General features: G+C 40.6%; 2 protein-coding genes across 3 annotated transcripts; one reads left to right on the forward strand and one right to left on the reverse strand.

Annotated features, from left to right (window-relative positions):
* Nucleotides 1-319: 319 nt before the first annotated feature.
* On the reverse strand, nucleotides 320-27,603 carry Edem2 (ER degradation enhancing alpha-mannosidase like protein 2). Its single transcript, XM_076851742.1, has 11 exons — nucleotides 27,427-27,603; nucleotides 27,090-27,200; nucleotides 25,091-25,130; nucleotides 20,954-21,059; nucleotides 16,100-16,225; nucleotides 13,654-13,865; nucleotides 11,036-11,177; nucleotides 9,421-9,545; nucleotides 6,155-6,299; nucleotides 3,407-3,528; nucleotides 320-891 (listed from the first exon to the last, which is right to left on the reverse strand). The coding sequence occupies exons 1-11, from the start codon at nucleotides 27,531-27,533 to the stop codon at nucleotides 391-393; spliced, it is 1,737 nt and encodes a 578-aa protein (XP_076707857.1). The 5' UTR covers nucleotides 27,534-27,603; the 3' UTR covers nucleotides 320-390.
* A 15,046-nt stretch (nucleotides 27,604-42,649) lies between these two features.
* Procr (protein C receptor) lies at nucleotides 42,650-47,792 on the forward strand. 2 transcript variants are annotated; one of them, XM_076849062.1, is made up of 5 exons: nucleotides 42,650-42,886; nucleotides 45,014-45,271; nucleotides 46,087-46,184; nucleotides 46,314-46,371; nucleotides 46,623-47,792. In XM_076849062.1, exons 1-5 carry the CDS (start codon nucleotides 42,817-42,819, stop codon nucleotides 46,736-46,738), a joined length of 600 nt encoding a protein of 199 aa, XP_076705177.1. In that variant the 5' UTR covers nucleotides 42,650-42,816; the 3' UTR covers nucleotides 46,739-47,792. The 2 variants fall into 2 exon arrangements, with proteins under 2 accessions (XP_076705177.1, XP_076705176.1); XM_076849061.1 differs by having other exon boundaries at nucleotides 46,087-46,371.
* The last annotated feature ends 24,297 nt before the right edge of the window (nucleotides 47,793-72,089 follow it).

Consider the following 72,089-nt stretch of genomic DNA (forward strand, 5'->3'; position numbering starts at 1 on the left):
CTTACCTACTGGGTTGTCTCTGGCACCCAAAGGTGCTTAAATCTTTGTTGACTGAAAGAACAGATGGTTAGAGGGGACAGTTAATGGGCAAAAGCACAGTTTTGGGGCAAGAACTGACAAAGAATTACAGTTGTAATAGCACCCTCCCCAAAGATACCAGAAAAGGGAGATTCAACTATCAACCCCTGGGCCTTTGCAGCCAGCTAACTTGGAGTTTAGCTATTTCTCCAATTGTCTGAGAAAAATAAACTAGATTTACAATTGTTGTTAGTCACAAACCTTTTCTTTGAGTGAAAATAATACAATATGTAAAGCATAATAGGCAAAATCAGATTTATTACTGTAGTTTAGTTTCAAAAAATAAAATAAAATAAAAAAATCATCCAGTGGTTATGATGAATCTAGGAAAACCTGTCCCAGCAAGGCCAACTTGGAGGTAAAAGGCTGACTAGGGCAGCTGAGAAGCGAGATTTTCTGCTTGCCAGCTTTCTTTTCCCTTGCCTGGTCATGGTTTTCAGGTGAGGAGAAGGTTCCTGGCCCTGCTGGGGGTTCCCAGCGCCCTGAACTCATCCTCTTTTTCTGAAATCTTGACCTATTCCGTTTGAGAGAGTAGAATTCTCTCATCAAGTCTTCCACTTCCCACTGCTCCTCCTTCAGCCTCCGGCAGCAGTGCAGGGCGGCGGGGTCAATGGGGTGGGCTTCTGTGTTGAAGATATAGCCTCCAGCTCCCAGGATGCACTCCCCATAGGGGGTTATCACAGCATCGAAGGTGGAGCCATTGTTGTGGATGAAGTTGGTGGGGTCAAACAGAAGGTAGAGGTATTTCACAGTCTCAGCCAGGAAGAAGGACTCCATGCGGTTGTCTAGTTTGTGGTCTCGAAGATCTTTGATCTGCCACATGGGAGAAGGAAGCAAGTCAGACAGCATCACAGTTTTGCAGTAAGGGTCATGCGACCCTCTTTAAGAATTCCTACTGGGTCACTAAGCAGCTGAGGGCCTTCAGGTGACTCAGCTTTTCCAAGCTGCCCACTCCTCTCACCTGGATTATCAAATAGCTTCCAACTGCTCCCCGCTTCCATCCTTACCCTACAGTATACTTATATCATGAGTCTTACCTGCGACTCCTCTTTTCATAACCCTCTGCTGATATCTCACTTCATGCAGGCTAAAAACCCAAGCCTTACCATGGCTACCAGGTCCTTCATGTTAGGTTATGAGATTTAATAAAAAAATACTCTTGGTCTGGGGTTGTAGCTCAATGGTAGAGCACTTGCCTTGCATGTGTGAGGCACTGGGTTCAATCGTCAGCACCATATAAAAGTAAATAAAATAAGGATATTGTGTCCATCTACAATTAAAAAATATTTTTAAAAAATACTCTTCCCACTAGGTACCCTCATAGCTAGCTCCCTCACTTCCTTCAAGTCTGCTCAGATGCTGCCTCCCCAGAAAGGTCTCCCTGATCTTCCTACATGACAGGATAATCTCTAATGTCCTATATCCTGCCCTGGCATAATATCTCATTGTTAAAATGTCTCATCATTTACTTAGATCTTCCCTTGCTGGGCATCACTGTGGGTACCAAGTTTTTTGCTACTGTCAATAACAAAGAGACTATTTTAGAAAATTTCAACTGAGTTTACAGTCATAGATGAGTTAGATGACTTGCTATGAACATATTTTTTTAGCTTCTCAGAATTAGCAATGCATTTAAACATTTTTTTTTTTTTTTTGGAAACCAGGGATTGAACTTTGGGGCACTCAACCACTGAGCGACATCCTCAGCCCTATTTTGTATTTTTATTTAGAGACAGGGTCTCCCTGAGTTGCTTAGGGCCTTGCTATGTTGCTGGGGCTGGCTTTGAACTCACAATCCTCCTGCCTCAGTTTCCCAAGCTGCTGGGATTACAGACATGTGTCACTATGCCTGGCTAAACAAAATTTAATTCTCAATGGACAACAATCTTACGCAAAAAACCTGACTCTAGGGATATATGCACCAAGACTTATTTTCTTGCCCTGTTTGACAAGATCAGATGCCTTTTCCCATCATGCACCTTGGAAGACCTCCAAGAGGCTTATTTACATGGAAATAAGGCTAACATTTCTAAGAAAACCCCAATGGGCTTATTTCTGGTTTTTCATGAAACAACACTATGGAAACCAAAACATATCACTGTTTTATTTTCTCCCTAAGCATATAGGCCTTCTCTTTCAAAATGGGAATCCACATTTTACTTACAGAATATAATTACATTATAAATTTTGCCAAAAAATATAGATGTGCATTTTTTAACCTATAGCTTCACACAAACTCTGTATACTTTTCAGGGAATTTTCTTCCAGACTATTTTCCTAAACATCTAACTTTATGTGTCTGTAATGACTGTTTGGGTCCTATAAGGATATGTGACCCAGCTCTCAACCTTGACCCTTTTAATCCATTCTCCATAGAGCAGTCAGAGCGATAGTTCTAAAATGCCAATCTAATCATGGCCCTGCTCCTACCAAGGCTCCTTCCAAACTTCCAAATACAAATTCTTTCCCATGGCTCATGTGAGGCCTGCTGTGATATGGTCCATGTCTTCCTTTGGGACCTTCTATGGACCCACTTTCCTCCTTGTTCACTCCACTCTAGCCAACATTGGCCTTAGTGTCTCACAGATATGTTCACTATTTTACCTACTAAAATGCAAGCTCCATAGGAGTAGGAGCTAGTCCTTCTGTATCACTATGACCCTAGGGCCTAGTAAAAGATACCCAATAAGTATCTGTGAGACCAGCAGGCTTGTTTTGTTAAAGGGCTCCAGGTTTGGATACAGAGCTATGGGAGTATGGATTTTCCTTCTTAAAGTCCATTTTATAAACTCTCTCAGAAAATTTTCCAGGAAGTCCAGCACAGTAGCACACTCCTGTAATCCCAGAGACTCAGGAGGCTGACATAGGAGGGTCACAAGTTCAAAGCCACTCTTAGCAACTTAGTGAGGACCTAAGCAACTTAGTGAGACTCCCGTCTCAAAATAAAAAATAAAAGGGTCTGGGGATGTGATTAAGTGCCACTGGGTTCAATCCCGAGTACAAAAAAAGAAAAAGAAAAAGAAAACTTTCCAAGAAACTCACATTGCAAAGTAACCTATTCATACAGGCAAGGATCTCTGGTGCAGAGGGGGTACAGAGGGAATGCCAAGGGCAGAAGGTCAAGGCCTCTGGTAACCAATCTTGGCTCCACCTCCACTACTGCATGACTATTAGCAAGGCTCTTAGCTCCTCTGTTCACTAGTTTATGTCCATCTTTAAGGTCCCCTCCAGTACTAATGTTCCAGCACTCCCAAAGCTTCACCCTTAAAGAGGCTCTATAGCAGCAAGAGGAAATATTTCCCAATTGTTGGGCTCAGGAAGCACTTACTGTTGCAAATCCGCACTCCACCTTGCTGATTTTTTCAATGGACTCCACAGCATCTCTCCCAAGTTCTAAGAGGGTAGGATCCCCCGTGGCACGATACAGGTACATTGCGCTCTCAATGAGCTCTGTAAAGTCCAAAGCAGAACTTCCTCACCCAGTAGCTGAGCAGGCATGGCTTGGGGCCCACTCAGGAAAGGCAGTAGAGGATTACTCCTCTCTCTTTGTATACAAGGCCCCAACTAAGAGCAACATGGGATATCTACTGAGAGCTTATACTCCCAAAGCTGGAAGCTCAGTGGAGACCAGCAAAGGCTGACCATGGGCTCCCATCCACATAGAGAGTCATATACAACCAGAATATGAAAGAGAATGAAAGTATCTTTTTTTTTTTTTTTTTGTACTGGGGATTGGTCTCAGAGGCACTCGACCACTGAGTCATATCTCCAGTCCTATTTTGTATTTTTAGAGACAGGTTCTCACTGAGTTGCTTAGTGCCTCCCTTTTTGCAGAGGTGGCTTTGAACCCACAATCCTCCTGCCTCAGCCTCCCGAGTTGCTGGGATTACAGGCGTGCACCACCATACCTGGCTGAAATTATATCTTGATTAAGCTATTTCTTTCTGTTGCTCACAGCCCAACCTAACCCTAAATTTTAAAAGAAGAGTATGAGCCTGTTATTCTGAGGCCCTTGCTAAGTCAAGGCAGATAAAAGGATGAAAATTAAGATAGCACCAACCTCAACCTACCAAAGATGTAGTCCCTGATTCACTGTGCCCAAGGTGACAGTCTTGCCCTATCCTACCTGACAACAGGAGTGTATGTTCAAACATGAGCTCTATTTTGAGATAGATACTGGCCAACAAAGGATCCATATGAGAATATTTATTCTTGGGGTTGAGGGGGTAGAAACTCAGGAAAATATGTTTATTGTTTTTAGATACCTGAACAACTGTTTTAGAAAAGAAAGATGTGACTTTTCACTGAGGATGGTCTCAGTGGGTAGAAACTATAGCTCAATATGCTTTTCTACTTAGTCACCTATTTTTCTTAGAGAAAAGAACTACTCTTCCTCCTCCACCAATATCTCCCTGATCTTCTCTCTTCCTGTTTCCTCCTGAGCTCATCAGAACTGCCCACCTCCCCACTTCTCTCATACATTTCCCTCCCCCCACATGGAGACAACTGATAATCCAATTGCTTATATTCTACAATACAGATAGGGCACACTTACTGGACGATGAACACTCAGACTGAAAAGACAGTGTTCTCATGAGAGGCCTCCCTTTTGCTTCTAGCACCTGGCTGGATCAGGACCATTCTTGTTTCCTCTTCCTCACACACGGATCTAAGTAACTCTAGCTATTGCTTTACCTTTCTGTACATCACCCAGACAACTCTGGAGAAGGGTAACTGTCTGACACTTAGATTTGGCCTGTATAGGAGGTTAAGGCCTTCAGAGGCCATTAGGCTGGGCTCTGTGCTTCCATACCGGCGATCATAGGTATGAACCAGAGTGCAATGCACTGGCCAGTCTAGTTACAAGGTTCTATCTTATCTCCCATGTGCTATTGTTTTGGGAAAGGAAGGGTGACTGGCCTGAGGCCCTCCTGGATTCCTGGCAGTGGTGCCTTATTTTCCACTGATGCCTTCCTGCCAGCCTGTCCTGCAAATGGAACAGGGTACGTCTGTATGTGGTGAGCTTCCTGTCCCTGGTGGCAACTAAGAAAAGATTAGATAATCACTTGACAGGGCTACTGCAGGAGGATTTCTATTAGAAGACCTCTCAGATTCCTCTAACCCTAAGATTGCACAAGTCTACATCTTACATTAGGCCCAAACTCTGATCACTTCTTCTATAGGGAATGCTAGATATGATGGATAATTTCTCTTAAAATAATAAATAAATAAATAAGGCCATGGCAACAAATGCATGAGAAACACCAAGGACAGCAACTTCTGAGGATTCCAAAGTGACTGATTTGTCCTTTACAACTGCTGTTTCACTCCTTCGGCACTGTCCCAAGGTCCTACAATAATCACTTTGTTTAGAGGAGAAAGAAACTGGGGCAGAGAAAGGCAGAATGGGAAGAAGCACTAGGAAGTCCTGTTCCATGGCTCAAAGGCAATTCAGGTGGGAAGCACCTAAGATGATGTTAACATAACCTACACTAGGGTGGGAATGACTGTGCTGACTAAGCTTCCTGCCTCTGTCCCCCTTTCCCTCCCTCCTAAGTGTTGACCTTTCCTTTAGTGAATCAGAGGACATTAGAAATGTCAAGAAACTTAAGACAATGTCCAGTGTGTATGGTCTCTTCCTTGATCCTGAGCTGCCAAATGAGAGTGGGACAAGACTACATGATACTGAGGTCCATCCCAAAGTTTTACCATTCTGTACTATGGAAGCATAATTTGTCCAGCCCACTGGTTTGGGAAGTTTGCATGGACTTCTGAAATCCTGATGGCAGAAGCTCCAAAGGAGACAATCTGGCATTTTCCCTCTCACTATTCCCCTAAGCTTGGAAGAGCCCAGGAGAAACTTGGGTTTAGTCCCAGCTTCTGCACTTAGCCTTGGACAAACCATTTCAGCCTTCTTATGGGTGTCTATACCTGAAAATATGGGAATAAATAATGCCTAATAGGAAAACCAGCCAGAGACACTGGATCAAATGGGAAAAAAATAGCCTTGCAAGAGTTTGTGAGGGATTAGGGTGTGAGGAACCAGACCTTACCATGGGCCAGAGATGCTACTCACCTGGTCGAAGTGGGTAGCCCTCTCGTTTATCCACTGTGTATCCCTGAGGGATGTTGTAGAATTCTGGGAGTCCCCCAAACTGCTTCCATACAGTGTAGTAGTTGAGGAAGGTCCTCATAGCATTGTCAATGTCCCCAATGAGGCTCTGTGGGAGAGACCTAGTGGTCAGGTAGGCAAATGCCAGCCTAAGAACCCACAGACAAAACTCCACATATAACCAAGCTCAGGGAAAAGACAGTAAAGTTTTTGGGGCTAAAAAAGCCACCAATCAAACCCTGAGTCTGCTGTTGACTATCGTTGTAGTCCTGAGCTAGACAGTTAACTTTTCTGAGCCTCATCTGTAAAATGTAAAATTCAATATTTACCTCATGCATTGTTGGGAAGAACTGAGATTATGTATTAAGTCCCTGAACCTTCACGGTCAATGTTAGCTACCAGCAGTTTTTATTTTGACAGCTGGTTCAAAATTCTGAAGGAAAAGTTTAACTGTGCTTTCACCCTCACCCCACAGCCCAACAGATGACCATTCTGATTAGTTTCTTTTCTTTTCTTTTTTTTTTAAGAGAGAGAGAGAGAGATAATTTTATATATATATATATATATATATATATTTTTTTTTTTTTTTAGTTTTCGGCGGACACAACATCTTTGTTTGTATGTGGTGCTGAGAATCGAACCCAGGCCACACGCATGCCAGGCAAGTACGCTACTGCTTGAGCCACATCCCCAGCCCTGATAGTTTCTTATAAACCTTTCCAGAGTTTCTTTATGCAAACATATGCAAAAAATGAGCATGTTATTTTCCCATCACTAAAAATAGCCTAAATTAGGCAAACTATTTTACACCTTCCTTTATTTATATAACAATGTACCCTGATTTTTTTCAGGCAAGTACATAGAGAGTGCCCTCCTCATATCTATACAGTTGCATCATATTCTAGTTCTTTTTCTTTTTTCAGATGTTGACACACCTTTATTTTATTCATTTATTTATATGCAATGTTGAGAATCTAACTCAGTACCTCACACATGCTAGGCAAGCACTCTACCACTGAATCACAACCCCAGCTCCTCATATTCTATTTCTTAGACCAAAGTGTAATCATTTCCTTATTAATAGCCATTTGGCTTGGTCCAATCTTTTGCCATGTGCTGTAACAATCAATTGCTGCAATAAATACCTCTGTACATATGTCATTTAAAATATATGCAAAGTGCATCTGTAAAATTAATTTTCAAAACTAGGACTGCTGGGTGAGAAGATATGGGAATTTGTAATTTCCCTAGCTATTGCTAAGTAGCTAATATTACTATGAGTTCACAGAAAAATAGCTGATGTCGACATCTCCCTTGGCTGTCTCATAGATAGAACAAACTTGCCATTTCCCAAGTAAATCTTGGTTCCCTCACTTTTCCCCATTTGTCTCCCTACTCTTGCTTCTGTCTCTTCTTACTAAATAGCACCACTGTCTACCCATTACCCTGTTCAAAAACTTGGTGGTCATCCTGGGCTCCTCCTTCCTCCCTCACATCCATTCCTCAGTAGTTTTTGCTAATTCCATCTCCAAAACATTGAGACTTGCCCTTATCTCCAGAGCTATCACCTGGTCACAGGTGATGACCTCAAAGGCCTCCTTCCTGATCCCACCACTGCCCCTCCTTAATCCAGGCTCACCAAAATAGTCAAGAATAACCATCAGGGCTTCCCCTTAACATAAAGCCAAGATACCTCCCTAGGGCCCTCAAGGTCCTGCACAATCTGGTCACTGCTGACCTTCCAGTGACTGAACTTTTCTTCCCTGGACTGTGGCCATATTGCATTTTTGTTTCTGATAAACACCCAACTCTTTTCTACCTTGTGACCTTTACACATGACCTTTCCTTGTCCTGGAACATCATGCCCCAACCTGATTTCTTTGCTCTTCAAGTATGAGCTTAACTATCTTTGCTTCAGAGGCACCTATCTAAAGCACATCCCCATCAGGGATGGTATCCTCTACCTCAGCTTCTTTTTTGTTTCCTACATTGCAATGTATTACTGTATGTGTTTAAATTTTTCTTTGTGTCTACCCCTCACAAACTTCACAAGGACATGGCTGAAACACAGTAAGCATTCAAATATTTGCTAAGTAAAGCCAGGCACAGTGGTGTATTCCTATAGTCCCAGGTATTGGGGAGGCTGAGATGAGGCGAACATTTCAGCCTAGGAGTTCATGGCCAGCTTGGACAACATAGCAATCCTATCTCATTTTTTAAAATTGCTAAATATAACAAATTTAACATCTTTAAACTACTTTTTTTCATTTTGTGAAACATTTATTGCCAGCTACTATTTCATCCCCACACACTCCCCATAGTCAAGCAAAGGCATTGTGTTGCGTCCATCTACACCTAAAAAATAAATATTTTTTTAAAAAAGAATCACAGTTTAGCAGTAGGAATATTTAACAGTAAATGCCAACATTATGTACAAGTAAAATGCACCCATTCAAAATATATGACGAATAAATCACAGATTATCTATTCAATGAAATATTTACTGCTGTTTAAAAAATAAAGTAAAACTGATTCATACGTATCAATAAAAAATGATCTATAAGATATAAGTACCAAAGAACATAACATGTTCCTATCTATTTAAAGAAAAAGGGGGATATAAATGTACACATATTGATGTCTATGGATTTCTGGAAGGATTCATAGAAAACAGAACAGGGGTAGTGAGGTAAGGGCTCAACATTTACTTTTCACCATATTCCCTTGTGTGCTTTTCAAATTACTACCATTTATTGCATTATTACCTTTCTTAAAATAAAAAAAAATCAAATCCACCTAGACTATAAACCATTTTGGTACAGGTAATATCTTGGCATACCTAGTGGGTAGATTCAATGCCCTTCCATCAGCAACTCTATCAGACTGTCAAGAACAACCATGATCAGGCCCATTGTCAAGGTAAGATACCTGACAGAACTACCCACTGAAGAAATGGCTGTTACTGGCTTGGAAAGACACTGCCTACATGACTGTAGCCGGTAAGACATGCAACCTTGAAGTTCAGTTCCTGACACCTTCATGCTCCCCTTGGAAAATTCAGCTTGGCAGAATTGTGTACCTCTGTAATTCACTCTAGGTTTCTATTTCATCCCCACACACTCCCCATAAAAAATGTAGTCAAGCAACCTAAGGAGCACATTTAATATGTATCAAATGAGCTTGCTTTGTCATTCTACAGAAAAATGACCACCATCTTTGACCATTCCTACCTGAAGACCAGGCCAGTAGGCCTCCAAGGACTGGAAGACCGGCATGGACACAGTTCCCTTGTACATCTGCACCCACAGGTACCAGTCATCGAAGCGGGTGTAATTCCGAATGGCTTTGTTATACTCTGCACCACAGAAAATGGGTGATTAGGAAGACAAAAGGCAGTCTGGACAATGGAAGTGTGGACTTACACTTGGAGAGATCATATGATGGCTTAGCCTCAATGGGGACAAAGATACAGTAAGGCAAACAGACTAGAAAGAAGCATAAATCCTAGAGTCAAATATCCAGGCTCAAATTCCAGGTCTGGCTTTACCACGTGCTAGTTGTGACCTTGGGCAAACTTTCGATGCTTAGCCTCAGTTTTACTATCTGTTAAAACTGGGAAAGAAATGTTACATATATTGTAGGATTTTCCAGTCATTTATTCACTCAAATATTCACTAAGTACCTACTAGGTGTGCGATGGTAAACAAGACGAAGTCCAGCTTACATGGAGCTGACATCCAGTGGGAAATTGAACTTTTACTCCTTCCCTAGATTGTACATCCATAAGCCCTAGGACTTTGTTTTATTCATTGTAGAATCCCCAACACTAAGAGGGTGCATAATAAATATGCACAACAAATATTATCTGAATGAACAAAGTGCTAAATACATATGCAAATATATGAGATAACCTAAAAGACTGATGTTAAGGATTAAGTGAAATAGACTCGTTCAGAGCATGACACTGTACTTGGCACATTAATGGTACCCAATATACTTGCTGAACAAATAAACAGTGGCTATAGTAGTTATTACTAGGTGCCCAAGAATTCCCCAAGATCATTATTATTAGTGGCTAAGGACCTGGAAGGTAAATGCACTTTTCAGCAGGGAATCATCTCTTAACTTGTCTTATGCAAAGGTCTGGGGGAAACAAAGATGAAAAAGGCATGGGCTCTGTACTGAACAGACTTGTAATTGTTGATGAAAACAGGAAAGATGCTTAAGGCTTTGTATTCTGAGAAAGGATCAAACTGTTTCATGGGCAAGGTGATATTTAAGCTGGGCTTTGAAGGGTGAATAGAATTTGGAGATATGAGGATAGGAAAAGTATCCAGGCCAAGGAAACAGTATGTATAATGGCCAGGCGATAAGACATCTGGGACATGTATAGAGAACAGCATGGTTCTTGTAAGTAGGCATAAGGAATCAGGCATGGTGTAACCCCAGCACCTCAGGAGGCTGAGGCAGGAGGATCATGAGTTCAAAGCCAGCCTCAGCAACTTAGTGAAGCCCTAATGAAATATAAAAAAGGGCTGGGGATATGGCTCAGTAGTTAAGCATCCCTGGTTTCAATCCCTGGGACAAAAAAGAAAGAAAGAGAGACAGAGACAGAGACAGACAGAGAGAGAGAGAGAAAGAGAGAGAGAGAAAGCAAGCAGGCAGGCACGAGCAGGTGCACCGGGCAGCAAGAGGAAGGTCTAAGTCCACAGTGCCTTCAAATGCACACTCAGGCATTCTGAATTGATTTTTAGGCACTTGGGAATAATTAATTGAAAGTTTACAAATAAACCACACATCAATAGGAAAAGACAGGAAAAAGCCCTCTTACCCTGCCCCTTTTACCTAGGAACATGGCCATGAGCTTCTTATCCTGAAGCAGGATGGCTCCTTTCACCAGGTACTCAAAGTAGGAATCCACACCAGCCCCGATGCCTGCGTCCTGGGCCACCCATTTGCCAGTGAGCACATCAATGTGGTTGCCAACCTGGGAGAGAAACACATGGTTCCAAGGGAGGACCTAACACCAAAGAAGGCTATATCTACTCCTGAGTGCCCAGTGAGACACAAGGTGGGCACCTCGGCACTTCTTGGAGACACAGAGGTTATAGGGGAAGGCGACAAAGCTGAAACATGGCCAGACGTCCTGCACATCTGTACAGTGGAGAGACATCTCATGCACATTTATGAGGATGTAATTATATACACTGGGCAAAAAATGAAAAGGAAAAATAATTTGGAGTGTTTATACCCTGCCCAGAGTGAGTGAGAGATGAGAACTTGCTGTTCTCACAATCTGTGTCAGATTTCAGAGCACTTGGCCTCTGATTCCAGTGTCTAAAGACATGACACATTCTTCATATATTTCCATAAATTAACTCAGGAAGAAAAGGAACTGGATAGGTGGAGGACAGGGGTCAGAGGGAACTTTATCAATGTCACTGGGTACTTTTATTGGATCCTTTGAATTTTTTTTTCTGGGTACCGGGGATTGAACTCAGGAGCACTCAACCACTGAGCCACATCCCTAGCCCCATTTTATATTTTATTAGAGACAGGGTCGCACTTGAGTTGTTTAGCGCCTCAGTAAATTTCTGAGGCTGGCTTTGAACTCACAATCCTCCTGCCTCAGCCTCTAGAGCTGCTTGGGATTACAGGCCTGCACCATGGTGCTTGGCTGGATCCTTTGAATTTTGAGCCATGTAACTGTAAAATCTTTTTAAAATAAATATTAAAAGATTTAAAGGAAGAAATGTGTTTTTCATATAACTCAGATGCTCCTGGAAGTAATAACTTTATCAGATACTCAATTAAAAAGAAATTACTATGTATTCCGCGTTAGTTTGGGTCCTCCTGGGGCAGACCCTCAGAAAGGGAGAATGAAAACAGTTGATATGATGTAAGTCCCTGAAAATACCAGCAGAGAAGGTAAGAAAGAGCAAGGGAGTCAGGAAAGGGGATGCAGCCCATAAGGACTGAGCAATGGAGCAAGTTTCCTCATGGGAACTGCAGCTCAGTCCTTCTGGGGAGCTCTGGGATTCAGTGTAGAGCATATATGTGCCTTGGAGTGATCTCACCCAAAGGCAGGAGGGGGTGGAATGGAATGTTTATCCACAAACTTCCATCAGTATCAGTCACTGGTTGAGAACTGCTCCAGGGTAGCATTAAGTTCCGGTACTTTCAGCCAAGGCAAGCAAAGCAGGCTCCAAGCACCAGTAAAGGCCCGCCAGCAAAGGGACATGGGTGATGGGTGATGGCTGCTGGAAGACAGGTCAATGTGCACAGAAATAAAAAGGGTCAAGGCAGGGCATGAACAGAGTTCACTATGGTCCCAGGGCTGGAGAAATGCTGCCTGTGTTAGACTAAGGCAGTTACTCTAGGTCTCCAGAATGGTACCTTCCTAAGGGATTTGTGAAGTTTAGTCAAATAAACACCATTTTTCAAGCTGACTTAGCATCAAACTTTTCATAACTTATACTTTAATCACTTTCAAATACAGTCTTTAGAAATCACAATGACTCAGCAAAGCAGACATTAATACATTAACTTACTGCTGAAGTAACTGAGGTCCAGAAAGGTTAAACGACTTGCCCAGGGTCACAAAGTTTCTATTTAGCAAGGCCAGGGCTTAAATCTAGTTCTGTCTAAATCCAGTGTTATTTCTTGGATAGCTTTGGCTCAATTATTGTTAGGTTCACTAGAATATCCTGTTAAGGAGCTGAAAACCACCTTAGTAGTCATCTGATCCAAAGTATGTTAATTTTCCCTGTGTTAAGTGGAATTGGAGGGGAAAGGAAAGTCCTGGGGTCAAATAAGTATGGGAAATATGAAGTCAAATCAGTTACTTTACCCCTGGATTCCATAACCTTCATTTTGCTCATGTTCATTATTACTTTCCCAAAAGAGGGTACCATATTTAAGAATCACATAAAGGAAGAATCACATAAAAAATCATATTTAAGAATCACATAAAGGAAGAAATGTGTTTTTCATATAACTGGTCAACTTAATTGACCAGGAACCTTTTAAAATTTTTTTTAACAGAGCAACCATTCAATATTTCTTAACACTGGTATTCTAAGAAACACAATTTTACAAATATAGATAGACACTAAAAATAAGAGCTAGATGAGCTAATGATCTATGGCCACTGATTAAGCCAGGGGCATGAAGCATATGGCTCCCTAGAAATCAGAGAAGTTCAAAGGCTTAAGCTTAACACAGCCCCTGCTCCCAGGCAGAAGATATGCTTTCAGGCTGTCTTCCCTTCTGAGCCACAATATGAATGGCAGTTTTGGTCTACTTTTGATGTCCTAAGCCCAAGTCCTGGGCCATTCCCAGGGTCACCCTAATTTTCCTCTGACTTGACTATAACTTGTTGCTCAGAGACCTTGTAAACGGAGGGGTAGGGGGTCTTAAATTGGCAGACTTGACTCACAAAGGAAGGGCAGCAGCAGACCTACCAGCCCGATATCTGACCGGCTCTCCCAGAGGCGCATCAGGGCTACTCTGGCCACGTCTTCAAACACAGGGTCACCAGTGAGGCTGCTCAGGGTGGCAAATTCCACAATGAAGGTCCCGATCCCTGCTGTACAGGTGACAGGGGTCTCTCCAGGGTTCACACCATGCAGCAGGTTCACCGTTCCATAGGGCATGCCAGTTGGGGTCTGAAAGGCTAAATAATCAGATTTGTGACTCAGACAAGAGCAAGGAGGTAGGGATGGTTTTGATACAGGTCTGAAGCTTGAGACCTCAGCCTGCACTTCCTTCTTTTTCTCCCAGGTGATCTGCTAGAGTATGAATGGGAGAAGGACAAATGTCACAACTGAGGGGCCCTTAGCAGCCACTTCCCCCAGATGCTGTCAAACACTGTTCTGCACAACCCCGGGGGCTCCTGCCTGTGATGTGGGCATGGAGTAAACTGTGCTCAGGCTGCTACATTCCACATATCTAACTTCAGCTACAGCAGATCTACTTTTACTTTATTTATTTATTTTTACCACTGTGTATTTCCAAGGCCAGGCAGGTAACTCAGTGTAAAGCAGGCAAGGTTTAAGCTATAGAGAATAGTGGGGCTTGTGTCACATGGACAAGGGCATGCCCCAATAGAAGCCATTCATAAACTTTTTAAAACACCACTCTGACCAAATGAAACAGGGTCAGTAGGGTCAGTAGATGCTAAGAAGTCCCAAAGGGACCAGTTTGAGATTCCTGCTTAAATAAAAAATTTAGGGGCAAAATTATTTTTTAAAAAAAGAAAGAACTAGCTGTGGTGGCACACACCCATAATCCCTGTGACTCAGGAGGCTGAGGCAGGATGATCACAAGTTTAAGGCCAGCCTTGGCAATTCAGTGAGACCCTATACCAAATTTAAAAATAAAAAGGGATAGACATATAGCTCAGTGGCAAAGCATCCCTGTGTTCAATCCTCAATCCTCAAAAACAGAAACATAAAACCCACTGATAGAGTCTGACCCTCAAATTTACAGGTTGGGAAAATCACACCTGTAAAGAAGTGATTCAGCCAAAGATCACACGGAAAATCAAACAGAGCTGGGCTGGGAATGCCTGCCCAGACATCCCCAACAGCTCCAGCCCAATGCTCTGCCCACCCCACCCTGTGCCTTCTGATTCAAGGCAAGAACTTGAAAACCAGCCCAAGGCAGAGATTTCCTCTCCAGGCCAGAAGGTCAAACAACTTCAGAGCAGCAGCCTTGGGTCACCAAACTGTGAACAAAGCTGACAGGGTCCAGCAACTTTGTTATAGACAAGAAACTTGTTTTCTGGCAGGCACAAGCAGCAAGCGGGGAGAATGACAGTCACAAGCAAAAAGGACCCAAAGAAATATTTTAGAAAAGGAAGGAAGTATTAAAAAGAAAGTAAAAAAACCCTTCTTCTTGAGTTGAAGTGTAGATATAGCAGTGCTTTCTTTATAATTATAAAGAATATTTATAATTAATATTTTTTAATATGTATATTTCTCAATGCAAAAATTTTTAAATGACAAGGAAAAAAAAAAGGCAACAAGGCAGCTTCCTCTAGGGATGAATCACACAGGACATGATGTTTGTGAGGAGACACTCCGGCGGTGAGCCATGGGCCACGAGTGAGATGCGAATCCAGCTCACCCTCTCAAGCATGAGAGGCAAGCAACTGTTGCATGCAAGGGACAAATGAGACGGCCTAGGAGCTGGCGGAAAGGACACTGTGATGTGTTTGGGTGTGAACAGCCCTTAGACCTCGACTACGCCCAGAAAGGAACACAGTGTCCAGCTGACACTGCCGAGCCCAGTGTGGCTGCCCCATTGGACCCAAACACTGAGGCTTGGCCTGCAGCCCTGGACACAGCATAGCCACAAAACAAATCCCTCTCATTTTAGTGTTTAAGGTTCTCCAAGCACTTTCTGCCATCTGATCTCATTTTGGCCTCCCCGAAATCCAGTGTGGTAGGGAGGCAAGAATGATGACTTCCAGACAGAGGGGAAACTGAACCATGGAGAGGAAGTCAAACTGTTAGCTGGCAGAGCCGATCTAGAACCCATGGCTTCTAATGCTCAGACCATGAATCTTACCCAGAACTCTGTTATTCCAGCAGCATATGGGCCTGGAAGGGGGTGAAAGAGCTGGCTCAAAATAATGGTTAAAAACCATTTACCAGCCAGGCTGGCCTTCAGCCCACGCCTACAGACTGTAATGAGGTCAGATCCATCCTGAGCCAGAACCCCAGCAAGCCCTTAAAACACTCAGAAAGCTCCTGATTTCTATACGGTAGATGCTCAGGAGTAGGGATATAGAGTATTTGAGTAAAAAAAACACTAGGACACGAATCAGCATTACCACTCTCATCTCCAACAAGGGAAGTGGGGCGTATTGGACTTCATGTCTCCCCCATCGCTGTGTGGTCTTACCTGGGAGGAGTTTCCGGGCTGCCTCCTCGGCCATTCTCAAGAGAGGTCCAGAACAGGGCCATCCGGCCTCCACTTCCACCCCAGCCTTCTTGGACAATAGATGAGCAGACAGGAGTCCTCCTACCACTATAGACGGCACAAAATGCAAGTGTTACAGGACAGAGGACCACTCTTTCTCTTGTGCGAATTAAACCTCACCACTCTGTTGGAGTGAGTCAGATAAAAGGTCCCCACATAAAGTTGTGATCTGAAAGATGTGTGTAAGGATGAATTAAAAATAGACCCTACATAATTTTCCTAGTTACATAGGAAAATTAGATGCCTCGAATCTTAGTGCCAAGTAAAAGAAAGGGGAAATTTTTTAAGAAAAAAAACAACAAAACAAAATATAAAAACTCCAGTGAAATCTGGTACTCATAGTTTTACAATCTGAAGTCACACTAACTGGATAGTCTAGAAGGAATTAGGGCCACCTAGTCAATGAGTCTATCCTCTAGTCCCACATGTGAAGTTTACAGTTTCTTCTCTTGGTGGGTCACGGAAACAAGGGTCATCTTTTGAAGTCCCTACTATGTACCAAGAACAGTGTACTGTCATCCCTTCTTCAGATGAAGATATTAAGATTCAGATAGACAAAGTGACTTTGCCTGGGCCACCCATCTAGTAGGATATAAGGCCTTGTCTGCCTGATTCCAAAGTCTAAGCTCATTCTACTTTGTCATTCAGTTTCCCAACTGCCTGTTACACCTAGCACAATGAGAAAAAAGTATTTATTACCTTCACTTATCTATTAATTCATTAATTTATCTATTTTGATTTATTATGCAATATTTAGGACTCACGAAAAGACCAAAAGGTCTTTTGTGTCTAGAAATATGGCTAAATAGTTATAATGAATGACCCTCTGACTAAGCTCTGACATTGAGCTTCAGTCTTCCTTTCCTGACAGAAGGAGAATGGAAGACAAAGGCCAAAAGAGGGAGTCAGATAAAAGGTCCCCACATATAGTTGTGATCTGAAAGATGTGTGTAAGGATGAATTAAAAATAGACCCTGCATACCTTTCCTAGTTACACAGGAAAATTAGATGCCTCAAATCTTGGTGCCAAATAAAAGAAAGGGGAAATTTTTAAAGAAAAATAACAAACAAACATAAAAATCCCAGTGAAATCTGGTACTCATAGTTTTACAATTTGAAGTCACACTATCTGGATAGTCTAGAAAACCTCAAACCTTTAGCATAATGTGAGTTTTGGTAGGTAGTGACTCCAGCCAAATGGCAGAAATCAACAAAAACTATATCTGGAAGAACCCACATTCGGCCCAGGCCTCTAAGAATCCTACAGATAAAGTCTAGGAAATGAACATAGAATGAAATGTAATAAATCAAACTTAAAAATCACAAAATATATAAAGCATTATAAATAACAGCCAGCAGAAATGACAGCAGAACAAGACCCACCAACACTTCATACATTGGAATTATCAGACATAAAACACAAAATAATTGAATGCAATATACTTAAAGAAATAAAGGAGGTTGGAAGACATAAATACACAAATACTAAAAATGACCAGATATATTTTTAAAAGGACCAAGGTAGGGGAAAGAGGTGTAAAAAAGATGGTGGAATGAGATGGACATCATTACCCTAAGTACATGTATGAAGATACAAATGGTGTGAATATACTTTGTATGCAATCAGAGATATAAAACATTGTGCTCTATATGTATAATATGAATATAATGCATTCTGCTGTCATATATAACAAATTAAAATTAAAAAAAATTTAAAAGGACCTAAAAATATAATAATTGAATTAAAAATCACAGGTTAGGTTTAATGGCAGATACTATATAGCTAAAGAGAAGATACTATATAGCTAAAGAGAAAATTAGTGGACTTGAAGACAGACCAAAAAAATTATCCAAAATGCAATATGAAGATACACAATGTTGCCAGATGTGGTAATTTATGCCCTTAATCCCAATGACTAGGGAGACTGAGGCAAGAGGATCACAAGTTTGACCAAAAAAAAAAAAAAAAAAAAGGACAAATGTTCCCTAAAACATAAAAAGGGACTTGGAAAATATAGTAAAGTATATCTAGTAGGAGTTTCTAAAAAAGATGGAGAGAAAAGGGGAGGGGCATTATTTGAAGAGAAAATAGTTAAAAAAAATAGTTAAAAATTTTCTTAAAGAAATAACAGCAATTCTCAGACTCAAAAATCCCAACAAAGATGATAAAAAGAAATTCACATTTATTTACATCATGCTAATACTGCAAAACACCTAAGAAATAAAAGCTCTTAAAAGCAACCAGAGTCCACATCATATAGATAAAATATGGGTGATAGGTTTGTCATTTCATTGTTCTCTACTTTTTATCTATATTTAAAGGTTTTCAAAATTAAAAAAAAAATTAAGAAGGGGGAAGTGAAAGTGAAAAAAGAAAAACAGATTATCTAAAACAAAATAATGAGTAGTACTGATTGGTTATTTCTTGATGATGATGAAATCAAGAAAAATGGCTTCAAAGTGCTAAGAGAAAATAACCAGCAAAAATATCCCTTAAAGTCCAAACAAAGGCAGGGAAATAAAGACATTTTAATGTATACAGTAGCTGATAAAGTTTGCCAAGGACATGGCTGCACTAATGGGAATTCTAAAGAAAGTATGTTAGAAGATAAGGGATCACAGATGTTAAGTCCTAAGATATGAGAAGGAAAGATGGTGAAAACAGTGATGAACATATGAGAAATCAACTGTAGAGAACAACAATAACAATGTTCAGAGGGTTTAAAACAAAGAACTAAAATATGTAACTATATAGAACAAAGGTCAGGGTGTCCTCAGAATCAGGTTTTATATTATTCTGGGGGCTAATAAAGAGTTTCATTAACTTTAGATTTTACCAAGTTATGATTTTCATATTTGCTAGGAAAACTATTTTAAAAGTTAGATGTTATGCATAATTTCTAAATTAGTATAAGAAAAAATGGAATGAGGGGGAAGTCAATCTATAGAGGCATGAAAAAGGAGAGAAAAAAGGAACAGAGAAGATGGGGCATATAGCACATTCTAGAAAAATGAGTACCAATGCATCAAAAAATACAATAAATGTAAATGGATAAAATTCTTGGGTTAAAAGACTGTTAGAATGGATAAACAAACAAAATATATTATGCTGTTTACAAAAAAAAAATGTATCTAATCCTAAAACTACAGAAAGATTGATAGAAAAAGGACATAAAAAGGTACACCAGGCAAATGTCAACCAAAAAAATGTTGGTATAATTATATTCACATCAGAAACAAAGGCATAAGGATGATCTTCATTTACAGATGACAAATTGGGCTAAGAAGTTGTAAGATGAAGCAATAAGCAGAGTATCAAACTCAGCTCTGATTCTTACACCAGGATTTTATACCAGGCAGTCCCATACTTTCTTCTCTTTTTAAAACTTTTATGTATCATATGCACTGCTTCATTGCAGAAAATATACCAAATAAAGAGGGAAAAAATCATAATTCTGTCATCCAGAGGTGATAGCTGTTAAATTAGTAGTTTGGAAGGTCACAGTAGATAAGGGCTGCAATAGCCTGGCAAGAATCACTGGATGTCTACTTAAAATACTGATTCTAGCACCCAACCCAGAGATCCCAATTCATTAAGTTTAGGCGGGTTCTAGACATGTGAACTTTTTAAAAGGTCCCAAATGGTTTTTATGGGCAGTCAAATTTGGAAATAAATGTCCTTGACATGCACTATCCCATACAATTGTCACTAACCACATATGACTAAAGATATTTAAGTTCATTAAAAGTAAATGAAATTGAGTCAGGGGCAGTGGTGCACACCTGTACTCTCAGTGACTCAGGAGGCTGAGGCAGGAGGATTGCAAGTTCCAAGCCAGCCTCAGCAAAAGCGAGGCCCTAAGTAACTCAGTGAGGCCCTGTCTCTAAATAAAATACAAAATAGGGCTAGGGATGTGGCTCAGTGGTCGAGTGCCCCTGAGTTCAATCCTTGGTACCATAAAAAAATTTAAAAGTTCAAAAAATGAAATGAAATTGAAAACTCAATTTCTCAGTTGCAATAGATACATTTCAAATACACAAAGCCCAGTGGTTAGTGGCTTCACTATCAGAAAACACAGATAGAAAACATTTCCATTGGGCTGGGATTGTATCTCAGTGGTAGAGCGCCTGCTTAGCATGTGTGAGGCACTGGGTTCAATTCTCAGCACCACATATAAACAAATAAAAAATAAAGGCCCATCATCAACTAAAAAAACAGGAAGTTCTATTTGACAGAAAATAAGCTCTAAGAAAGGTGGGGATTGCTTTCTTTCTTTCTTTATTTATTTATTTATTTTGGTATTAGGGATTGAACCCAGAGGTGATTCGCCACTGAGATACATCCCCAACCCTTTTTATTTATTTTAAGGTAGGGTCTCACTAAGTTGCTAAGGGCCTTACTAAATTGCTGAGACTGGCCTTGAACTTCTGATCTTCCCATCTCAGCCTCCTGAGTTGCTGGGATTATGGCATGCGCCACTGTGCCTGGATAGTACCAAATCAAAGTTACAAACGTGATTCTGGCCTATTTCCTTCTAGTCTTTTCTCCATTTGCTGCTCATTTTCATGTATGAAACTAAACAGGGATTCCAAAACATTCTCTACATACAAACCACCACACTCCAGGAGGCAGAAGAGCTTTATCACCTCACTGGTTTTTGGCCAAGTGTCCTGGCCAGGTGGATCCTAAAGATCCTACTTACCACCTCTTGGTTTTCATAGAGGCAACTCCATACTCTCTTCTCTTCCAAAGGTACCCTGAAAGGTAGCCCTCACCTCGAATGTTGGTTTCAAACACGGAGGCATTCACATCTATATCAAAGTCCACATTGTCCTGGAGCACTTCAACCACTCTTTGAAATTCGGAGACATTCCCCAAAATCTGGAAGGAAACAGAAACCTGATCATGAGGCTCTCTCAGGTATGAAGGCACTGAAGAAGCTAGATTCAGAATTTGGGATCTTTTTCTTTCCCTCCCTCCCTCCCTCCCCCCCCCTTTCTTTTCCTTCCTTCCTCCCTTCCCTTCCTCCCTTCCCTTCCTCCCTTCCCTTCCTCCCTCCCTTCCTCCCTCCCTCCCTTCCTTCCTTCCTTCCTTCATTCCTTCCTTGGTACCAGGGATTAAACCCAGGGGTGCTTAACCACTGAGCCATACCCCCAGTCCTTTATATTTTTATTTTGAGACAGAATCTTGCTAAGTTGCTAAGGGCATTGCTAAGTTGCTGAGGCTGGTCTCAAACTTGTGATCCTTCTGCCTCAGCCTCTCAACCTGCTGGAATTAAAGGCAGTGTCACCAGACCCAGCCAAAATTTGGGATCTTATGCTGGAGTGGCCCTTGCTTATTCAATTAAGACCTCCAGTTTCTGTCCTAAGTCTGGTGACAGAGAAAAGAACAATGAGAGCTAGAAATCACCCAGAAATCTAATATTGAGAGACCAGTGAAGTAAATTCCCAGGTACCAATTCAAGAGCCATTAGATATCCACTTAAATAGATACAACATAAAGAATGCAGATTTAGCAAGGAAGCCTTAGCCTGACAACTGCAATATGCATCTGTTTTGAACCCTCTCTTGTCATATTCAACCTTGAGGAAAACATTAAGGTTGGTCCCCAAACTTCTCTACCCCCAGAGAAGTTGAAACTCAAGATGCTCACTTTCTCAGCCTCCTTTGCCACTAGAGGTGACTATACTATCCAGTCAGTTCTGACCCTTACAGAGTCCACTGGGGGCATCTTTGAGAAAGCTTGTTTTCTTAATAATAATAGGCAGTCACAGCTGGCATGGCTCTCACTCTGCCTCTATTTTGAAAGCAGAGATTTCTGGAGACATGGCAGCTAGAGTCCATCCTGAGGCACAGAGTATGAGAATGAAAGCCAATAAATGGATGATGGTAGAGTGGAAAGCTATAGAGAGCCTGGATCTCTAACACTATAGTTGGGTGGCTGACCCAATGCTAGAAATTGCCCCCAGACCTCCTTTTACTTCTTTCTTTAACCCAACAGCCAAATGCAATCTTGGAACCTTTTATTCTGATAACAGTTTCCTGATTTTCCCTTAAAGAATTACTCCTGGGGCTGGGGATGTGGCTCAAGTGGTAGCACGCTCGCCTGGCATGCGTGGGGCGCTAGGTTGATCCTCAAGCACCACATACAAATAAAATAAAGATGTTGTGTCCACCAAAAACTAAAAAATAAATATTTAAAAAGTCTCTCTCTCTTTAAAAAAAAAAAAAAAAAAAAAGAATTACTCCTCTCCCACAGTCACTCCTGTGGTATGGGAGAGACTGACTCCATGTCCCCAGCTGTGGAGTGGATGGGTACCTGACTTGGGCCAGCCACATCACCATATCCCTTAGCAAGGTGATTGGTTCAGTGACCGGCAGGTGATCTAAACCAGCTGAATAAACTCTCAGTCCCTAGAATTCATGGGAGAGGGTTCTTTCCACACAGTTTCCTAACCGAGTGGGATGTGAGTGGAGCTATCCTGCCAGCTTACAGAGAACCTGGAAACATAACAGCAAAGAAGACAGAGATAAGAGATGGAAAAAGAGACTCCTAATGACATCATTTTCATGTCTGGGTCCACCTGGGTCTGAGGCCAGGGTGTATCTGGACTTTACAGTTTCCTGATTCAGTTTAAATCAGTCTGAATCGGGTTTCTGCACTTGCAAACAAAACACTCCTGACTATCCCAGCATTCAAGATCATCTGTGATTTGGATCCAGCCTTCTTTCTGATCACATCTCTCACAGCTCATCTTCATATAGCCTGCCTTCATCTATTTCAGTAAAACTGTACCAACTGTTTCTTGACTTTAACTTCAGACATGCTGTTCCCTCTGCAAGAAATCACTTGCTTCTATATCATCCCGTTTCTAAGTCCAACCTATCCCTACTTGTCTAAATGTCTTTAGGAAGTCTTTAATTCCTCCTCTAACTTCTCCTTCCTTTAAAAGATCCCAAGCACTTTATCCACACAACTCTTACTTAGGGCATCTATTTATTTACACATGAATAAAATATTTGCATGGGCAAGAGTCATTCATTCCTGAATCTCCCCACAGCGTCAAACACAGTTTATGATGCAATTACTTGACAAATGTTTGTCATATTATAGTCAGTGATCTCAAGACAGAAATCTTACCACTTCCTGCCTTCTACTTAAGAAATTCCATTAGCTTTCCCTTGCTCTCAAATTAAAGATCAAAATCCTTAACACGGTGAAGAAAGCTTTGCACCCTCTGGTCTCCATCTGTCCCTCCAGCTTCACTTTATTTTCCTCCTTTTCCTCTCCACACCTCAGCCCTACTAGCCTTCCTTCAATTCACTGTACTTGCCATGCTCTCTCCTGCCACAAGGCCTTTGCACGGAGTATTCCCTCCATCTAGAACACTCTTCCTCTCCCACTCCCCCAGCCAATACCTGTTCCTGCTTCACATCTCAACTAAGTGTCATCTCACTTGCTCAGGGAAGTTTTCCCAACCACCTCAATCTAGGTCATGTTATTTTGTTATGATCACTCATAGAACTGTGCACCTTTCCTATAGAGCACTCACCTTAATTTGTAATTATACATTCTTTAAAGGTATTCTTTGATTTTTTGTTTCCCTTGCTAACATCACAAACACTAGGGACACAGGGGCTATGTGTGTTTAACATCACCAGGATAACTCCAGAGTTCAGCACTGTGCTGGGTACACCACTGGCCCTCAGTAAATATTTCATAAATGGATAAGCACACACAAATTAACATTGAGTGAAAAAATAAGTTAAATTACATCTATGTAGAGTTCACAATCACATAAATACTCAGTATATAAAAATAAGAAAGGTGACAGAGATCCAGAAATAATGATATAGGGGGAAAATTATTAAATCCTTTTTTGTGGCCTTTTTATTTTTTATTTTTTTGTTACTAGGGATTGAACTCAAGGCATTTTACTATTGAGCTACATCCCCAGTTCTTTTTACTCTTTTGAGGCAGGGTCTCGTTAAGTTGTGTAAGGCTGGGCTGGGGTTGTGACTCAGAGGTAGAGTGCTTGCCTAGCATGCGTGAGGCACTGGGTTTGATCCTCAACACTACATAAAGTAAAATAAAGACATTGTGTCCACCTATAACTAAAAACTAAATATTAAAAAAAAAAAAAAAAACGTTGTTTAGGGCTTTGCTACATTGCTGAGGCTGGCCTCGAACTTGGAATCCTCCAGCCTCAGCCTCCTGAGCTGCTGGGATTATAGGCATGTGCCATCACACCTGGCTTCTTGTAGCCTTTTGAAAGGAAGAGATAGTCAAGTCTTGGAGTCATAAAGAATCGAGATCAAGTCCTAGCTCTACTTTTTAATAGTTGAATATCCTGCGCAAGTCATTTTACCTTTTTTTTTTTTTAACGATATCTTTATTTTATTTTATATGGTGTTGAGGTTCAAACCCAGTGCCTCACACTTGCTGACAGCTCTCACATTAGGTGAGCGCTCTACCTCTGTAAGGAGTAAAAATGCTTATCTCATGAGGTGTTGAAAGGATTAACCAAGGTAATTCATGTAAGGTACTCAGCATAAGCCCTACACATAGCACAGTAACTAGTTTCTGTTATTACCTTTCTATCTTTGGACATGGCTGATGAATGTAAACTTCTAAAAACAAGCAGAATGTCAAGGTCTTGTATTCCTCACAAAGTTATACAAGCCTATCATAGGCTCCTGTACATCATAGACCCTCTATAAATGTTTGGTAAATAAATGAACCTGAATAAATTGGAACTCATTCCCTCCATTCTATGTGTGTAGTCAGAGTCTGATAACTCAGAATCAGAGATGAACAGTCCAGGAGGGGAAGTCACTTTTTACAACAGCCAAAAGAGGAAGGAAATTGGTTGTGCAATGGTGAAGAGGAACACAAATAGACAAGATACTTACCAGCAAGGTGTCCAGAGCATCAATTAATGTCAGAGAAAAACTGTAAAAGGCCAGAAGGAAAGAAATTCAAACACAGATATCTGGCTGTCCCAGATCAGATCCCCCCAAACTGAGTCATGGTGGTACCTCTGCCTATCTCACTTATAACAGGGAAAATTGCTAGGAGCCTCAATCTTCTTAATGCATGAAAGGATGTGCTGACATAGCTCAATTGTAATTAAACATCTCCAATATTTTCTGACATTCTTGACTACCATGGGGAGGCAGGATAGGATTGCACCTGAAACCACAGGGTTTTCAGCAATTCTGCATCTAGGAGTTCCCCTCACCCCCGGCCCCAGTGCACATAGGTGTTTAAGAATGTTCATGACAGTACTGTTTAGCACAGTGAAAGGCCAGAGAGAACTCAATGTCCACCAGTTGAAGATGATGAATTAAACTGTGGTACAGGGGCTGGGGGGAATGGTTCAGTTGGTAGAGTGCTTGTCTTGCAAGCACAAGGCTCTGGGTTCAATCCCCACCACCAAAAATAAATAAATAAACAAACAAACTGTGGTACAAAAGTATGAAGTTATCAAAAAGATAAACTAGGAGGTCTATGTGCCAAAAAAAAAAGATATTCAGTGTTGTTAAATAAAAAAGACAATGTACACAACTAATGTTATAGTATGTTTCCATCTGCATTTCAAAATGATGTACTAATAAAAAGCAGACTAGCTGTTGTTGGGGTCAGTGATAGTAGAGGGATTAACTATAAAGGGACACAAGGTAACTTTTTGGGATGACAGCAGCATTCTGTATCTTGACTGTGATGGTAGTTACTATACACTTAAAATGGAGGTATCCTATTACATGGAAAATACACCATTCAAAAGTTAATTCTAGGGACCAGGACTTTAGCTCAGTGGTAAAGTGCTTGCCTCACATGTGTGAGGCACTGGGTTGGATCCTCAGCACCCCATGAAAATAAATAAAGATATTGTGTGTTCATCTATAACTAAATATTTTTTTAAAAGTTAATTCTAAAAAGATACACATGTACACATAAACCAAGAATATTTCTGGAAGGATATACAGGAAAGAAACTGTGGTTGGAGTTCTAAAGTATGAGAGATATTTATTGTTTATGATTTCGTACTTCTTGAATTACTCATTCGTTTGTATTTTCTATGTTCCAACTAAAAAGTGAAAATCAGCACAATTTCTGAGTTTATTAACTTCTCTAGTCCTTAGCATAGGAGGGAATGTTATCATTTATAAGTATTGGTAAAACAGGATAACAGCATCTAACTCCTAGGAGTATTAAGAGAATTAAATAAGATGACACAGTAAAATGCTTAGCACAGTGTTTGATCAATGTCAGCTTCAGTTAATGCAACAATTCCTCACTCAGCAAGGAACAAGACAGAGAATTCCAGCTCTCAATAGATTTTTATTCTAGTGGAAATGATAAAGACAGACGACAGTATCAGAGCAGTGCTACAAAGAAAATAGGTGATTTATAAGAATGTCTTGAACTGGGAGTGGTTCGGGAAGCTGATGTTAAGGAGGTGACATATGGAGCTAACCTATCAATGACAAGAAACGGTGATATGAGGAAAATGGGAAAGTGTGTTTCAGTTATTAAAGAGCATCAAATACAGAGGCTGTTAAGTTTTGAGAGACTCACATCCTTTTCTAGACCTGTTTGTCCACCTATAATAAGGGGTTGGGTTTTTTGACTCTTAGAACCCTTCTCCAATATCCTATGACTCCAGTCCTCGTAGCTGGTGCCTGCTACCGCTCAGCTTGGGTCCACAGGTCAGGCCTGGCCTGCTGGGGCTAATCAGGACGTTTCTGCGCTGCTAGAGGTGCTGGTCTGCATTGTGGGGAGTGCAGCCCGGCTGGGAGCTTTCAAGAACAGGTGAAGAGATCGTGATCACCCGACCCAGCTGACCCGCCCGCAGGGGACCGGGATTGTCAAACCACGGCCGCCCCCGTGCCCCTCCGCTGGCACTACCTGCCCCAGGTGTCGTGTCCGTCACAGGTGAGAGGTCGCAGCTCGTCGTAGGGAAAGGCATTTTCCAGGTAACTGTCGTAGGCGTGGTAGAACATGGCCTTGACTCGCTCCCTGGTGGCGGGGACCAGAAATAAGGTAGTGGGGTTGGAACAAAAAGGCGAAAAAAGGGACAAGAAATAGGGCAGGAAGTGGAAATCACTAACTGATTTCTACCGAAGGCCCACCTAGAGGACCCAAGCAAGTCAGGGTAGGGGTCCTGGGATGGAAGGAACGGGAAGAGACCCAGTGCGCGCTCCCATTCCCCTACTATGGAAGGCGAGATCCTGGCCCCCTTCACCTGTAGTGAGCGGAGTCGGGCGCAGTGCCGTCGGGGCCTGGCGCACCATGGTGCAGGGGCAGCAGCGTGCACAGGAGGCCAAGCGGGATGAGCAGCCGGAAAGGCATAGAGCTCGTGTCCTGTCAGTGCCGCCGCAGCAGCTGCAGCCACCGCCACCGGCTCATCCTAGGAGCTGCTTCTGGCGCTTCCGGGTATCAGCGCCACTACGCCTGCGCTCTGGGAAATCAGCCACTCATTTCCGAACTACAAGCCCCAGAATGCAATGGTGGCGGAACCCAGGCAAAGAGCATCTTGGGATATATAGTCTCTGAAGCAGAAAGCAACGTGTCTTCAAGACAGTGGCTGCTGTTGCAACTGTTATCAGTTAATGTCTTAATACTACCAGTTAACGTTTGTTGAGCACTTATTTTGTACTAAACCTGAATAAAGCCATTTAAAAGCATGATCTTGGGTGTTTGTTTGTTTGTTTGTTTTTCCAACCATCTTTAAGCATGAGGGCAGGGACCAGCAAGAATTCAGCATTTGTTAAATGGATATATGTAAAGATTGATGAAAAATGTTCAGCTTTGATCATTTTTAGAGATATTTAGTTTCCCCAACCAGTTCCCTGATTATGTAAATAATAACTTGCAATTATTTGTCCAAAGCTGGCACTCTTGAGGCTTCCTGAAATCCTTTCAGTTCTAGGAATTCATGACATTCTTTTTCCACTTTGGGATATGGTCACATCATTATGGTCTCTTCAATCTCCTTCCCATCCCAGGAATTAGCCCCTCCCAATACTCTGGACTAGTTCAGTGACTGCAGCCCTATAGTATTCCAGGTAAGAATGAAGACCCTGGGCACTACAGCTTTCAAAAAGTTTTGAGACCCATTTTTCCCATCTCCCTTCTTGCAATTTTCTAGAGTTTGGTCAACACTTAGGTCATGGCAACACCCTTAAATTTGGTTAGTGTGATGTGCATTAGAGCCAACCCTGGATTTAAAATCAGAACTGGGCTTCAATTACAACTCTATCATTCATATACAACCTGTGCATGTGAGTAGGGGCAAACTCCTTGCCTTCCCTGGACCCAGCATCTTCATTTATAAAAGGAGGGGTTTGACCAAATGGATCTCTGAGATTCTTTCAACTTAAGCTTTCTGTTTGGGTTGGGGGTAACTGGAGATTGAAATCAAAGGCATTCCAACCACTTAGCCACATACCAGTCCTAGAATTGGCCATCCTCTTCTTGCTGAAAGTCAGATGGATGCGGCCGCTCAGTTTCTTGAGAGGAGTGAGGGCAGGCTTGGTCTTCCTTGGTCTAACATCTTTAAAAATATCTCTGAGTCCTGAAATGTCATCAACTGATATCAGAATTGAATCCTGACCTAACCCTGATATAGAGGGAGTATAGTGTAATGTAGAAGGTGAAATTATGAGCTTTAGATTCAGGTAGACCTACTAGGTGTGTAATTTTATCAGTTCTTCTCTGAGCTTTATTTTTTTTTCTTAGCTGTCAATTAGGCATAATATCAATATACACTTAAAAAGGATTGTGAGGATTCCACGAGCTGTTATATCTAAAGTGCTGATAGAGGAGCCACTCAGTGAATATTAGGATGTTTTTGGAAACTCTTCTTGGAGGTGTCAGATGGAAGCGAAAGGAGACCATAATAAGCTGAGACCTGGATAATAACACAGGAGCACTGTATGAGTTTTCTGTGATGCTGTAACAAATTACCACCAACTTGATGACCTAAAGCAACATAAATTTTATTGTATGAGTTCTGGAGTCCAGAGGTCTGAAATCAGTTTCACTAGACAAATTAAGTATTTGGCAAGGCTATGCGCCCTCCATAGTTTCAAGGGGAAAAATCCATTCCTTACCTCTCCAGATCCTCCTAACTGCTGGCCTCCCTCAGTTTGTGGCTGTGTCACTTCAGTATCTGCCTCTGTCTTCATATCATCTCCTCCTTTTTGAATGTGTGTCACATCTCCCTCGGCTTCTTTTATGTGAGGACACTTTTAATTGCATTGGGACCCACCTGGATAACATAGGATAATCTCCCATCTCAAGATTCTTAACTCAATGACACCTTCAAAGTACAGTAATGTTTACAGGTTCCAGAGACTAGGACTTAGATTTTAAAAGGGCTATTTTTCAGCTTAGTATAATCACTAAGTATTTTTCAGATCTGGGCCTTTTTATGTTATGAAGCTTTCTCTGGCCCAATTGTCTTATAGTTTATCTTTTTGTCTACCAGTCAAAATTCTATATGGAAAAAAAAATTTGCAGGGAGGGTAGGGCCAGGTTGCCTGGATTTGGTAATGATACATTTGTCTTTATGAGCAATATTGAAATATTCATAATTTTTCTTTATTTTCTTTTTCTATCTTAATGAAAATATCCATTTTCACACTGTTGCAGAACAAATAAAATCATGACTTATATTTCCATAATTAATGTAACCAATTACATGGTTCTCTAATGAGGAAAAAAAATATTTATACTTCTGGAAAGCATTAGGACTCTTCTTTCCCTGCTTCACCTTTTACTCTGTGTTTATGATATTAGATTCTAGAAGGCTCCCATCTACCAATGAAGTATCAAACTTAAATATTTACTTGTGAAGAAATGCAGGGTAAGTTTCCTAACCTCTCTGAGTCTCAGTTTCCTGATTTGAGATGCAAAAATTGATAAGACAAAAAATACTTGGGGGTTAAATGAGATAATGGAGGTGAAAATTCTCAATACAGTAACTTGTATATGTTAAGTTCTTGGTAAATATTCGTTCTCTTTTTTTCTTCCTCTACTCCTCTTTTTTTTTTATTGGTTGTTCAAAACATTACAAAGCTCTTGACATATCATATTTCATACATTTGATTCAAGTGGGTTATGAACTCCCATTTTTACCCCGTATACAGATTGCAGAATCACATCGGTTACACATCCACTTTTTTACATAGTGCCATACTAGTGTCTGTTGTATTCTGCTATCTTTCCTATCCTCTACTATCCCCCTCCCCTCCCCTCCCATCTTCTCTCTCTCTACCCCATCTACTGTAATTCATTTCTCTCCCTTGATTTTTTTCCCTTTCCCCTCACATCCTCTTATATGTAATTTTGTATAACAATGAGGGTCTCCTTCCATTTCCATGCAATTTCCCTTCTCTCTCCCTTTCCCTCCCACCTCTCCTCCCTGTTTAATGTTAATCTTTTTCTCATGCTCTTCCTCCCTGCTCTGTTTTTAGTTGCTCTCATTATATCAAAGAAGACATTTGGCATTTGTTTTTTAGGGATTGGCTAGCTTCACTTAACATAATCTGCTCTAATGCCATCCATTTCCCTGCAAATTCCATGATTTTGTCATTTTTTAGTGCTGAATTATATTCCATTGTGTATAAATGCCACATTTTTTAATCCATTCATCTATTGAAGGGCATCTAAGTTGGTTCCACAGTCTAGCTTTTGTGAATTGTGCTGCTATGAACATCGATGTAGCAGTATCCCTCTTTTAAGGTCTTCAGGGAATAGTCCGAGAAGGGCAATAGCTGGGTCAAATGGTGGTTCTATTCCCAGCTTTCCCAGGAATCTCCATACTGCTTTCCAAATTGGCCGCACCAATTTGCAGTCCCACCAGCAATGTACAAGTGTACCCTTTTCCCCACATCCTCGCCAGCACTTATTGTTGTTTGACTTCATAATGGCTGCCAATCTTACTGGCCTCTACTCCTCTTTTAAGGGTGAAGGGTATGTATTAGTTTCATCTATTAAGCATCTACCCTAGTAATCCAAGGTATTATGGACTATAATTTCTACTCTCAAGAGATTGAACCTCAGTATTGGACATAAACCCAACTTTCCAGAATAGTCAAGCCATACCCCTTTTCCCTTGCAATGCTTGCAATTTGGTTAGAAAGGGAAAGAAATCTGTTGGAAAATACTTGGCAAAGTAGTCAAATCTTCCCATGGGTAACTGGTTTGGGTCACATTAGTGCACCAGTTCAATGTCCTTGGACTCTGTGTTGAGTAGAGTAAGCCTTGGACTGGTGGTCAGTAGTTCTTGGTTCTGTTATTGATTTAACCATTGATCTTGGACAAGTCATTTTCTCTTTTGCTTTTCATATCTGGAAAATGAAAAAGTGAGCCTACTTCTCAACAGATGAAAAATATTAACAGATCCAGAGTTATTGCAAAAAAAACCAAAAAAAAAACAGAAAAACAGATTTCAATGTGCATCAAATGCAACCCCCCAATCCAAAATAGCCATGAAACAGAATAAAACATAGGGCAGCATACCTTGGAATTTGACAATTAGTCAAGTGAACAGGAAGGAAGGAAAGAAGAAAGGAAGGAAGGAAGGAAGGAAGGGAGGGAGGGGAGGATGAGGAGAAGGAGGACGACAGAGAGAAGGAAATAATCAAATGTATCAGTAAAAAAATATTTATTTAGAAATTAATTGCTCCAGGCACTGTTCTTTGTACTTTACATGCAAAAAAACCAGTAATCCTCACTACAATCTCTGAAAAAGTTTTATTATTGCCATTTTATGTGTTAAAAAAATCAAAGCATGGATTTTAAAAGTTTAATGGAGAGGTTTATTAACTTAAACATTGGCTCTGGTACCCAATAAATAGTAGAGCCAAGATTTGGACTCAAATACTCTCTTCTCTACTGCATTGATGAAAATAATGGCCAAGTATTTAATCAAAGGTCAATATGGCATAAAATAAAAACTGGCCATCTGGTCAAATTCTACGTTGTCCTCTAGTTTTAGGTTGATATGATTCCACAATTCAACATTCCCTTCCTTTTTGTTAGAAAAATGGAGGGAAAAGTTCAATTTCTTATGGTTGGAATTGTACTTTTGGTCCAATAGCCTTGATTTTTAGCAGGAAGTATCTGGGAATCCCTTTTCCAGTGTCTAGAGGTCAGTTGGGTCTAGCGCTTTCCCTCAACTCCCAGAGCACAGTGTGCATACTACATATTTTTGGACTGCCAAGAAATTACAAGTTTATTCCTGGGAAAGTCTCCATCTGTTGCCTTGTAGGAATGCTTGAATTTCCCTTGTGCCCAGTATGTCCAAACATTTAGATTAATGACTCCCTGGTCTGAGCCCCAGACCATATTTTTATAATGCTCTTGTTCTAAATTGGCTACTGGGCTGAATACTTAAAAACAGTTAAGACAATGCATTTTGCTATGCGAATTTTAAACTTTTTTTTTTTTTTTTTTGTACCGGGGACTGAGCTCAGGGGCACTCAACCACTGAGCCACATTCCCAGCTCTATTTTGAATTTTATTTAGAGACAGGGTTTTGCTGAGTTGCTTAGCACCTCACTGTTGATGCTGCTAGTTTTGAACTTGCTCTACTCCTATCTCATTCTCGAGAGCTGCTGGGATTACAGGCATGTGCCACGACACCTGGCTTAAACAATGTTTTTTGTTTGTTTGTTTTTTTTGTTTAGTGGTGCTAGGGATTGAACCCAGGGCTTGAACTATATCCCCAGCCCCAATGTTTTTTAAATTTTAAAAAGGAAAAAATATTTGGAAGGTGATCTGACAAAATTGTGGGTTTTTCCATGATGTCTACTGCCTTTTTTCGAAATATCCATTGGTTTCAAAGAAAAACACACACACACACACACATACACACATATAGGATTGAACCCAGGGTGCTTAACCACTGAGTTGCATTCCCCAGTCCTTTTCATTTTTGAGATAGGGTCTCCCTCAGTTGCTTAGGGCCTCTATAGATTGCTGAAGCTGGCTTTGAACTTGCGCTCCACCTGCCTCAGCCTCCTGAGCCCCTGGGATTACAGGCATATGCCACTATGCCTGGAAATAAAGTTTTTTAATATGCAAAAAACATATCATAAATTTTTACGGCAGAGTGAATATCTAGTCCAGACTTGTGGGCTTGAGTTCAGGGAAGGCTCTCTAGGAGTAGATGACCCTGAATATTCTCCAAGGAGTTAATTGGGCCAAACAAAGAGGCAAGAATCACCTCAAGGTTCTCTGCATTCCTTAGTGTGGGATGAGAGCTCCCTCACCTGCTACCTGCTTGCCTCTTCACATGAATAAAATAATGAAGCAGCAGATGAAAAGCTTTAAGGAAAACAAAGGAGGTGAGCAGAGGCTCTCAGAGCCCTCAAAAATAACTTGTGATCACTGGCAGAGGCACAGAGTGTGGTGGCCATTGCTATGGACTAAACTAACAAAAACAATAGATGTCCAGATCTTTCCTAAGCAATTCACTTGTATTATCTCATTTTATTCTCACAACAATTCTATGAAACTGGTGCTGTTACTCTTCCCATATTAGTTATGAACTCAGAGAGGCTGGTGCACATTCCCTAAGTCTTTCAGAAGGAGGTAATATCCAAGCCAGGCTTTGAAGGACAGGCAAGGACTTGAAGAAGGCTGGAGAATAGTAAAGAACAGCAAAGAATAAGATATATGTAGGACAGGTATTACCTCATGAAGAAGTTGTTTCATCTTAGCAATGCAGGGTTAGTTTACTTCTAGAAACTTAATACATTTGCTATGTTAACATGTTAGAGATGGAAAAATCCTATGATCATCTCATTAGATAATGAAAGAGATTTGAAAAACTCAAACATTTATGACAAAAACTCATCAAACTAAGAATAAAAGAACTCTTTCTTTTTGTATTTTTTGGTGAATTTTATTATACATAACAGTGAGATTTTTTGTTATATAATCATACATACACACAATACAACAACATAGAATCTTTCTTAATCTGATGAAGGGTTTATCCATAAACACACACAATAATATCACATTTAATGGTAAAACGTTGAAAGCTTTCCTTTGTAAATCAGGAAAATGACATGAATACTCTCTTAATATTCTCTATCACAATCAAATAAAATATCTCTACATTTATATTCAACATTATATTAGAGGATATAGCAAGAAGAATAAACAAGAAAAAAGGAACAGTATAAAAATTAGGAAGAAATACACTTGTTATCTACTAGTACTAAGACTACGAGAACAGAAAATCCAATGAATCCACACTAAAACTTTTTGAGGGGACCAGGGATTGAATATGTAGGCACTCAACCACTGAGCCACATCCCCAGCCCTTTTTAAAATATTTTATTTAGAGACAGGTTCTTGCTGAATTGTTTAGGGCCTCGCTAAATTACTGAGGCTGGCTTTGAATTCATAATCCTCCCCTCTTAACCTCCCAAGCCACTGGGATTACAGGTGTGTGCCACCACTCCCAGCAACACTAAAACTTTGTTTAGACTATAAATTTATTAAGGCAGGAAGATTGCAAGTTTGAAGTCAGTCCAACAATTTAGTGCGGCCCTAAGCAACTTAGTGAGACCCTGTCTCAAAATTAAAAATAAAAAGGGCTGAGGATATTGCTCAGTGGTTAAGCACCCCTGGGTTCAATTCCTGGTACAAATAAAAAATAAAATGGAAGGGTCTCACCTTGTGATTTGACACATCTATAGCATTTCGGGTAGCGATATGCTTTGTGATGGGCCCTTGCTAGGGGTAAAGGTAAGACCAACTAAGTAGGGCTACTATGGTTGAAGCCATGAGGAACAGAAACAGGTGTTCTAACTAAGACCAAGTTGCTGTGGTTGAAGCTTTCAGGAAGTAGCAAATTATAGGATGTCTTTTAGACCTGATGGAGACAGACGTGATGTCCCTTTTCCCCTCCTTTCCTTCTCCAAGGCCATTATCCTGTCTGCCTGTGGGAGATCGATCTTTCTGCCTCATTGGGAGGATCACTTGAGCCTAGGAGTATGAGGTCAGCCTGGGAACATAGCAAAATCCCATCTCAAAAGAAATAAATGAAAATAAATATGAAGCAAAAAATCTTACAAAGCATGAACAAGTTATTTAGAGAGAAAATTATAAAACTCTGAGAGATATCAAAGTTCTTTTCTTTTGTTTAAAAGAAGAGATATACCCTATCATGCACTGGATCATTGAATATTGTGAAGATGTCAGTTCCCTCCCTAAAGTCATTTACATGCTAACCATAAAACAACCAAAATCCCATCAACCTGATAAAATGACTCTAAAATCGATGTTTAAACTACAAAAGTAGCCAAGACACACTTGGAGTACAAAGTGAGAAGACTTGATGACGTAAGATATGAAGACTGGCTGGGATCTGTGGTACACTCCTGTCATCCCAGCAACTCGGGAAGCCGAGACAGGAGGATTGAAAGTTCAAGGTCAGACTCTGTAACTTACTGAGGCTCTAAGTGATTTTGTAAGAACATATCTCAAAATAAAAAGGGCTGGGGATGTAGCTCAGTAGTAAAGCATCCCTGGGTTCAGTTCCCTGTTCCCACCTATGCCTGCCAGAAAGAGAGAGAGAGTGAGAGAGAGAGAGAGAGAGAGAGAGAGAGAGAGAGAGAGAGAGAGAACAATTTATTCTAAAACTCTACAAATTGAAGAACTGGGGCGCAGTGGTCCAGGGAGACAAACAGGCTATTGAAACAGATTAGACGCACTTACAGTGTCACAGACATTACTGCAGATCAGTAAGGAAAGGTGGACTTGAATAAGAGATGCTAGAATGATGGATTTCCATGAAAAGAAGTGAATCTTGTCCTCTGCTTCACAACGTACACCTAAAAGTGAAAGACAAAACTACAAAGCTTTTGAAGATAAATAGAAGAATACCTTTATGCTTTCATGGTAAGAAAGGATTTCTTAAACACAACTGATATTTTTTTTAGTGTTGATTTTTTGTCTGGCAACTATATAGAATTCACTTCTTTTTTTTTTTTTTTTAAGAGAGACTGAGAGAGAGACAGAGAGAGAGAGAATTTTTTTTTTAATATTTATTTTTTAGTTTTTCGGCGGGCACAACATCTTTGTTTGAATGTGGTGCTGAGAATCGAACCCGGGCCCCGCATGCATGCCAGGCAAGCGCGCTACCGCTTGGGCCACATCCCCAGCCCAGGATTTCTTAAATAAGGAAAAAAGCACAATTGTTAAGAAATAGATTGACAAATTTAACAAAATTTAAAAATTCGGAGCTTCGGGTTAAAGATGTGATTTTATTTTTAAGTGAAAAGGTAATATTTGTATTCTGTGTTCAGGAGACCAAGAGAAGCAAATTTGGCTGAAACTGGAAGACACAGAAAGATAAGGCTGGAGACAGGCAGGAGTCATGTCAAGAATACCAGGCTGGCATCGTTTGCCAGGGAAGGGAAGAACTGGAATCATTCTGACTTTATAAGGCTTCTTTCCATGTTCCCTAAGTTGAGGAGCGTTGGAGAGCTACCTACAGGGGAAAATTATTTTAAGACTTACATTTATGCCTTTGCCTTCCCTTCAGGAAATAACTTCTTCACATTTATTCTCTATTCCTCCTGGGAGAGGACCAGGTCTCTTTGCTATCTTGGAAGCCAAGCTCCAATCTTAAATCCTCCACCTACTCAGTACTTACTATGTGCTGGGCACAAATGACTCACACCTTCTTGATCCCCATTGGATGCTCAAATAATGAAGAAAGCAGGTTTTGGAGTCCTAAGTCACCTGAGTTGAGTCCCAGCTCTGCTTTTTACCAACTGGGTCTTTGAGCAGGTCAGTTTGCTTCTGTGTCTCTGTGTCCTCATCTTTAAAGTGGAAATCATGGCAGTTTCTCCAGAGTTTTCATAGGGCATTAGTGAGAATCAAACACATGCACTCTCTTTGCTTAATACGATCTAGCATCCTGTGAGCTTTCAGTAAATGTTACTATTAGTACTATACATGCTAAGGGGGAGGGATCTCTGCAGGGACCACACTGCTTTGTTAACCAAGTTAGGTCCAGTTGTCTGTCTACAGGAGCCAAGAGGGAAGGGAGGGGAGGGTCCTCTGAAACCCAGCTGGGCACACTGCCAATCCCTGGATCAATGTGCCTCCTGTGGCCCTGGCAAGACTCTTCACCCACTGGGGCTGCACCAGCACTGGCCCAGTTCAGCTTCCTGTTCCCCTTATCTTTCCCTTGCATGTGCTCTCCAAAGTGGGAAACACTACCTCTCACTTCCTTCATTTCCCTTTGCTTATTAAGACCCTTATTTTTTATGCCTTAGTAAATCCCAACTGCTGGCCTGGTGCCCACTTTGTTCTGTGATTTTTCTGCCCTTCAGTCACATAGACCAGATCCAGTGTGGACCCTGGCTCCAATCTTAGCATTTCTCTTCTCTCCCCTATCCCCAACCCTGGGTTTAGAATGAGAAACCTCTCAAGCTGCCCCAACTCATCAGCTTCCTTACCCCCAATATTCTTCACTCTCCCTGTACTCCATATCCACATCCTCATTGAGTTCAAATTTCTGCTCCATAGTTCTCAAGCTGTGTGACCTTGGCAAGTCTTTTCTGGGCTTTAATTTTCCTATCTGTAACATGGACACAATGAGCGTGGCTTGCCCTAGAGGAAGTAATTACAGGTCTAGTACATGAGTATAAATTTGGATGTTTTATAATGTATATAAACACATTAAACACTTAAATAAGTTGGAGGTATATGTTCAAAATGTATTGATGGAGAATGATAAAAAGTTTGATATACTTTATGTGGTTTAAATTCACGAACTTGGGCATCATACAAACAAAGGTTCAAATGATACTTTTTTACTATAGGGTCTTAGGTAAGTCACTTAATCTCTCTGAGCCTCAGTTTTTTATTAATAATAATAAAAAATAGTAATGATAAAACCTACCCTATAGGTCTGAAATATGGATAAAGTGAGTTTTTTGTTATTTGTATTTTTCACGGTACTAGGGATGGAACTCAAGGGTGCTGTACCATTCAGCTACATCTCCAGTCCTTTAAAAAAAAATTTTTTTTTCATTTTAATTAAAACAAAAAGAACAAAAGAAAATACTATATGGTGATTGACACAGTGATCTGGCCATAATCTCTTTTTAATTTTTGATTTCCCATTCAGGTTAATAAAAAGATCACTGCCAATTTATATCAAAACATTGAGGCATATCCCCAGCCCTATTTTGTATTTTATTTAGAGACGAGGTCTCACTGAGTTGCTTAGCACCTCACTCTTCTGAGACTGGCTTTGAAACTGCGATCCTCCTACCTCAGCCTCCCGAGATGCTGGGATTACAGGCGTATGCCACCTCATCCAGCAAAATATACTATATTCTAAAACCATAGAATTGCCAATGAAGGAATTGAATTTCAAAATAAAAATAGATTATATTCTCTCTTTTCATATATATATATGTGTATACACACATGAACATATTAAATATGACAAAAACCAGCCCTTTTTTAATTTTTAATTTTGAGACATGTTCTCTAAATTGCCCAGATCAGCCTTGAATTTGTAATCCTCCTGCTTCAGCCTCCCAAGCAGCTGGGATTATAGGCATCCTCTACAGCACCTAGCTAAAGTGAGATTATTTATGTAAAGAGCTGAACGCTGTTTCTGGTCCATAATATGTGTTATCCATAAAAAAATAGGGTTTAATTTTCAGGGCTCTGGTGTGTGAGGAAGATGCCTAGGAGATAGCTATTCCTGCTGCCACCTCTGCCCACGACAGGCTGCACCTCGGTGTGAAAGGCCTCTGTGGAGGGTGATGTGGGTCCACTTTAACCTGAGTGAACCAAGTGTTACCTGCTTAGATTAAAGACTCACAGCACTCAATTTCAAATGAGCCAATCACATACCCAAACACTCTTCAAGCCTTCCAGGGAGAAAAAAGGCAAAGCTGAAAGATGCACAAGCTCATTAGCATCACAGAAATGCAAGCAAAAACCAAAATGAAGTGCCATTTTACACCCAACCATCTGACTGTGCCAAGGGTTGGCAAGGATGTGAAGTGAGGGAACTCTTATACACAACTGAGAATGCAAATTGGCACAATTTATAAAACCATTTGGCAATATGTAGTAAAACTGAAGATGCATGCACCCTGACTCAGCAGTCCACTCCCAGGCTCGCACCTGCAAAAACCCTCCCACGTACACACAGGAATCTTGTACAAAAATGTTCAAATCAGCACTGTTTGTAAAAAGCAAAAAACTTAAATGTCTAACAACAGGAAAATGGATAAATAAATTGTAGCATATTCCTAAAATGGAATATATTTTTTAATATTTATTTTTTAGTTGTAGTTGGACACAATATGTGTATTTTATTTATTTATATTTATGGGGTGCTGAGGATCAAACACAGGGCCTCACATGTGCTAGGTGAGCATTCTACCACTGAGCCACAACCCCAACCCCTAAAATGGAATATTTTTAAGCAATGAAAATGAATAGACTGCTCAGCACGTGGATGGATCTTATTAATATGGTAAGTGAAAAAAAGCAAGTTGCATAGGAATATATACATTTTAATACCACTCAAGTAAAGTGCAAATTACCACTATAGATTGTGTGGGGACATGTGCACGTGTAGTTTATGCTTATAGAATACTAGGAAACATTAAATTTTCATTTGAAGTGACTAATTCAGGTGCTGAAGAAGGGGAAGAGAAGTGATTGGGGAAGATTCCAGAGGGAGCTTCAGTTTCTTTCTTTTTAATTTTTTTTGTAGTTATAAATGGACAGAATGCTTTTGTTTATTTTTATGTGGTGCTGAGGATCAAACCCAGTAAGCTACAGCCCCAGCCCCAATTTATTTCTTATTCTTTATTTCTGGGTAGGAGAGGATAGATGTGTTTGTAGTATAATTCTTCGAGCATGAAATAATTCTTCAAATATGCAATATTTCATAATAATTTTTAATAAAAGATGAAACAGTGCAATTGGTCATGATTTAAGGCACTCCATTTCTCCTGAGTTCCAGTTCTGGGCATGGGAACCTGATTCACAGCCAGGGTTTGCCCCAGAACTCACTATGATGTCAACTCTCTCTAGGGAGAAGTAAATAAAATAAAAAGTTAAAATCCCCCCATAAGGATTTGACCTAATCCTCTTCCTCAGAAGAAATCTATATTGTCAGTATGCTTCCAGACATTTCTCTATGTATATTCAAATAAACAAATAGACACATAAAGTTTTTTAATGTGAGGAAATATGAAATATTATATAAGTAATATAAATGTATTCCATGAATGGAAGTAAATAATAGATGGAATTATACCATCCATACTTTTCCACACTTCCTTTTTTATTATCAAGGTCTCATGGATCCTTCCACAGCAATACAATTGCTCATAATGACCTCCCAACTTCTTCCACAGCAGCAGAATATTCATCTATAGTGATGTACCATAAGTTATTGTTTGAATTTTTATTTATTTATTTATTGCAGTACTGGGATTGAATCCAGAAGCACTCTACCACTGAGCTACATTCCAGGTCCTTTTAATTTTTATTTTTTAGATAGGGTCTCACTAAATTGCTTAGGTTCTCACTAAATTGTTGAGACCAGCCTCAAACTTGCAATCCTCCTGCTTCAGCCTCCTGAGTTGCTGGGATTACAAGCCTTTACCACCATGCCCTGCTAAATTTTTATTTTTTAATTTTTTTTAGTTTTCGGCAGACACAACATCTTTATTTCTATGTGGTGCTGAGGACCAAACCCCGCGCCGCACGCATGCCAGGCGAACACACTACCGCTTGAGCCATATCCCCAGCCCAAAATTTTTATTTTTAATTAATTAATAAATATATAGGAACATTCTAGATGTAAATGTAAACATTTCAAAGAATACAGATAGAGTGATAAAAACCTTCACAAAACAGAGTGATAAAGGCTTTCACAAGATGGCTCACTCCCCTCTGCATATGCGCACACACACTTATATATTCTTTTAATCCTAGGCCCCTCCCTGGAGATAAACCATTGCTGTATCAGATATACATCCTTCCAGATTCATTGACTCCTGTTAACAGGCTGCTTGGTGGTTGTGTGTGTGGTTGGCATATAAATGGTTCTAAATTGTACCTAATGTTCTGCACTTACTCGTGGAGATCCAAGCCCATCATAACTATCTCATTCATTCATTCATTTAACTGATATTTATTATGTGATGTTTGCAATTCTAGAAACAGTATGGAACAAGATAGCCTCTATCCTCATGGATATAATCCTGGTGGACATTCAGACAATAAACGTGTAAATAAGTAATATAATTTCAGGTAGTGCTAAGTAATATGATTAAAATAAAGTGGGGATTGGTTAAAGGTTTTTCAGTATAGGGCATACTCTCCACAGTATGAATAATCATATTTTGGGGAGTGACTTTCAAACTTCTCTACTTGCTTCTTAGAGTAAGGACTACATTTCACAGTGCTATCCAAAACCCATAATAGAAACATACACACACAAAACCAAAACACTCATACTGTGCAATAGTATTTCATGATATAATGCTTACTCAGGGTGATGCATTGAAATTTTTATTCTGTTCTATTTCATTTTTTAAAAGCATGTTAATCATGACCCGCTAAATTGTTTTCATTGTACATTAATAGTTCATGACCTCGGTTTGAAAATATTGCTTTATGTAACCAACCCTGTCCTGAGATTTACATAGATTGTTCATAATGCTTTCCTATTACAAACAATGAGTTTTGTTGTTGTTGTTTGTTGGTTGGTTTTTTGGTTTGTCTTTGTTTGTTTGTTTTGTACTAAGGATGGAACTCAGGGTCACTCAACCACTGAGCCACATCCCCAGCCCTATTTTGTATTTTATTTAGAGACAGGGTCTTACTGAGTTGCTTAGCAACTCGCTGTTGCTGAGGCTGGCTTTGAACTCTCCATCCTCCTGTCTCAGCCTCCCCGGCCGCTGGGATTACAGGTGTGTGCCCACCTCGCCCAGCTCAAACAATGAGCTCTTTTACGCACAATTTGTGACTATTTCTTACAGCAAGATCCCTGATTGTGTAATTGCTACATACTTAAAATTCTGAGGAAGTGTAGGCGAATACCCTAGAAAACTAAATTCTAATCCTGGGTCTGTCACCACCATGATGTATAAACTTTGGGCAAATCCCTATCCTCCCCGGGCCTCAATTTCCCCATCCGTAACCTGCTGATCTCTACACCCTGGAGTCTGCTGTAAGTTGAAAGCAGATGCCCCACCCACCACTTGACTCAGCAAGGGCGGAACTTCTCAGCAAGCCCTTCTCCCCCTTTTCCGCTCCCTGGGAAGCAGCCCTAGGCTAAGGGAAAAGGCAGGTCTGGGCAGTAGGGCGCAATGCTGGGCGGGGACGAGGGAGGGCAAAGGGAGGCCGGCCCCCTAGTAGGAAATGAGGCAGAGTAGGAATAACACTTTAAAAGCCTAACACCCTCTTCCTCCTGACATTCCCTGGCCTCTTTCCATCCTCTGCTGAACCTCTGCCTGTTCCCAGACAGCCTCACTTCTTTCCCCCGACTGCAGCCAGCGGAACCCCCAGCCTGACCCTGCCGGGAGCCCAGGGGGGGATCAAGAACTTTAGGATGCTGACAACATTGCTGCCGCTACTACTGCTGCCTGGCTGGGTCTTTTGTAGCCAGGAAGCCTCAGAGGGTGAGTTGGGGGCATGTCTCCTGCCTGGCTTGGTTCTGGAGACTCTCAGTCTATCTGGGTACCTGGAAAAGACTAGAGGGGATCTAATCTCACAGCATCTGTGTCTGCAGCCGGCTGGATCTCTCTAGAGCAGGCAAGGTCCAGGGCACTGTTTTGTGTCCCAAAGACTTAACTGAAGTACAGTTAAGTCTCTGGGAAGGAGGAACTGGAAAAGCCTTGGGGAAATCAGAGGACTGGAAAAATAGGAACGGGACTGGTAGAGGGTGAAGGAACCAGTATCAGAGGGAGGGAGAAATGATGTGAAGCCTGCAGAGGGAGAGCTGAGGGTGATAGAGATAAGGGAAAGTCTAGGGAAGATGGGAAGAGATAAGAAGAGCAATGGAGGGAATGGGACAACACTGGGAGAACTGACAGGCTGAGACAGGTGGGGCAGAAACCAAGACTAAGGAAGATGGAGGAAGGCTGGGTGCAACTGAAAAGGTGGAATTGGGGTGGGTAGTAGAAGCTGTGATCAATAGGAGAGCTCATAGATATCAGGCTGCTCAAAGTGGCCCCATTTCAGCAGAAGAGGGGAGTTTTTGCCCTGTATTATAATTACACAGGAGCTCCTCTCTCCTCTCCCACAATCCCTATAGCTTCAGTCACCCCCTCAGAGAAGAAGCAAATAATAATCAGTATTCAATGAATGTCTGCTGCTTAATACATGTACTGATTCCTTTAGCCCCCATAGTAACCCACAAAGTGGGTGATATTCTATGCATTTTACAGAGAAGGAAACTGGAACACAGAGAAGTTAAGGACCATGTCTAAAGTTACTCACACAGAGACATTTATTCACACCTGCAGACACGGGGCACAACTTCTCAAATGCAAATGCAGACAAAACACATACACTAATTTCAAACCCACACTCATTCAAAAATTCTCTTGCATCAACTCTGTGCCAGGCCCCTTTCTGGGTGCAGGAGACTCTCAGAGATAACCAGACTCATATGGTTCTAGTTATGGCTCCATAGCCTGGAGGAGTCCACTGAAGACAGTGTGTGTTTGGAGACTTCCACTTGGAATCCTAGAAATACATGCTAGCACAAAATGGTCTAGGACCCTGAAACACATCCACGTGTCTGGGAGGATAAAAATGAGAGGGCAATCTTGAGCCAGATCTTCAAACATCAAGAGAAATTTGCCAGGCAGAATAACGGAGGCAGAGCAACTCTGACATGGTATTCACATGTCAACCAAAAGCATGAGGAACAGAAATAGTTTGATATATCTAAGTTCTGGGAAGAGGCCAGAAAATGCAGCTAGGACCAGGTCACTATCTATGGGGAGGCAACACAGCAGACTGACTTTAGTTCTGCTATACCATCTTAGCCTGCCTTCCATATACACTAGGGTTAATAACAGTAGCTACTCCATTAACTCCTTGGGGGAAGTCACAAATAAGATAATAATATGTGTAATATGTGTAAAGCACAGTATCCAGGTCCTAATAATCACTTAATGGATATTAAACTATGATTATTTTTTTATTATGAGGGGGAGGGATGTATCATTGGAGAACTGTGTGGGAGCATGCTGGGGATTGAACCCAGGGCTTTGTGCATGCAAGGCAAGCACCCTACCAACTGAGTTATATCCCCATCCCTCACTGGAGGCCTTTGAGACCGACTAGCTCTAATCCCTGGGTCAGGTGGAGGTCCAATCAGAAGGAATAAAACTAAGAAATGAGTGCAGGAGGATGAGGTAAGAAATTACTGAGTCCAGATTAGAATTGAAGAGGCCTGAACTAGGGCAGAGACATAGGACACAGGTAACAGGAGATGGAATTGGGATTTTATTGTAGGTCAGGGTTTGATGACCAACCAAAAATGGGGAGAGGGAGTAGAGAAAGGAAATCAAAGAAGGGTGTGTCTCTCAGCTGCAGGCCTCAGTTTCCTCATCTGTTAAGTGAAGATAATAATCCCTGTCTTGTTTTCCTGGCTGGGTTATTGTCAGCATCAAAAACTGGGCGCTTTATAGGGTCAAGTAGGTGGGCAGCCGGCCTTTGAGTAGGGAGTTATTATCTCCCGCTGCCAGCCGCCAGCTCCAATGCCAGTGTCCCTGACACGCTGACGCTGCCCCTAGGCCCACAGAGCCTCCACATGCTCCAGATCTCCTACTTCCGCGACCCCTATCACGTGTGGTACCGGGGCAACGCGTCGCTGGGTGGACAGCTGACACACACGCTGGAAGGCCCGGGCAACAACGTCACGATCCTCCAACTGCAGCCTTTGGAGAATCCCGAGAGCTGGGCGCGCACGGAAAGCAGCCTGCAGCTCTACCTGGGCCAGTTTCATGGCCTCGTGCGACTGGTGCATCAGGAACGGAAGCAAGGCGTGACCTGTAAGTAGGGGGACGCGCCCGGGGCAAGGCCTGAGCGCGGCTGGCGGGCGGCCTCTACGGGAAGGGGAGGCGGGGCCTGAGGGAATTGGGGTGGGGCTTCGAGGGAAGGACCGTATTCTAGGGAGGGGATCTTGCTGGTGGGCGTGGGCAAGTGGGCGTGGCCTTTGTGTGGGCGGAGCTGCTTTGGGTCCTGGGTGGCATCCTGAGCCCAGGGAGATTGTTGGGTGGGAGCTGGAGGCTGGAGAGGAGCCCGGGTTCTAGCTAAGAGAGCGCCTCATCAGACCCTCTTTTGGCTGGCGTGACCTCTTGGGGTGAACCCTGTTGGGAGGCAGTGTCCCTGACCCACCCTGGCCCCGGAAGTTTCACTGACAACTCCCCATTCCTTGCCTCCCAGTCCTCTTTTTTTTCCTTCACAGACCCCCCCACCCTTCCCTTCACACAACCCCAACCTTTCTTCCTTAACTCTCCAGCCACCCATCCTCACAAACGCTGATGACTTTGCTCACGTGTCCCCCACAAACCTCCAAATCCTTCCCCTCAAATACCCCAATTTCTTCTCTGGAAGCTTCCATTCCCATTCCTCGAAGTCTCAACTTCTTTCTCTAATAGTCCTCCTTTTCTTCATAGTCCCCGGCCGCTCCTTACACAGCCTCTAGCAGTCTAACTCCAGACCCCTCCCATCTCCTCATAGCCCGCCCCCCCCCAGCCTTTTTCTCCCTACAGCCCCCTACCATGTCCTCTTCCCCATGGTGGACAGCCCCCAGCACCTGGCTCCCTCTCCACACAGCACCTTGACCCTGAGTCCCTCTCTGCAGTTCCTCTCACTGTCACCTGCTTCCTGGGCTGTGAGCTGCCTCCCGAGGATTCAAAGGCCCGAGTCTTCTTTGAAGTGGCTGTGAATGGAAGCTCCTTTGTGAGTTTTAAGCCAGAGAAAGCCCTGTGGGTGGCAGCCCCCCGGGAACCCTCCAGAGTGGTCACCTTTACTCTGCAGCAGCTCAATGCCTACAATCGCACTCGATATGAACTGCAGGAATTCCTACAGGATACCTGTGTACAGTATGTGCGGCAACACAAACAGATCGCCACAGATAATTCCAAAGGTACCAGGGTACTGGGCTGGTCCTGTATTGGGGAGGGGGCAGGTTCCCATCAAACTGATGGTACTGAAGGATGGATACCTTGAACAAGAGGCCTTGGGGCTGGTGGTAAGGGACAGAGCAAACACAGCTTACATCACAGAGTGAACTGGTGGCCCCTTTACTTTGGGATGGAAATCCCCTGAGGTTTAACTCAACCCATGGACTCCTGGGGCAGGGTGCATTCTTAAGCTAATTCTCTGCGTATTCTGCAGGGAGTCAAAGAGGCCGCTCCTACACTTCACTGGTCCTGGGTGTCCTGGTGGGCAGTTTCATCATTGCTGGCGTGGCTGTGGGCATCTTCCTATGCACAGGTGGACGGCGATGTTAATTACTCTCCAACTGCCTCTGAGAAAGAAATAGATTGATGAGGACTGGCAAGAGAAGGTTTCAGTCACGTGAAGTCAGACAGACTCTCCAACTGGGACACAATATCCCAGAAGGTTTGGAGTGACAGTTTCTTTCTTCTCCCAGATCTGCCCACCAAGGGACATGGAGAGGCTAGGGAGATAAAGTACTTGGTTTGTTAAGAACCTAAGAAATGCTGAAGAGAAAGGGGGGGGGGGGGAAGAACCTAACAACTTTCCGCATCATTGAATTGGTCTGAAAAATGAGTGCTTATCTATCTTTGTGGAAAACAGATGATGGAGTTGGGGCAGGGAGTGTCTATGGCCCATCCTCCAAAGAGAGATAGAACTGCCTGAGGTATTCAAAACATGCAACCAAATAAAACAAGTTGTCCACAACCAAAATAAATAACATTCAATGTCTCCAGGTGTGTCCGACTCGGGAAGGGACATTGGCATGAAAGGAGTAGAAGGAAATAACCAGAAAAGTGGTGGAAGTGTAAAATCCAAGTAATATGGAAGCAATGAGTTATTAATTAATCGATTAAATAATATTAATAAATTTCTTGCTTGTGTATAAGACATAATTTTCCCCCTATTTTATAAAACTTCTGGAATAGTGTCCCATACACCCTTGCTCCCACTTCCTCATCTCCCTCTCTTCAACCCACTTTGTATTCTGGCTTCTTCTATGAACTGCAGTAAGATCACTAGTAGCCTATAATTGTCAAATTCTCATCCTCCATGATATCTGCAACATTTAACTGTATGAATTAGAGACCTCCTTTTTTACTTTAACTTAGAAGATACCATACTTCTAATTTATAAAAGCTGTTCTGACCACTCTTTTTCAATCTCTTTGATGATGTCATCTTACTCAATTCACTCTGGACAACGTTGGCTTCCTTAGAATGCCACTTTTTGACTTCTCTTGTTCACCTTAAAACTATACCCTTCCTGAGTGACCTCAAATGCCATCTATCTGTGGCTTCAAATACCATCTATCTGTGGTGTGGTTTCCATGGAAAAGCTATATTTTCTTTAGGAGCATGTGTTTTGTCATCAGACTTAAGGTTTTTGACCCAAGCATTTAACTTCTTCAAGTCTCAGTTTCTTCATTCATAAAAGGTATAATAAAATATACAGAAAGATTGTAAGAAAAATAATACCTACCTCATAGAGGCATTGTAAGTATTAAATAATGTATGTAGCATATATATTGTTGATAAATATAGCAATGGCTATAGACCTTCAAACCTCCCATTTGCCCTGATTCTTGAAAATCATCTTTACCTTAATATTTTATAGGCATTTCAGAGTCAATGTATTTAAAATTAAATTTATTAACTTTCTGCCCAAACTTGTTCTCTTCCTCTCTCTTCTGCTGTTTACTGTTAGTAGGTAATATAATCAAATCATATAAATGTAGAGACCTCAGTGTTAAACTTTATTTACTCTCTCTTCTTTATCCCCATCTACAAAACACAGAATCTGTAATCCATGCCCTCCTTTTCACCCCAGTGCTATTTTCTTTTAAATATTTATTTTTTAGTTGAATCTTTATTTTTACTTATTTATTTTTATGTGGTGCTGAGACTCGAACCCAGGGCCTCGCACATGCTAGGCAAGTGCTGTACCACCAAGCCACAACCCCAGCCCCACCCCAGTGCTTTTATTCAAGATATCATAATTCTTTCTTTGTGCCAGGCAGTGTGCCAGGAGTGTGCCACCTGGTTCAACCTCCAATGAAGACTTGCTATTCACTCTCAGGGAGTATAGCCAGCAGGGTGCCTCCTGCTGCTTTGGTGTAGCTGCTTTGTAGCTGCCTCAGCTACAAAGAATAGTCCTGAAAGAGATCATGCCCATCCTGGGGCTGCCCTCATCTGGCGACTGAGCAAGGAAGGCATGGGTATAAAGGTCAGCCATTTGGGCCAACTGCAGGGCAACTTTGATGAGCAGTATTCACTCCAGAGTTCTCTGCCAGGTTGGCTGGGTCTTTGTTGGATCTACAATGCAGTTTAAGCTTCTCCATCAGCTCAATCCTGCTCCTTGTCCTTGGAAAACATATTGTCTCTCAAACCCTCAGTTTCTGTTTCCAGTAAACTCAATGTGCGTATGCACGAGCGCACACAGGTGCATGGACCTCCTTCTTTCTCTTTATCTCTCCCTCTCCCTCTGTCTCTCAAAATTTTCTCAATATATTGCCCGGACAATGTTGATACCCTCATCCTAGGTTTTCTCCTTGTCTCTAGTTTCTCTGTTCTAATGCATCTTTCACATGGCAACAAAAAAACACAGATCTGATGTCATTGAAAAAAAATTTCCCATGCTTATTGACTTAATTTCAAAATCCTCAAATGACATTCAATCCCTGGCATAATTGGGCCCCAACTCAATTTCTTAATTTTCTTTTATTTTTTTAATATTTTTTTAGTTGTAGATGAACATAATACCTTTATTTAATTAATTTATTTTTTAGTGTGGTGCTAAGGATCAAACCCAGTGCCTCATACGCACTAGGCAAGCGCTCTACCACTGAGCCACAACCCCATCCCCCACCCCCCAGCTTAATTTTATTTTCTACCATTTCATTTTACCCAAATGTGTTCTCAGTTATTTATTTATTTTTAAAAATATTTTATTTTTTAGTTATATTTGGACACAATACCTTTATTTTCTTAATTTTTTTTTATGTGATGCTAAGGATCGAACCCAGGGCCTTGCACGTGCTAGGTGAGCGCTCTATCTCTGAGCCACAACCCCAGCCCCCTCAGTTATTTATTTTAAAAGCATATTTCTTTTTCTTTCCTTTTTTTTGGTACTGGGGAGATTGAACTCAGAGGCACTCGACCACTGAGCCACATCCCCAGCCCTATTTCGTATTTTATTTCGAGACAAGGTCTCACTGATTTCCTTAGTGCCTCACTAAGTTGCTAAAGCTGGCTTTGAACTCGTGATCCTCCTGTCTGAGCCTTCCGAGCCACTGGGATGACAGGCATGAGCCACCGTGCCCAGCAAAAGCATATTTCTAAGTGGAAAAAATAATACAGCAGTAATGATATAGTTTATAAATAAAGAAGAAGAAGAAGAAAAAAAAACGGAAAGTCCCCTATTTTCTGTTTCTCCTCAAATCCTTACCCCAGAAGTATGCTAAGATGCTTAATTAAAAGCAACAGAAACCAACTTTGCAAACTTAAGAGTAAATAAGTATTTTGGAAGGTTATCAAGTAATCCTCAGAGCTGATGGGAAGATCAGCTAATCAACCTCAGAAAATAGAATCAGGGATCACAACCATGCCACAAGACTAGTCTAGTTATGGATACTACAACGGGAATCACTGCCTCCATCACCAATGCCTGCTGTCATCTTAATGAGTTCTCCTCTGTCCCCTTTGCCTTCACATCATTTGTTAAAGATTCAAAGTCCTAAGTTGGAATGTCCAAATGACCACTCCTATATCATGTTGCCTGTGCCTTAGCAATAAGGTGGGGTGGAGGGTAACATTGGCTTCTCTTGAGGGAAGTGGGACCCTGTCTCCCATTAAGACTCACACAGAAAGCCTGGTGTTGGGGCACATATCTATAATGCCAGCACCTTGGGAGGTTGAAGCAGAAAGATCACAGATTTGAGGCCAGCCTTAGCAACTTAGCAAGGCCCTAAGCAATTTAATAAGACCCTGTCTCAAAATATAAAAACAGATGGGGATGTGACTCGGTGGTTAAGTGCCCCTAGGTGCAATCCCCAGCACCATAAAAAAAAAAAAAAAAAAAAAGTTGTTGTGGGGACAGGCATGGTGTAATCCCTGTGGCTCAGGAGGCTAAGGCAGGAGGCTTGTGTTCAAAGCCAGCCTCAGCAACTTAGTGAGACCCTGTCTCAAAATAAATAAAAAAATAAGAGGATCTGGGGAATGTGGCTCAGTGGTAAAGTTCCCCAGATTTGATCTCTGAGACCAAAAAAAAAAGTAAAAAAAAAGCAGGAGAGCACCCCTGAGTTCAATCTCCAGTAAAAATCAATCAATCAATCAATCAATCAATCTTATACAGATAAAGAAGCTTCAAGTGCTGGGCAACCAAAAAACAACAACAAATAAAAACAAAACAGAGCTGGGGATATAGCTCAGTTGGTAGAGTGCTTGCCTTGCATGCACAAGGCCCTGGGTTCAATCCCCAGCATCACACACACAAACACAAAAAGTAAACAAACCTCTGAGTGTGTTTACACTCAGTTGTGTATTTACACATTCAGTAAATGTTTATGAGTAACAAGTTTGTGTTATGTATGTTGGAAACAAAATGATTAGGCTCTGGTCCTTAGGTTCCTCATGTGGTGGTTCATCTGAGTTGGGAAGATAAAACATACAAATAAAAACAATACAAGGACAGGATGTCCTAATAGGATACAGGATCTAGGTTATACAGAAAAATATAATTTTTCTAATAACTGGAAAAAATGTACAAATAAAATGTTATGTTGTTATTTACTATTGTGTCTTACATTTGCATATAGCTTCATAGTTTTGGGGTTTATCATTTAATGTTCTCTGAGATCTTGTGAGATATAAACATTCTTCTCACTTTATATTAGGAAATATGCTTACTGAGAATAAGAATAATCCTGGCAGAGCCAGGATTTAAACCCTTTCTTTGTCTTCTAGGATTTATGCTTTCTTTCTTTCATCTTCAACCCCTCTTCCTTTCTCAAAAAACTGAAGAATTCTGGAGAGAAAAGGAGAGTGGGATTTGTAAATAGGTAAGATATAATGATGCATGGATAAGAAAGATAGATAGAACAGCTTTAATAACACCAAGAGTTAAGGAAAAGCCAAGCAAATGTTATGAAGGATATCTAGCCCAGTGTGATTGGTTATTAGAAGAACAGTGGGACATGGTGGAAAAGATAGGGTAAGGGTTCATAGTATTGGTCCTCTAACCTCTAATGCAGGAGGGTCCTTCTTTGGTTATTCACAAGCTGGGAATTGCTACAGATCATTGGACAGTAAGCTGTAGAAGGATTCTTTCCTCTTCAGCTGTGCTGTAAAAAGAGGACTTCAGATAGGTAGAAACCTGCTGATCTCAAGCTACAGGGCTTTCCCTAGACACTAATCTAGATCAAGGCTAGACTAGGCCTTATCTCAAACATGGGAGCAAAAGGTAAAGTAGAGGGCTGGAGTTGTGGCTCAGAGGTAGAGCGTTTGCCTGGCTTGTGTGAGGCCCTGGGTTCCATCCTCAGCACCACATATAAATAAATAAAATAAATGATTCATTGACAACTAAAAAAATATTTAAAAAAAAGATAAAGGAGAAGATGGAAGCAGCAAATCCATAGAGGAGGGAGATCTTTGAGTGTGAGCCAGAGGTACAGGCTCTCAGCTGTCATCTTAACCTTCTTTCATTAATGTAGCCACCACGTTAGTTCAGGCATGCACCAGCTCTGAACCACTAGAACCACATCTGATGCTCCTTTAGATCCCTCACAAAGGTGCCATCAAATTGCTCTTTCTAAAGCCTGCCAGTCTTCTGTCCAGAATTCTCTAGTTCTGCTGTTCTTAAAATTCTAACTTCATATGGAATTCAAGGCCCTCCACAACCCAGCACCAACCTGTCTTTTCTGTGGCTTCATCTTCAACCCCTCTTCCTTTCTCAACCTACCTTTCTAGCCGCTTCAAACTATTCTTGTTTTCCCAAACAAACCACGTCCTTTCGGCTGTGCCATTTCATGTCACTTTCTTTCCTCTCTCTGGCAAACTCCTATACATCCTTTGAAACCTAGCTCAAATGTCATTTCCTCTGTACAGTCATCCCTGATTTCTCCCATCCATAGTTCTACATTCCCCCCTCTACTATCCCAAAGCATGTTTCACAGTCTCTGGTATAACATCATAACATCATTATCTTGTAATCATTTCTGTCTTCTCTTCTGTAGTGTGAGCTTATCAAAATGTAAAAATTGTATCACTTAGTCTAGAACCAATACAATAGCTGTTTAATACAATTGGGAATGAATATTCAGGGCATCTTGGGGAATCTTTCATTCCATGCTGTTTGTAAGTATCAACCAATATGTTTGACAGAATGAATTAATACATGGATAAATAAATGTGGCCTAAGTTGTGGTTCTGATTCTGCCATCCTCTGGCTGTGTGACTTTGTGCACTCATTTCACCTCTCAGATTCTGTTTTCTCATCAAAATGAGAATAAAATTCTAGATCTGCTTACTTCATATTGCTGTTTTATGAACAACATAAGATAAGGTATATGAAATCAATCTATAAACTGCAAAGCACTATGCAAATATAAGGGGTGGTTGTTATTATTAAAAAGCAAAAGCTTAAAAATAAATAGCTCTGAGGCACATTCTGATAAATTAAGGTATATCTTATAATCCCTAAATTAACTACCAAGAAAATAACTTAAAAATATATCTTTAAAAATCACTAAATGTGGGCTGGGGTTGTGGCTCAGTGGTAGAGAGCTTGCCTAGCATGTGTGAGGCACTGAATTTGATTCTCAGCACCACATGTAAATAAATAAAATAAAGGTCCATTGACAACTAAAAAGACGTTTTTAAAAAATCATTAAAGTGCTGGGCATGGTGTCGCACGCCTCTAATCCCAGGGGCCGGGATGGCTGAGGAAGGAGGATCATGAGTTCAAAGTCAGTCTCAGCAACTTAGTGAGGCATTCAGCAACCCTATCTCTAAATAAAATATAAAAAATGGCTGGGATGTAGCTCAGAGGTTGAGCACCCCTGGGTTCAATCCTTAGTACCAAAAAAACAAAATCATTAAAAGTATCAAAATGGTTCACTATAAAATATCTATATCATACCAAAGAATGTAGCAAAGGGAGAAAAGAAGAACAGAAAAACATGAGACATAGTAGAAAACCAAAAGAAATATGTCCATTATACATCCAGCCATATGAATAATATTACATGTGAATGGATTAACAATCTAATCAAAAGGTATATATTGTCAATTGAACAAAAAACAAGATCCAACTGTATGTTGTCTATAAGACACACATTTTAGAATCAAAGATACAAATAGATTAGAAGTAAAAGGATTTAGAAAAATATGTACCATGCAAATAGCAACTATCAAAGAACTGGAGTGACTATACAAATATCAAATATTAGACTTTAGACCAAAAAAATTTTATGAGTGGTAATAAAGGCATTTATAATAAGAAAAGGGCCACTGTATCAGGAACATATAATTATAAATATATTTGTTCCCCAAAATGGAGCAAAAAAATTGGAAGAATTGAAGTCAGAAACTCAATAATAGAAGCTTCAGTACTACATTTTCAATAGTGGCAGAAAATCAGTAATGATGCAGGAAATTTTAACAACACTCTACATTAACGGGACTCTGACACATCTGTAGACCACTCCATCCAACAATGGCAGAATGCAGTCTTCTCAAGCACATATAGACCATTTTCAAGGATAGCTCACATGTTAGGTCATGAAACAAGTCTCAATCATTCAAAAAACTAAACATTATATATAAGGATATATTCTCCGACTACAATGGAATTAAATTAGAAATCAACAACAGAAGGGAACTGGGGAAATTCACAATGTATGTAAATAACACAGTACTTAGTAACCAGTGTGTCAAAGAAAAATAGATAATCTAGAAAACAATTTGAGGTAAATAAAAATGAAAACCACGACACCCAGAAATGTATGAGATGCAGCTAAATTATAGAAAGAGGGAAATGAAATGCCTGGAATAAAAAAATCAATACCCTAATCTTCTGCCTGAAGAAACTAGAAAAAGAGGAGCAATTATACCTGAATCAAGCAGAGAAGAGAATTTAACAAAGATTGGAGCGGATAAATGAAATAGAGAAAAGAAAAATGATAAAGAAAATCAACAACCTAAAAGTTGGTTCTTTGTAAAGATCAACAAAATTGATAAAACTAGCTAGACTGAGGGGAGGAGAGGACAAATTATGAAAATCAGGAATTAAAGGAGAACCTCCCTACTGACATTGCAGAAATAAATAGAATTATAAGGGAATACTCTACACCCAGCGTGGTGGCGCACACCTGTAATTTCAGAGGCTCAGGAGGCTGAGACAAGAGGATTGAAAGTTCAAAGCCAGCCTCAGCAAAGAGTTGAGGCGCTAAGCAACTCAGTGGGACCCTGTCTCTAAATAAAAGACAAAATAGGGCTGGGGATGTGGCTCAGAGGTTAAGTGCCCCTAAATTCAATCCCTGGCACCAAAAAACTAAATAAATAAAAATCAAAAATCAAAATAAGGTAATACAGTAACTATATGCCAATTAATTATATAGAGTAAACAAATCACCAGGAAGGCACAAAATTTTGCATAGATTTAGAATAAATAGAACAGAAGGGAATTGGGGAAATTGGTCATTATAACACTTCCTACAAAAAGCCCAGGCCCAAACTATTCCACTGGTGAATTCCACCAATATTTAAAGAAGAATTAACTGCAATCCTTGATAAACTCTTCCAAGAAACAGAAGAGGAAGAAACAGCTGGATATCAAATGGAATCTCAACCTCATACTACACACACAAATTAACTCAAAATGAATCAAAGACATAAATATAAAATCTAAAACTATAAACCCATGTAAAAGAGAACCTAAGTGTAAATACTGATCTTGGATTGGGCCATGGTTTCTTAAATATAATACAAAAGAACAAGCAGGGGCTGGGGTTGTGGCTCAGTGGCAGAGCATTTGCCTAGCATATATGAGGCACTCACTGGGTTTGGTTCTCAGCATCACATATAAATAAATTAATAAAACAAAGGTCTGTTAACAACTAAATGTGTGTGTGTGTGTGTGTGTGTGTGTGTATAAAAGAACAAGCAACAAAAGAGAAAGAAACTGGACTTAATCAAAAGAACCCATCATGGGGCTAAGGGTGTGGCTCAGTGGCAGAGCGCTTGCCTCCCACATGTAAGGCACTGGGTTCTATCCTCAGCACCACATAAAAATAAATAAACAAAAATAAAGATATTGTGTTCATGTATAACAAAAAAATGGTACTATCATTAAAGTGAAAAGACAAAACACAGGATAAAAATTTTGTATATGATATATTGGATAAGAGTTTAGTATCTGGAATATATTTAAAACTCTTACAACTGAAAAATAAAAAGACAGATATAAACCAATTTTTAAATGGTCAAAGGATTTGAACAGACATTTCTCAAAGAATATATGCCATATGAAATAAACATATGAAAAGATGCTCAACATGATTAGTCATTAAGGAAATACAAATCAAAACTACAATGAAATATCACTTCACACCATCAAGAATATCCACAATAAAAATGACAGGAAATAACAAATGTTGGCAAGGATGTAGAGAAATTGGAACCCCCACACATTGCCAGCAGGAATGTAAAAGTTAAACATAGAATTATCATGTGACACAACAATCCCACTATTAGTATGTACCCAAGAGAATTGAAAACATATGTCCAACATGAACATGAATGTTCATAGCAGCATTGTTTGTAATAACCAAAAGGTGGAAAAAAAACTAAGGTATTATATAGCTACTAATCATGATAAGAGAAATCACAGGTTGTAGAGGTAATAGGATTACTTGGAGAGTATCTTAGTCTACTTTCTGTTGCTCTAGCAAAATACCTGAGGTTTGGTATTTTATAAAGAAAAGAGGTTTATTTAGCTCACAGTTCTGGAGGCTGAAGGTTCAAAATCATGCAGTCTCATCTGTTCAGTCTCTGGTGAGGGCCTTCCCACTACATCATAACACGGTGGATGGCATCTCATGGTAGAAGTGTATGCAGAGGAGGTCATATGGAAAGAGAGAAAACGAGATAGGGAAGGGTCAGGCTTCTTCTTCTTTTTTTTTTTTTTTTAATACCAATTAGCTCTCACTCCTGTCAGATCTAACCCATTCCACAAGACTAGCATTAATTCCTTCCCACTGCCAGTCATAACCCATCACTTCCCACTAGGCCCCGCCTCTTAAAGGTCTCATTACTTTCAATTCCGTGTTGCAGGGCACTATGCTTCAACATAAGCTTTGACAGGCATTAGCCAAAGGATCCTCCAAGAGTTCATGTCTGTATCCAAAAGCAGGAGAGGTTAAGAATCAGAAAACCAGTGGGATGAGTCACTTTGACCGTTCAGGAAGAAGGTCGGATCCTCATTTCCGGGAGTTTCTACACATGGTAAAGAGTAAAGGGAAACAAGGCCCTGGGTTCAATCCCCAGCACCACAAAAAAAAAAAAAAAAAAAAAAAAAAAAAGATATAAAGGGAAGATTCATCTATTTATGCACTTATGCTTACACATGCAAGTATTTCTTCACAGCCATGTGACCTTGGACAAATTAGTGCCCTTTTCTGAGAGGGAGTTAGCAATTTCTACATACCTACTAGTTCTGATACTTAGGATTCTAGTTCCTAACTCCAAACAGCTGACATTTGTACAAATTTTAAGGGTGCTAGAAGTCCCATTACTCTTCTAGCGAATGATCTCAGAATGTTTGGCTTAGGTCTGGACCCTCGTGGCCAGATTATTGGAGGCCCAGATGGAGTTTACTTAAGAAATAAACAAATCTGGAATAAATTTAAACAAGTCACTGCCCAGTATATTCTACAAGCCTTCTTCTGGGTGGCCGGACTTGCCATATTCCCAGTCTTCTAATTAAATTAAACATGGGTGTTCTGATGTTGTTATGCCTCCTGCCAGGTAGTCTGAGGTTCACCCCATCCCCATTCAGCCAATGGTCCCTGAGGCTTATTTTGTGCAAAGCACTGTGCTAACTGCTGATGAGGGATGCAGAAATGTAAAAAACCTGATCTCTGTCCAGGAGCTCCTGGTCTGGAGGGAGAAGTAACCAACACAGCTCATTTTAACACAGAAGGAGTGAAAAGATACAAAGTAATTCTAAGTTATAAATTGAGGGAAAGGGATCAAAACTAGACAGAGGCCATAAATTTCATCTGGGCCTTAAAGAAAAGGCAGAATTTCAGTAGGTGAATCGGGGAAAGATGATTCTTTTCTCTTAGGCTAGATCTTTGAGGAGAGTGATTATATTTTATTCATCTTATATGTGTGTGTGTGTGTGTGTGTGTGTGTGTGTGTGTGTTGAGGTAACAAGAATTGAACTCAGGGCCAGTCAAACACTGAGCCACATCCCCAGCCCTATTTTGTATTTTATTTTAAAGACAAGGTCTCATTGAGTTGCTTAGCATCTCAGTGAGATGCTTAACGCCTCACCATTGCTGAGGCTGGCTTTGAAATTGCGATCCTCCTACCTCAGTTTCCCAAGCTGCTGGGATTACACGTTGGGCTATTTTATTCATCTCTATGTTCCTGACAGTATAGTGCCTAGCACAAGAAGAGTCCAAGGGCAGAAAGTGTAGCTCAGTAGAGTGCTTGCCTGGGATGTTCAAAGCCTTGGGTTTGATTCCCAACATTAAAAAATAAATAAATAAAGAGAAAGAAAGGAAGGGAGAAAGGAAAGAAGGAAGAAAGAAGAGTGCAATACCTTTGGTGACTGAATGAATGAGTGGATTCTAGACTGATATTATAGCACAAAGGCAAAGAGAGTAAAAGTGTACCTATCTTTAGGGTATAGCAAATGGTCTGATACAGCTGCTCTGAATATAAGAAATGTAAGAAAATGTTGTGGAAGATTAAATGAGACTTTTATTCTACCAGATTAATAATACCATGATAATAATTCTTTACTAAATTCTATAGGCAAGAGTTACTATTTCTTCCTATGGGTCAATAACACCTTTCTCCATCTTTGTATCTAGGACAGTTTCAGGCATATTTTATTTTTATTCATTTTATTTGGTACTGGGGATTGAGCCCAGGAATACTTTACCATTGAGCTACATCCCAGCACTTTTAATTTTTTTTTTTTTTTTTTTTTTTTTTGAGACAGGGTCTTTTTGTGTGGGTGTGTGTGATGCTGGGGATCAAATCCAGGGCCTTGTGTATATAAGACCAGCACTCTACCAATTGAGCTATACCCTTGAGACAGGGTCTTGCTAAATTGCTTAGGGCCTTGCTAAATTACTGAAGTTGGCCTTGAATTTGTGATCCTCTGTTGAGAGCCACAGCCGAAGGGGCCCCAGCAAACTTTCAGACTGCCAGCTGATAAGCTGAAGGGGCCCCAGCAAACTTTCAGACTGCCAGCTGATGATTGGCTCACAGCGGCCCCAGCAACATCTAGCTGATTGGCTCCTCTGCGGTGATGCTCATTGGGCTGTTTCCCTGCCCTTTCAGACCACGGAGCTGCTCATTGGGGGACTTTTTTGGCTCCGCCCATGCGACCCAGCCAATCGGCCTCAAGAGCAGGAGGATTGTGGGAAGAAGAGGTTGTTGGGGGTGTGGCTTATGGGAAGCCGGTGGTGGCAGTTGGGCTCTGAGGGGTTTTTCCTGAGGAGCTGTTTTGTTTATCTTGTGTGGTTCTAAAAATAAAGTTAGTTTCTTTTGACAAGTGGCTCCTGAATTGTGCCCAGCCAGACTGCGGCATTTGGTGGCTCGCACAGGGAGCGACTGAGGGTAAGTAAACCGCTCGCCCCTGAGGGCAGGGTGAGAGGATGGGGAGCCATTTTAAGATTCCTCTTTTGTTTTGCTTCATTTTTGTTTTAAGTTGCCTGTCCCTGGAGATGAGTGAGACGGAAGAAAAACCGCTCACTTCTGAGGAAAAACTATTTACATCTGAGGAACAGATAGGGAGAAAGGACGGATGCACATGTCAGGAGGATAGAAAGGCTATAATGAATTTTTGTTGTTCCATTTTTATTTCATTCTGTCTCGGTTTTCTTTGGCGTCATCTTGTTGGGTTGTATTATAGTAGAAATACAGGATCAGAAACTAGTAAAAAACAAACTGAAAGAGTGTTAAGTAAATTGTTAGAGGAAGAAGGCATCCCAGTAAAATCAAGAGCAGTCAGGGCATACGTTGATACAATACAAAAATGTAGCCCATGGCTTTTTAAGGAGGAGTTGTTAAATATATCACAATGGAACCATCATGGTGAAGATTTAAAAAGAATAGAAAAGAACAGCCCAGGAACTCTGCCACCTGGCACATTGGCATTGTGGGCTTTGGTATCTGGTTTTCTTAGTCCAAAACCTTCAATTCAGACAAAGGTAGAGGAAGGAGAAGACATATTGATTCAAGTAAATGAGGAGGTCTCTCAAGTTAGTCAGAAAGAGGAAAAGATTCAAGTAAAAGAGAAGGTCTTTCGAGCTAATCAGACAGAGAAAGAAAGTTTAGAGCAGAAAAAGCCATCAGGGGGAAAGTTACAAAAGGAGACCGCTACTAAAACCTTTCTATCACCAGAGGGCTTAAGTGTCCAACCAACAGCACCACCTCTACAGGAGACTGCTACTAACACCTTTCTATCACCAGAGGACGTAAGTGTCCAACTGACAAGGCCACCTCCATATGCTGAGAGGCCCCCAACCCCCGCAGTGGATAGTTCAGATCCTGAGACAGGATCTCAAGTATTATATTAACATGCCCTGTATTTGAGGTAGGAGGGCAGCGAATTTACCATACTTTAAATTTCAAAACAGTGAAGCAGCTAAAAGAGGCTGTAACAACCTATGGTCCTCAAGCACCCTTCACTGTAAGCTTGGTCGAATCCATTACCAACTTGAACATGACGCCAGCAGATTGGGCTAATATGTGTAAAGCTGTGCTAAATGGAGGACAATACCTGTTATGGAAGGTTGCCAATGAGGAATTTTGCAAGGAGACGGCTAGGCGAAATGCAGCAGCTGGTTATCCTCAGAGAAATCTAGATATGTTGTTAGGAAAGGAACCTTATGAGGGTCAGCACCAACAAATTGCATATGATCCTGGTGTATATTTACAAATTGCTGTAGATGCAGTTAAGGCATGGAAGACTTTACAAGGACATGGAGGTTTACAAGGTCAATTATCTAAGATAATACAAGGAACTAATGAATCTTATGCTGAATTTGTAGATAGGCTTATTCAAACAGCTACCAGAGTTTTTGGGAATACAGAACAAGCAATGCCATTAATAAAACAACTGGCTTATGACCAAGCGAATCGTTGGTGCAGAGATATCATTAGACCATGGAAACATGAAGATTTAAACACATATATTAAATTATGTAGAGACATTAATGAACAAGGGAAAATTGTGGCAGCTGCAGTAAAACAGGCTTTAGATGCCAGAGACATTAATGAACAAGGGCAAATTGTGGCAGCTGCAGTAAAACAGGCTTTAGATTCCATGCCAAGAACATGCTACAATTGTGAACAAACAGGACATTTTAAAAGGAATTGCCCCATAGGAGGAGGGTTTAACAAAACTAGGTATCAAAGGAGTAGAATACCGGGTATTTGCCCACGATGCCGTAGAGGGAGACATTGGGCTAATGAATGCCGTTCTCAAACCACCATAGAGGGTACTCCATTATCAAAAAACGAACAAGGACCAAGTGTTTATCCACGATATCGTGGAGAAAGGCATTGGGCTCCATTGCCAAAAAATGGACAGGGGGGCCCAATGCTCCGGGGCCCAAAACCACAAATATACGGAGCACTGGAGGAACCCAGCAACCCCATCAGGGTAGTGCCCAGGACACATTGTCCATCAGATCCCTCATCAGACAAACCAGAGGGAGCGCAGGGTTGGACATCTGCACCTCCGCCAGATCAGTACTAACTCCAGAGATGGGAGTTCAAATCATTCCCACAGGGGTGAAAGGACCTCTTCCCAAAGGAACAGTAGGCTTATTATTGGGACGCAGCTCTTCTACTCTAAAAGGACTTATGATAAGTCCTGGGGTAATTGATCCTGATTATGAAGGTGAAATAAAAATTATAGCCAGTTCTCCAAATGGTATATCAGTAATTTCACCAGGAGATAGAATAGCACAGTTACTAATAATACCAAGCCTACATGATAAATTTTCCAGTCGTGCCATAGAAAGAGGTTCCAAGGGATTAGGCTCCACAGGTGTAGATTGGGCTAAGGTGTCTTTAAATTTAGATTCTCGCCCCATGCTAAAACTAAATATTCAAGGACATGAATTTAATGGGCTACTGGATACAGGTGCAGACCTTAGCATCATCTCTCGTCAAGAATGGCCAAAACATTGGCCATTACAACAAGCCACTCAAACGCTTCGAGGCCTAGGAGTGGCGACTAATCCCCATAGAAGTGCAATGGTATTAGATTGGAAGGATCCTGAAGGATGTGAAGGAACTATACAGCCATATGTATTGGATCATCTTCCTATAAATTTATGGGGATGAGATGTCCTAGATCAATTAGGTTTGACATTAACAAATAACATCAACCAAAATGCACCCACTATTATGACTAGACAAGGTTTTAGGAAAGGAAAAAGATTAGGAAAACAAGAACAAGGTATAGCAGCACCAATACAAATAGATCAAGGAACAGACAGACATGGGTTGGATTTTCAGAAAGGGCCACTGAGACAATAAAAATTACTTGGAAATCAGAAAGACCAGTATGGGTTCCTCAGTGGCCCCTGACTAAAGAAAAGATACTAGCAGCCCATGATCTGGTCAAACAACAATTAGCAGAAGGACATATACAACCTTCTGTATCTCCCCATAATACTCCCATTTTTGTCATCAAAAAGAAATCTGGTAAATGGAGATTATTGCAAGATTTAAGAGCCATTAATAATGAGATGGTTATTATGGGACCTGCTCAATCGGGGATTCCTCAATTGTCTGCTTTGCCAAAAACTTGGTATGTTTTAGTTATAGATATTAAAGATTGTTTTTTTTCAATTCCAATTCATCCTGAGGATAGTCCACGTTTTGCATTTACTATCCCTGCACTGAATCATGAAGGTCCTGATCAGAGATATGAATGGAAAGTACTCCCTCAAGGGATGGCTAACAGCCCAACTATGTGTCAAATTTATGTTAACAAAGCAATCCAGCCACTTAGAAATCAAAATCCTGAACTACAAATATTTCACTATATGGATGATGTATTATTAGCACACAAAGCTAAAAACACATTGCTAGACTGTTATGCCACACTTACAAACTTATTAAAAAATTATAATCTAGAGATAGCAATAGATAAAGTACAATTAAATTTTCCAATTACTTATTTAGGAGTTCTATTATCCTCAACCATGGTCCGTCCACCAAAAATTCAAATACGAGTAGATCAACTCAAATCACTTAATGACTTTCAAAAGTTATTAGGAGACATAAATTGGATAAGGCCTTATCTAGGTATACCAACAGGAGAGCTGGGACCTTTATTTGATATCCTAAAAGGTCCATCAGATCCAAATTCACCCCGAATGTTAACGCCTGAAGCAAGAAAGGCATTAAAAATCATTGAAACATATATGGAAAATATGCATTTGGATAGAATTGATATAAGTTTGCCTTTATTATTTATTGTACTACCAACAAAAAATATTCCTACAGGAGTATTTTGGCAAGAAGGCCCATTATTATGGATACATTTATCTTATTCTCCTAACACTATTCTTACTAGGTATCCTGAGGCTGTAGGACAATTAATACTCAAAGGATTAAAAGCAGCAAAGGGAGTGTTTGGAATTTCTCCCAATAAAATTATTACTCCATATACTATGAATCAAATTGATGAGTTAGCTAATGAGTTAAATACTTGGGCAATAATCATGTGCAAATCTAATGTTTCATTTGATAACCACTTACCATCTAATCCTTTATAGTCTTTTTGGTCATCGCATCCTGTAATTTTTCCAAAAATGACAAGAAAAACACCTATCGGGAATGCTCCAAATATATTCACTGATGGATCAAATAATGGTACAGCAGCAATAGTTACACCTGATCAAACTTTTACATTTTTAGTACCCAAACAATCAGCTCAAAAGGTAGAGCTTAAGGCAGTATTACAGGCTTTTGTGATGTTTAAAAATTCTGTATTTAATTTATTTTCCGATAGTCAGTATATAGTTAATGCTGTAGTATCCCTTGAAGATGCTGGTAGGATTTCCCCTTCCTCTACTATTTTCTTTTTGCTTTCCACTATACAAAGTCTAATCTGGGACAGAAAAGATCCATTCTTTATAGGACATATCAGGGCACATACAGGATTGCCTGGAGCCCTTAGTTTGGGCAATGATTTAGCAGATAAAACTACACATGACATACATATTTTCTCTACACTAGAAGAAGCTATAAATTTTCATAAAAAGTTCCATGTCAATGCTAATACTTTACAAAAGCGTTTTAAAATAACTAAGGAACAAGCTAGACAAATAATAAAACAATGTCAAAATTGTGTTACCTTTTTACCACAAGTTAATCTTGGAGTCAATCCTAAAGGATTGATACCTAACCATATTTGGCAGATGGACGTCACACACTTGCCAGAATTTGGAAAATTAAAATATTTGCATGTTACAGTTGATACTTCTTCTGGATTTTTGATGGGCTCCCTTCATGCCGGAGAAAAAACTAAAGATGTTATAGCTCATTGCTTACAAAATTTTGCCACTGTGGGCGTTCCAAAACAGTTAAAAACAGATAATGCCCCTGGTTATACTTCTACCTGTTTTAAACAATTTTGCTCATCATTTGGCATTACTCATATAACAGGAATCCCATACAATCCACAGGGACAAGGCATAGTTGAAAGAGCTCATCAAACTATTAAAACGTACTTATTAAAGCAAAAAGAAGGAATTGGGAAGGGGTATATATTCCCCAAAGATAAACTTAAAATAACCCTTTTTACTCTAAACTTTTTAAATTTGGATTCATCAGGGCTTAGTGCTGTGGAAAGGCATATGTGTCCAAAAAATATATATAAGCCCAAGGTACTTTGGAAGGATATTCTAACAGGACAATGGAAAGGTCCTGACCCAGTAATTGTCTGGAGTCGGGGGTCTGTTTATGTGTTCCACAGGGAGAACAGCAGCTGATTTGGATTCCAAACAGATTAACTAAAGCGATTTCTACAGACCAAAAAGAAGATGTGATATCCAGAACTCCAGTTTGGTTATTCTTACATCTGCGACAGAACCAGAATGCTTTTTTCAATATCTATTTTATTATTGCCCTTTCCCATATTTTTTTTTGAGCTCATACAGACCTAGGTTAATGTTTTGCTGATCAGTTCTATTTTTTGACTATAGAGTTTTTAAACATTGCAATGGAGATTTCACCTGTAAAATGTTATAAGGCCTTTACTATTATGTTATGTGTCGTATGTATTATGTGTGCACACTTGTGTTTTGTGTTTGAATGTACGTATGTCCATATGTCATATATGATGAGCGCTCATGAAAAAATGGATCCAAATAATTTTTTTTTATTCACGTGATTTAAATGGTTTAATTTAAATTGGGTAAACAGCTGTTGAAGATTGTTTTAAAATGTGAACAAACGGAGGTTAACAGATCTGTCTGTTTACTTTCACCTTTCCTTTTCATTATATTTAATAATTCTCTTAAAGATAATGTAAATTGTTAAGAAAATTGTTTTCTTTTAATGCCTTCTGGAACGTTACATAATTTTTTCTTTAGCCATTATTGCCAAAATTCCTATCTTCATCCCAGTGCCGGTGAAGACAATGTAAATTGTTAAGAAAATTGTTTTCTTTTAGTGCCTTCTGGAATGTTACATAATTTTTTCTTTAGCCATTATTGCCAGAATTCCTATCTTCAGTGAAGACAATGTAAATTGTTAAGAAAATTGTTTTCTTTTAGTGCCTTCTGGAATGTTATATAATGTTATATAATTTTTCTTTAGCCATTATTGCCAGAATTCCTATCTTCATCCCAGTACATGAAAACAAAGATAAAACCAATCTACAGCTTCTGCAATAGCCATCACTGAACTGCTTGCAGAACTTGCCTGGACTATGTATCACTTATATGCATTGTGAACTCACTTGTATGCATTGTGAACTATCTGTTGGTGCAACGACTTCTGGTAGTGTTGGGGTATTTATGCTGATGGTGTCATCGGTGGTACAATTTTTCCAAAAGGAGCCATCAGCTGGCTTGGTGTATCTTCCTCCCTTCTGTTTGTCATGATCGTTCAGCTAAAATTTGGGGGCCAACAGAGGTGAGGCAAAGAACCTCACCCCCCCCCGCTGGTACGAAGACCTCTACACAGGTGTGGCTGTATACTGGACTGGTAGTCAATGACGGGTAAGATCCAATTACTATGGTACCAACCGAAGACAGGAGGCTGACGCCTTGAGGTCAGCTCATCCGATAACGGGTAAGGACCATATGTACTATTGGACAACCTAAGGCAGACACGGTCCCTAAGCCACATGGTTGTTGTTTAAACAGAGAGGGGGAGATGTTGAGAGCCACAGCCGAAGGGGCCCCAGCAAACTTTCAGACTGCCAGCTGATAAGCTGAAGGGGCCCCAGCAAACTTTCAGACTGCCAGCTGATGATTGGCTCACAGCGGCCCCAGCAACATCTAGCTGATTGGCTCCTCTGCGGTGATGCTCATTGGGCTGTTTCCCTGCCCTTTCAGACCACGGAGCTGCTCATTGGGGGACTTTTTTGGCTCCGCCCATGCGACCCAGCCAATCGGCCTCAAGAGCAGGAGGATTGTGGGAAGAAGAGGTTGTTGGGGGTGTGGCTTATGGGAAGCCGGTGGTGGCAGTTGGGCTCTGAGGGGTTTTTCCTGAGGAGCTGTTTTGTTTATCTTGTGTGGTTCTAAAAATAAAGTTAGTTTCTTTTGACAAGTGGCTCCTGAATTGTGCCCAGCCAGACTGCGGCAATCCTCTTGCCTCAGTCTCTCAAATTACTGAAATTAAAAATGTGTGCCACTATGACAGGTAACAGTTCCAGAAATTTAGAAATTAGTTAATAAATGACTGGATGAATGAATTGAAGACTTTTGAGAATGAAAGTTATTTGATTCAATTTTCAGTTTACTCTAGTAATAGCAATCCCTTGGGGCTAGGGTTGTAGCTCAGTGACAGAGCATTTGCCTAGCACGTGTGAGGCACTGGGTTCAATCCTCAGCACCACATTAAAAAAAATAAACAAACAAAATAAAGTTATTGTGTCCATCCACAACTAAAAATTTTAAAAAATAGTAATCTCTCACTTTTACATACAATTTGATAGTCACAGAAACACATTTATTTTATTATTAAATTTTTATTGATACAGGCACAGTAGCTCACACTTGTCATCTCAACTACTCAGGAGGTTGAACAGGAGGATTGAAAGTTCAAGGCCAACCTTAGCAATTTAGTGAGATTTTGTCTTAAAAATAAAAAATAAAAAAGATTGACAGTATAACTCAGTCGTAGAGCTGCCCTGGGTTCAATCCAGTACCAAAACACAAATTTTTTTTTTGTTGATATGCCCAAAATTTTATTAGAAAAGAAGGATAGATATTATTATCATTTCCTGCAGATGTTATTCTCATTCCAGCGTAAAGAAATCTAAACTCAGAACAAAAGAGGTGAAAGATTTATACAATGAAAACTACAGAACCCTAAAGAGAGAGATAGAAGAAGATCTTAGAAGATGGAAAAATGTACCCTGTTCATGGATAGACAGAACTAACATCATCAAAATGGCGACATTACCCAAAGTTCTCTACAGGTTTAATGCGATGCCAATCAAAATCCCATCGGCATTTCTTGTAGAAATAGATAAAGCAATCATGAAATTCATATGGAAAAACAAAAGACCCAGAATAGCAAAAGCAATTCTAAGCAGGAAGTGTGAATTTGGAGGTATAGCGATACCCGATTTCAAACTGTACTACAGAGCAATAGTAACAAAAACAGCATGGTACTGGTACTAAAACAGGCAGGTGGACCAATGGTACAGAATAGAGGACACAGAGACCAATCCACAAAATTACAACTTTCTTATATTTGATAAAGGGGCTAAAAGCATGCAATGGAGGAAGGATAGCATCTTCAAAAATGGTGCTGGGAAAACTGGAAATCCATATGCAACAAAATGAAGCTGAACCCTTTCTCTCGCCGTGCACAAAAGTTAACTCAAAATGGATCAAAGAGCTTGATATCAAATCAGAGACTCTGCACCTGATAGAAGAAAAAGTTGGCTCCGATCTACATATTGTGGGGTCGGGCTCCAAATTCCTTAATAGGACGCCCATAGCCCAAGAGTTAATAACAAGAATAAACAAATGGGACTTAATTAAACTAAAAAGTTTTTTTCTCAGCAAGAGAAAGAATAAGAGAGGTAAATAGAGAGCCTACATCCTGGGAACAAATTTTTACCCCTCACACTTCAGATAGAGCCCTAATATCCAGAATATACAAAGAACTCAAAAAAATTAAACACTAAGATAATAAATAACCCAATCAACAAATGGGCCAAGGACCTGAACAGACACTTCTCAGAGGAGGACATACAATCAATCAACAAGTACATGAAAAAATGCTCACCATCTCTAGCAGTCAGAGAAATGCAAATCAAAATCACCCTAAGATACCATCTCACTCCAGTAAGATTGGCAGCCATTATGAAGTCAAACAACAATAAGTGCTGGCGAGGATGTGGGGAAAAGGGTACACTTGTACATTGCTGGTGGGACTGCAAATTGGTGAGGCCAATTTGGAAAGCAGTATGGAGATTCCTGGGGAAGCTGGGAATGGATCCACCATTTGACCCAGCTATCACCCTTCTAGGACTATTCCCTGAGGATCTTAAAAGAGTGTACTATAGGGATACTGCCACATCAATGATCATAGCAGCACAATTCACAATAGCTAGACTGTGGAACCAACCTAGATGCCCTTCAATAGATAAATGGATAAAAAAAAAATGTGGCATTTATACACAATGGAGTATTACGCAGCACTAAAAAATGACAAAATCATGGAATTTGCAGGGAAATGGATGGCATTAGAGCAGATTATGCTAAGCGAAGCTAGCCAATCCTTAAAAAACAAATGCCAAATGTCTTCTTTGATATAAAGAGAGCAACTAAGAACAGAACAGGGAGGAAGAGCATGAGGAAAAGATTAACATTAAACAGAGACGAGTGGGGGGGAGAGAAAGGGAGAGAGAAGGGAAATCGTATGGAAATGGTAGGAGACCCTCAATGTTACACAAAATTACATATAAGAGGTTGTGAGGGGAAAGGGGGGGGAAACAAGGGAGAGAATTGAACAACAGCAGATGAGGTAGAGAGGGAAGATGGGAGGGGAAGGGAGGGGGTATAGTAGGGGATAGGAAAGGTAGCAGAATACAACAGTCACTAATATGCTATTATGTAAAAATGTGAATGTGTAACCGATGTTATTCTGCAATTTGTATTTGGGGTAAAAATGGGAGTTCATAACCCACTTGAGTCAAATATATGAAAGATGATATGTCATGAGCTTTGTAATGTTTTGAACAACCAATAAAAAAAAAACTGGAAAAAAAAAAGAAATCTAAACTCACTCCTTTAATAGCCTTTCCTATAACCTGCATGTGACACACCTCTCATGAGTAGCCTCAGTCTTTCCCCACACTCATTGGACTCAGGACTTCTGTGTATCTCAAAAGCTTGATCCAACTCACAATGCAGAGATATTTTGCTGATTAGTTCATGGGGAGACTGAGAAAAGGTTCATTATACCCTGGTGGAGCAGACATTTTTGTTCTTTTCTCCTTGCTTCTTCTCCATAACCACCAATTTATCCCTCTTCCTTCTCTTTCCTCTCACAGTCGTGTAACCCTTTCCCACCAAAACACAACAACCCCTTTATCTTCTCAAACCTCTCATTTTTCAGTTCATGTGTTCTTTTCTGCAAAATTCAAGTACTGTAGTTTTCTGTTTTCTAATTTCCTTAAACATACCTCTGGTGTCCATTTCATCCCATTGCACATGAAGAGAGGATTAAACCTGGTCTGAACTCTAGAGAAGAGATTAATGAGTGAAAGGAAGTCAAAGAGAAAGAAACATTAGTTTAAAGTATCTTTCTGATACACAAATTAAATAGTGGAACTGACTGCTTCATTCACAAAGTACTGAGCTCTCCATGACCGGAAGTAGCCAAGCATGTCAAGTTCAAGTTCAGATCTTTGAAACCACAAGTGAAGCCTCATGTTTCTGAAGACAGTTATCCTGTTCTCCCAAATCTTTTTTTCTCTCTGTTCGAATCCCCAGTTCCTTCAAGTTTCCTTATTTGATGTGATCTTTTGGAACATGGTATTGTTCTTCTAGACTTGCCACAATTAACAAAATCAGTTATTCAAAAATCTTTCTTGAGTGACTTCTGTGGCTCAAACATCACTTAGCAAGTGGAAATATAGTGTGTAGCAGCAAACAGAACAGAGTCTCTGTCCTCACACAACTACTATCTACTGGGAGAGACAAACAATAAACAAGAACATTTTTTAAAAAATGTCAGAGGGGCTGGGGTTGTGGCTCAGTGGTAGAGCACTTGCCTAGGATGTGTGAGGCCCTGGGTTCAATCCTCAGCACCACACAAAAATAAATAAAATAAAGGTATCATGTCCACTACAACTAAAAATACACATATACATATGTATTTTAAAAAAGTGTCAGAGATCATAAATGCTAAGCAGACTAGTAAGGGAGGCAGAAGGGACAATGGGTGCCAGGAGCCGGTGAGCCGCTGTTCCAGATGGCACAGTCAGGGTGGGCCTCTGCCTTACCACAGTTGGACAGAGATCTGAAGGAAGTGGGAGAATGGCTGTGGGAAGAACAATCTGGGAAGACAGGACCAGTGTCACACTCTTAAGGAGGAATTTTGGTTAATTTGATGAATGATAAGGGGGCAGTTTATCTGAGGTGGTATATGGGCAAAGAGGAGAAAAGTAGCAGGGGGAAAATCATTCAAGGCCTTTGTAAGCCATTATAAATGCTTTGGTTTTTATTCTGGATAAGATGGAAAGTCACTGGAGGCTTCTGAGAAGGTGGTGACATGATCTGATTTGCATTTGAAGAGCATCACTATGACTACCATTGGTGGGGGGAGAGCTTAGGGGACAAATACAAACTCAGGGAGTCCAAGGATACACACACAGTTAGGGAGGAGGCTGTTAAACTATGGGCAAAAAAAGATGGTGGCATGGACCATGGTATTAGTAGTGGAGATGGTGAAAGTAGTTGCACAGTGGATATAATATGAAGTCAGAGCTGATAGATGGATGGGGATATGAGAGAAATAAAAATACTCTCAGAGAGAACCTACAGAATGGGAAAAATTTTTTTACCATGCGCACCTCAGATAAGAGCATTAATCTTCAGGATATATAAAGAACTCAAAAAAATTAACACCAAAAAAACAAATAACCCAATTAATAAATGGGCAAATGAACTGAACAGACACTTCGCAGAAGAAATACAATCGATCAACAAATATATGAAAACATATTCCACATCTCTAGCAATTAGAGAAATGCAAATTAAAACTACACTGAGATTTCATCTCACTCTAGTCAGACTAGCAATCATCAAGAACACAAGCAAGGGCTGGGGATGTGGCTCAAGCGGTAGCGCTGGCCTGGCGTGCGTGCGGCCCAGGTTCGATCCTCAGCACCACATACAGACAAAGATGTTGTGCCCGCCAAATACTAAAAAATAAATATTAAAATTCTCTCTCTCCCTCTTTCTCACTCTTTCTTTAAAAAAAAAAAAAAAGAACACAAGCAAGCAAGAAAATTATTGGTGAGGATGTGGGGGAAAAAAGGCACACTCATACATTACTGATGGGACTGCAAATTGGTGCAACCACTATGGGAAACAGTATGGAGATTTCTAAGAAAACTTAAAATGGGACTACCATTTGACCCAGTCATCCCACTCCTAGGTTTATACCCAAAGGACTTAAAATCAGCTTACTACAGTGACACAGCTACATCAATGTTTATAGCAGCTCAATTAACAATAGCTAAACAATGGAACCAACTTAGGTGCCCTTCAACAGATGAAGGGCATTTGCCAGTAAATGGACAGAACTGGAGAATATTATGCTAAGTGAAATAAGCCAATCCCAAAGAACCAAAGGCTGAATGTTTTTTCTGATATTCGGATGCTAATTCATGATAAGGGGTGGGGAGAACAGAGACTCTAGTCTATTTTGGACTAAACAAGAGGGGAGTGAAGGGAAGGGAGGAGGCATGGGGGTAGAAATGATAGTAGAATGAATCAGACATTATTACCCTATGTGCATATATGGTTACATGACCTGTATAGCTCTACATCATGTACAACCAGTAAATGAGAAGTTATATTCCATTTATGTATGATGTGTCAAAATGCATTCTACTGTCATATATGACTAATTAGAACAAATAAAAATGTATTAAACATGACTCTTAGAAATGCAAACTAAAGCCACA

Source organism: Callospermophilus lateralis, chromosome 3, assembly GCF_048772815.1.
Source record: "Callospermophilus lateralis isolate mCalLat2 chromosome 3, mCalLat2.hap1, whole genome shotgun sequence".
NCBI classification, from domain to species: Eukaryota; Metazoa; Chordata; class Mammalia; order Rodentia; family Sciuridae; genus Callospermophilus; species Callospermophilus lateralis.

What these genes read in the sequence shown, in the direction of transcription:
- Edem2 (XM_076851742.1), bottom strand. Translation starts at nt 27,533, where the DNA reads ATGCCTTTCCGGCTGCTCATCCCGCTTGGCCTCCTGTGCACGCTGCTG. An exon ending in CCCGACTCCGCTCACTACAG is followed by an intron (nt 27,201 to 27,426) that starts GTGAAGGGGGCC and finishes CCCCGCCACCAG; the next exon opens with GGAGCGAGTCAAGGCCATGT. An exon ending in ATGCTCTGGACACCTTGCTG is followed by an intron (nt 21,060 to 25,090) that starts GTAAGTATCTTG and finishes GTTTCCTTCCAG; the next exon opens with ATTTTGGGGAATGTCTCCGA.
- Procr (XM_076849061.1), top strand. Translation starts at nt 42,817, where the DNA reads ATGCTGACAACATTGCTGCCGCTACTACTGCTGCCTGGCTGGGTCTTT. An exon ending in ACGGAAGCAAGGCGTGACCT is followed by an intron (nt 45,272 to 46,086) that starts GTAAGTAGGGGG and finishes CCCTCTCTGCAG; the next exon opens with TTCCTCTCACTGTCACCTGC. An exon ending in CGCCACAGATAATTCCAAAG is followed by an intron (nt 46,372 to 46,622) that starts GTACCAGGGTAC and finishes CGTATTCTGCAG; the next exon opens with GGAGTCAAAGAGGCCGCTCC.